A 70,033-nucleotide genomic window follows, 5' to 3' on the forward strand; every position below is an offset into this window, starting at 1 on the left:
TCTAGAGTAAAATACAAAATGGTGGAGTAACTCAGCGAGTCAGGCAGCATCTGTGGAGGGAATAGAAGGGCGATGTTTTGGGTCAAGACCCTCCTTCAGACTTCACACCAGTTTGAAGAAGAGATCCGACCCGAAACGTTGCTGCCTGACACGTGGAGTTACTCTAGCACTTCGTATTTTGCTCACGAATCCCGCATCTGCTGTTCATTGTGTTTACTTCTGGTTCTTGGTTCCTCTACCCTGGGAAAAAGAGAGTAAAATCTCAATATTTTTTACATGGTTTAGTGAGGTAATTTAAAAAGCATCTACTTGGACGTATGAATTTTGGCCACAAATGTGTGCTCTTTGATCTGTTTATGTGTGGCCACATTTGTACCATCTACAGTATTTTACTGGCAATGTATTCTGATCATCACCACGTCACCTCTATATTTTTCCCCAGTGCAGTAACTGACACACCAGAGACTTTAAATAAGAATCTGATTTCAACATATTATCATGTTTTCTATTCAATTAAAATCTACAATTTTGGATATTAAATTAGAACATGTGGGTCAGGATAAATATGTGAGGGTAGGACCGGACTCTGGACCTACTATCTATCTTCCGTCCCATCCCCACACACATCAGCTCTGAAACCTATTCATTTACTGTTGTGTAACTATGAAATGAAATTTCAATATCGTACCTTATCTTAAATTGCAGGAAAAATGCCACATTTTTCAACTGAGACCTGACAGAAACCAGCACTTATCTGCATTAAAATGTGATTGCTGTTCATAATTCTAAAACACTCCTAGTGTGGCACAAGGGTGCAGTGAGTAGGCCACTGTGTCTCAGTGCCCAAGACCCAGGTGCGATCCTGATCTCTGAGTGGAGTTTGCACCTTCTCCCTGTGACTGTGTGGGTTTCTCCTGGGTGCTTCAGTTTCCTCCCACACTTCACAGGCTCAGTGGGTTAATTGGCCCCTGTAAATCCTTCTAGGTGAATGGTAGAAACTAGGGGGGACTTGATGGGATTGGTGTAGGATAAGTGCAAATGGTGATGGTCAGCATGGAGTCAGTGGGCCGAAGGGCCCGTTTCTGTATTGTACCTGTCCATGACTCTATAACTTTACCAGAACCAAAACATGAATCCAGCTGACTTGGTTGATGTTAAATATAGTTTCACGGTTTCACTTGGTTTATGGAAAATTTGCATTTTTCTTTCCATTGATGAAGTGTTATACTTTCAACAATATGTAAACTAAGGGAATGGGAGAGACACAGGAAAGAGATGGAGAGCTTAATAACGTGATGTCAGGATAACAATCTCTCCCTCAGTGTCAGCAAAATGAAGGAACTGGTCATTGACCTCAGGAAGTGGGTGTGGTACATGTCCCAACCAGCATCAACTGTGCCACATTGGAGATGGGCAAGAACTTCAAGTTCCCAGATGTATATATCACCAACAATTTATCATAGTCCAAACACATTGATGCTACGGCCAAGAAAGCAGACCAATACCTCGACTTCCTCAGAAGACTAAGGATATTAAATATGTGTCCAATAACTCTTAATTTCTACAGATGCACCATAGAAAGCATCCTATTGGGATGCATCAAAACTTAGTTTGGCAACCGCTCTGTCCAAGTCGGCAAGAAATTGCAGAGAATTGTTCATGCGGCCCAGACCATCACACAGAACAACCTCCCCTCCACTAAACTTTGTACCGCCTCGTAAAAGCAGCCAACATAATCAGGGACTTCTCACTCCCCGATCATTCTCTCCCCTTCTCTCTCCTGTCAGGCAAAAAATGCAAAAGCTTGAAAAAATCTTACTACCTGCTGCAGGAACAGTTTTCCCCCGAGTGCAGCAGCATCTATGGAGCGAAGGAAATAGGCAACGTTTTGGCCTGAAACGTTGCCTATTTCCTTCGCTCCACAGATGCTGCTGCACCCGCTAAGTTTCTCCAGCATTTTTGTGTACCTTCGATTTTCCAGCATCTGCAGTTCCTTCTTAAACACAGTTTTTCCCCGTTGTTATCGGACACTTGGGTGAACAGACCTCCCATATGCTAAGCATAGATTCATCCAATCATCCAATCTACCTTGTTGCAGTCTGTGCATTTTTTAATCAGCACGTTCTCTGCAGCTGTAACACGATATTGAGCACTCTGTTTGTTTTCTTGTTTGCACAGACTGATATACTCCTGTACAGTGTGATCTACCTAGGTAGCACACTAAGCAATAGTAACAATAGTTTTCACTGTATACCAGTACATCTGACAGTAATAACTTTATCTCAGGAAAGGAAAGGCAGGAGGTAAAACAAACCATCCATGGTCTGCTCAGTCAACATGTGATTCTTGGTTTTGCTTCCACTGATGCCTCTGGGTGTAGGTTGCAGGAGCAGCGGGTGTGTGAGCAGGGGGTGCAATGCTAGACCGATGATGGACTCTGTTTCCTTTCTCCTCAGGATTGGGGGTGATGTACCTCCACGCCCATGCTCCGGGCTCTGAGCTGCTGTTGTGGTGGAGCAGGCAGAGGCTGATGAAGTGGCTGGATGTGCCGTTTGCCAAGTGAGTGGTTCATAGAACATTGAACAGGCCCTACAGCCCTCAATGTCCATGCCGAACATGACGCCAAGATAAACTAATCCCCTCTGCCTGCAAGGGTTTCATACCCCTCCATTCCCTGCAGGAGGAGGCTGTGGACGCCCAGCAGGACTAAAAACCAGACCTGCCAAAGGGTGGATGAGCTCCTAGCGAGCCAACGGCCATCCTACACTTCAGTAGAAGTTTTGATCACTGTCGTACATCGCATTGTAAGGCAGTGTGTCCGTTGATGTTTTCAACGGTGATGATGATGATATGATTCCCTGCATATCCATGTGCCTATCTACTGTAAAAGTCTCTTAAACACCACTACCAAACCTGCCTCCACCACCACTCTTGGCAGTTCATTCCAGACCCTCACCACTCTTTGTAAACAAAATTGCCCTGCACATCTACTTTAAACTTCACACTCTCACCTTAATGCTACGCCCTCTGGCAAAAAAAGGTTTTGAATGTCTACTCTATCTATTCTTCTCATAATTTTACATACTTCTATCAGGTCTCCCCTCAGCCTCCTGCCTTTATGGTGAGAGAGACAACGTTTAAAGTAGACTGGACTCGCTTTCCCAATGCGATATTCAACCAAACTGCGTATGCGCGGCTGCCACGTTCAAAGTTGTGCCGTTGACAGCAGAAATTAAGTTAAAGTTAATAAATTGAAGAGAGGACCCATGAAGGCACTTGTAAAATAGAAGGAAACGTAACCGTGGAGTCGTTGGGTCATCGTTGTGAGGCCAGGTAAGTACACGCGGAAAAGAAACATGGCGATTTAAAAAAAAAGAAATTCGGGACCCCATTGTGACGTAATTGTGACGTTGAACGCGGCTCACGAGCAGGGTAGGTGGAAAAGTGGTTTGAAAAGTTTTTGTAGTTTAAAATGTCAATAACCTGCAATCTGAACAAAACTTGCTACAGCACATCACAGGACAATGGTGAGTAAGGTGGGCCAAAAATTGTAGCACTATCGTGTACCGTTTTGGCGTAGTTTCTAGAATTCACGACATGCACGCACACATACAAACAAACAAGATGAGAGTTTTAGTAATATATATATGTGTGTGTGTGTGGGACATTATTTTACACAGTGTGGGTGCCTGGAACTCGCTGCCAGGGGGTGGTGGTGGAGTTAGATATGATAGTGGTGTTTCGGAGGCTTTTAGATAGGCATGTGGATATGCAGGGAATGGAGGGGAATGGATTACGTGCAAACAGGGTGATTAGTTTAACTTGGCATTGTGTTTGGCATGGATAAAGTGGGCTGAAGAGCCTGTTCCTGTGCTGTACTGTTCCTAGCATCAATGCGACCTGACCCACTGAGTTATTTAACCCTTTGTGTTTTGCTGAAGGCGTTTCACTGCATTGTTCTACTGCATGTTCTATGAAGGGCTGGTGTTGGTGGAATGGCAGATCATTGAGAGGTCAGAAAACTTATAGGTGATTGGAAGTTTGGGGTCCAGCAGAGGCTGTTGAGGGAGGAAGGGAGGGTGAACTTTCAGATGTAACATTTTGAGTGTTTCTGGACTGGGAGCCTGTGCGGATCTGCGATCTCGGAGCGAGCCCAGCCACTGGCAATAGAGTTTGCTGAGCTCACCTTTATAAAGGGTTGCAAGATAGGAGCCTGACAAGGGAACACAGGTCTAATTTCATGGAAAATCTGCTGATGAGCACTATTGGGCGATAAGTGTTACTGACAGGAAGTCTCTTCTCACTGTTAGCCTTGGATCCACATCACCTCATAAAAGTTAACAACTTACTTAATATAAATTACACCTCAATAAAAATAGTGATCAGCACATTTCAGTGCCTTAAAAATGGGAACGCAGATTGGAGAATTAGAGTCATACAACATGGAAACGGGCCCTTCAGCCCAACTTGCATTTCCCAACCATGATGCCCCCTCTAAATGAATCCCATTTGCCCGCATTTCGCCCATATCACCTTTAACCTTTCCTATCCATGTACATGTCCAAATGTTTTCTAAATGTTGTTAATGTACCTGCCTCGACTACTTCCTTGTTCCATATTCCCACCACCCTCTGAGTGAAAGAGTTGCCACTCAGGTTCTTATTAACCTCAGTTAGTCTTTGGGTTCCCTTCCCTTTACATCAATACCCTCCAGTTCTTGAATCTTAGGGAAAGGACTCTGTGCGGTCACAATAACTGCAAACCATCTTCTATTTTAGCTGCCGTTTTGGCCCATTTGTTACAGATTCACAACAAGGCACACCCGCCGACACCAGTTTACACCAGAAGCCTCAGTGAAACGTTCAATCAAATATCTGTGGAATTTGAGTAAAATTCCCATTCCCTCATCGCTCCATTCCCAGGTTTCCAAACATTATTCCAATTAGCTTTTGAATGTAGGGAGACAAATTTGAATTTTCAGCAAAACACAAAGTGCTGGAGGAACTCAGCGGGCAGCACCTGTGGAGGGAATGGACAGGCGAAACGTAGCCTGTCCACTCCTTCCACAGATGCTGCCTGGTCCGCTGAATTTCCTCAGCACTTTGTTCCTGAGTTCTCGTAAGAGATTCTTGTTTTGCAAACAGTCCCATTTTGCCCCCCTCGGCCTCTCCACACTGTATTGCCTCTGTATTAGATTGAACATGGAGCTCTTTGTGTGGGAAGGAACTGCAGATGCTGGTTTACACCGAAGATAGATACAAAATGCCGAGGTAACTCAGCGCGACAGGCAGCATCTCTGGAGCGAAGAAGGGTCTCCTCTCGACCCTCAGCGTCACCCATTCCTTTTATCCAGCCAAAGCTCTTTGTGTTTGTTAGCAGGTGGGCTGTAGGTATCTCGCTGCTCCAGCATTTTTTATCTTTCTTTGGTAAAAACAGCATTTGCAGTTCCTTTTTCGTCCATTTTTGTAGCAAGCTTGCTTGATGTCAGTCCAAATCAAAACATGGCCTGATGTTTCCCAGCCCCGAGGAGCCAGGTCATTTATTGCTGCTGCCGTCGCGTATAAATGTATCGATTAGGATCGGTCAAAGACCACTCGGCCCCTCAAGCCTGCTTGGGGCCAACTCTCAGTGAGCGGCCCCTCCCACCGGGTTCAACAAATCCTGTCGTCAATAAGAGAGTTAATATTTAATTGATAAGAGATGTGATATACCAAGCCGCGGGCACAGTCCTGCCCCAGAACTCGGCGCTACGCTGTATGCCAGTGGCTGGCAGCATGGGGCCCGCCTGGAGGACCGTGTGGGCTTTCAGGAATGAGATGGTTATTTTCCTGGTTCCACTGCTCCTGCTCCCGCTCCCTCTGGTCATTCCCACCAAGGTAAGGCGCCAGACAGGGCGCGGGGGAGATTGGGGGAGACTCCATCTCCCGGAGTGACCCATTGTAGGGAAGGTGCAGTGCCGGGGCGGAGGTCGCTGCTCCGCTCCTGGAACCTCGCACAGAGACCAGGCAACGCTCAACAACTGTATTTGCTTCTTAGTAGGGTGGCTGCAACGTTTCTAGGTCGGCTCTGTAGAATAGGAGGGAACCGCACTCAAGAGAGGGGCTTCACTCTCAGTCTGACCCTGGAAATGTGTACTGGTCAGTGTAGAGGGAGCTTCACTCACTCTGTGTCTGACCCAAAGAGTGTGTGATGGGACAGTGTAGAGGGAGCTGCACTCGTGTCTAACCCGGGTAATTCAGGGACAGTTTCTTCCCAGCTGTTATCAGGCAACTGAACCATCCTACCACAACTAGAGAGCAGTCCTGAGCTACTATCTACCTCATTGGTGACACTGGGACTATCTTTGATCGGACGTTACTTGCTTTGCCTTGCACTAAACGTTATTTATTCCCTTATCGTGTTGTTGGAATAATTTACACGAGACGCAAGTGACTACCAGTACACTGTGAATGTTTCGATTGTGTAATCATGTATTGTCTTTCCGCTGAAAGGTTATTTAGCATGCAACAAAAGCTTTTCACTGTACCTCGGTAAACGTGACAATAAACTAAACTAAGATAAGGTGGACAAATGGACCCATTTGTGGGATGTGGAGGTAACTGGAGGTGGTGTGAAGGGGGTGGGTGTAGGCACCTGGGTGGTTCAGGAGAGAAAAAGGAGCACAGGGATTGTGGTGACGTGAAATTGGAAAATTACAATGCTCATGCACTTGGGTTCCTGCACAGTACCTACCTCCTATTCCTCTTGTAGACCACCTGGGGCCGGTAGGAGGCGCTGTTCCTATGATGTGCCGTTGGCTGAGGACAGGTGTGGGAATGGAAAGGGTGGTTGAACTGGCTCACAGCCGGGAGAACTAGGTTGCCCGTGTGGACAGAGCATGGGTGCTCGATAAAGTAGTCTCCTGGTCTACGCTGGCTCTCACCGATCTATAGGCGGCCACATCAGGGTGTCTGAATGCAGGAGGCGAGGTTGAAGGGGGGTGAACATGAACATCTGCCTTACACAGGAGGGCTGTTTGGTCCTTGGATGCTGGTGTGGGAGGAGGTGTTGGGACAGGGGTTGCACCTGCTGGAGGTGTTGGGACAGTGGAGAGGGAGGTTCACTCTGTGTCTGACTGGTGCTGTCCTGACCCAGGTCTTGTACAAACCAGGGTTGGGACAGTTTCTGTTCCCTGAGTTCCGTTAACGGTGTTTGGGCATTGTTACTGAAGAAGGAGCTGATTCCAAATATTTATCAATCAGACAAAGTGCTCAATAGCAGTAAGCCATGACCTCGCTCTACGCTGTAATAAGGCTCCACTCATGGGTAACATATTAATCTTCCCAGTACTGAGTAACTATGAGGGGGCAGTGTCTGATTGTGCAGGTTCCGGACTCTCTGTCAGGGTGTGAGCAATGCACCGTGTCCAGTGTGCCCTGACCCTGTTCCTCACTCACCCCAATCATGACCTCTCCCCATCTGCACTGTCTGTCACACACATTCGGGGCAGGGGCAATGCTGCAGAGTTTTTAGTTTCGTTTAGTTTAGAGATACAACGTGGAAACTCTGGAACTCCCTGCCACAGAGGGTAGTCGAGGCCAGTTCATTGGCTATATTTAAGAGGGAATTAGATGTGGCCCTTGTGGCTAAGGGGATCAGAGGGTATGGAGAGAAGGCAGGTACGGGATACTGAGTTGGATGATCAGCCATGATCATATTGAATGGCGGTGCAGGCTCGAAGGGCCGAATGGCCTACTCCTGCACCTAATTTCTATGTTTCTATGTTTCTATGAAACAGGCCCTTTCGGCACACCAAGTCCGCGCCGCCCAGCGATTCCCGCACATAGTGTTAATGTGTTCATCCTATACCCACTCGAGACAATCTTTACATTTACCAAGCCAATTAACCTACAAACCTGGGATGAGGCATTTCTGTCCTGTGGAATCCCAGTACTAAGTGGGATGCTTAATGGAGGGATGAGAATGTGGAGATGAAATTGGATGCCGCAGAGAGGCAGAAACAAGAGGCTGGTGGGTTGAGGGGATATCCTTCAGTGTTAAGGTCCTGTTGGGGACTTTGCTGCCTAAAGAGTGATGGGGAAAAGCAGGATTCAGCAGGAATCTTTGAAAAGGAGGTGGCTAAATTTAAGAGCGGCAGCTTGGCGCAGCAGATAGAGCTGCTGTCACACAGCACCAGAGACCCGGGTTCGATCCTGACCTCGGCTGCTGTTTGTGTGGAGTTTGCACTTTCTCGCTGTGAACACTTGGGTTTACTCTCCAGGTACTCCGGTTTCCTCTCATGTCTCAAAGACGTCGTGGTTTGTAAGTTAATCTGCCTCTGTAAATTGCCCCTCGAGTGTGAATGGGTGATCGGTGGTTGGTGTGGCCTGTTTCCATGCTGAATCTCTAAACTAGGCTGAACTCAAGTACACACGTTTAGGGGCGAAGCTGAGGAGAGCATAGCCCCTGGGAGTGTGTCTTTGCACTGTGTCTACGTGCAGCCATTGTCACTGATATGTATCCTCAATCCATTTAGGAAGCTGGCTGTGGATTCACGATCCTGGTCATGGCCGCCTACTGGTGCACGGAAGCCTTGCCTCTCGCCGTCACCGCCTTGATCCCCGTGATCTTCTTCCCAATGTTTGGAATCATGGAATCATCGGAGGTAGGTCCTCGAGGTGTGCGTCTCGTCTTCGCCCTTCTCCACCACCCAGTGAAGTGAAAGGCAGGCAGGGAATGCCAACCACAGGCACCAACTCTTGCCGACACACAGGGGTGGAAATCGCTATCAAAACATGGGGGGGGGGACACAACTTCTTGGTGGCCGCATGCGCACACACACACGCAAGGCTTTTGAGACTTCGGCCGTGGGCCCTGTGGACGGTAACATCGGGAGCTGACCTGGTTGGTGACCGACACCGAACTCCAGCAACAGCAGCTTCGTCCGCCCCGAATCGTGGAGCTTGAATCGGCCCATTCAGGGGGCGAGCTTTCATCGCCTGGCGTGGCTTAAAGCGGGCGGGATCTTCCATTGCCCGGGGGGGCTTCAACATCGGGAGCCTCGACGCAGTAATTTGACAAAGGGGCGATGGAAGATCCCGCGGCCAATTTTAAGCCGCGCTGCGCTGGGTGATGAAAGGCCCCGCGAACTGGCCGATTCAAGCTCCTCTATAATCTTTGCTCCGCTCTATGATTTTTGCTCGACCAGGACATCTCCTTCCTCCAATCACCGTGCGCTATCCTCAGTCCCACCTCCCTACTTCCACCTCTGACCGACACATCCCTCCTCCAATCATCCCCATCCCCCCCCCCCCCCCCCCCCCCCCCCCCCACTGCCTGCTGACGGACACCAAGCGTAGGTTGGGCGATCGTTTCGCCGAACACCTCCGCTCAGTCCGCAAAAACCTACCTGAACTCCCGGTGGCTCAGCACTTCAACTCCCCCTCCCATTCCCAATCCGACCTGTCTGTCCTGGGTCTCCTCCATTGCCAGAGTGAGCAACAGCGGAAATTGGAGGAACAGCACCTCATATTCCGTCTGGGGACCTTGCGTCCTTATGGTATTAACATTGAATTCTCCCAATTTTGCTAGCCCCTGCTGTCTCCTCCCCTTCCTTAACCCTCTAGCTGTCTCCTCCCACCCTCCCATCCGCCCGCCCTCGGGCTCCTCCCCTTTTCCTTCTTTCTCCCACCCCCCATCAGTCTGAAGAAGGGTTTCGGCCCGAAACGTCGCCTATTTCCTTCACTCCATAGATGCTGCTGCACCCGCTGAGTTTCCCCAGCAATTTTGTGTACCGACCGACATCTCGTATTCGGCGCCCTCGATCATCAGTCTCGCGGAAAGCGGAGATTTTTAATAGATTTTGTTTTCACCGAATTTCAAAATCCCAATTACAAAACATGGGGGGAATTGTCCCCCACCTCTCAAAACATGGAGGGCACGCGCCCCCTTGTCCCCCCCAGGATTTCCACCCATACCAACACAGGCCGCTGAGTAACACAGGCCGCAGGCCGGCTGGCAGCAGCGCCCGAAGATGCCTTGTGACCTTCATGGCATGTTGTTGGAAGCTATCAGGCCTTAGCAGGAGATACAGAAGAGTGATCGCTCATACCACCACACTGAGGAAAAGTTTCTGTTATGAAACTATTGATGTTCCTTACGCAAGCTCGGATACAGTCCTGATTCTCCAACCTACCTCTTTTAGACATTAGACTTTTTCTCTGGAACTGTTGTGCAACAATGCTGAGAACTCTATTCTGCATTCTGGTATCTTTCTCTTTGCTCTACCTGTTGTATTTGTGTTTGGCCTGATCATACACACGTATAGTATTATTGGATTTGACCGGATACCACGCAAACAAAAGCTTTTCACTGTACCTCGGTACACATGACGATAATAAACCTAACCTGAAACTTCAGGCCATTCGGTTTCTCGGCCTGGGTCAGCTGTCCTTGTGAGGCATTGGCTTCGCTTCTGTTCTCTACCTCTTCCTCCAAGATTGAGGACGTGCCAATCCTGATCTGTCGGGCACACCTTCCTGCTCTGCATTTCACAAGTCGTACATTCTCACTCTCGTTCTCATTCTCTAACCGCTCCCGTTTCCTCTTTGCCCAGATATCCTTCTTGCCCTCCTCTTACACTTTATCGCCATGGTCACCCCGTCATAGACATCACCCCCCCCCCCCCCCCCCCCCCACACTCCACCGGCAGCTGAACAAGCTGACTTTCTCTCCCTCCCCAGTTCTTATGAAGGTTCCTCAACTGAAATGTTGACTCTGTCTCTCTTCCTCACAGATGTGGTCTGATCAGTGGAGTATTTTCAGCATTCTTTGTTTTGGTTTTCAGACAACAGACTGTGTACTCCACACATCACTGCTCTACATAGCTGTGGTGCTCTGCAGATGTCTGCTTGCTGTTCCAGCTGTGCATGCAGTGTCTGGAGCGTACTTGGGGCAGTCAGCTTGGAGTAGACAGAGTCCGTGATGTGCGGGCAGAGTTTTAGATGTTGTGCAGCCGTCTCTTTTCTGCTTCAGTTGAGCCATACAGCTGTCATTCTGGTGCAGATGTGCTTACAGTATCTGTGACATCTGCTTTTGCTCAAGATGTGCACTCCATATCTGGAATATTCTACAGCTGTGGGCATTCTGTTGCAGATGTGTACAAAGTATCCATGATGTTTGCAACTGTGTTTATGCTATTCCAGATATTCACAGTATCTGTCATGTTCTGCAGCTGTATATATTCTGTTCCAGTTGTGCGCACAATATGCAATGTTGTCGGATGTGCACTCTCTGTTCCAGATGTACACACAGTATGCAATGCTCTACAGATGTGTGTTTTTGTTCCAGATGTGGACACAGTATGCGATGCTCTCAGTGCGCACTTTCTGTTCCAGGTGTGCATGCAGTATATGTGGTTCTACAGATGCGTGCTTGTGTTGCAGGTGTGCACACATTGTGTGTGATGTTCTACAGATGTGTGCTTGTGTTCCAGGTGTGCATGCAGTACCTGAAGGACACCAACATGCTTCTGGTTGGGGGTTTGATCGTGGCCATCGCGGTGGAACACTGGAACCTGCACAAACGCATCGCGCTGAGGGTGCTGCTGATTGTTGGAGTCAGGCCCGCGCTGTAAGACGCCATTAACCATTAGCTTACTGTCAGGAGATGGGCACTCGTTGGCTGCACTTGTTTTCCTCACGTGAACTCCCAATTGGAATTATTGGTGACCTGTCTCGTATTTGTGGCTCCAAATTCTGGTCGTGGAAAAAGCTTAGAGAAGCTCTCAGATCTCCAAAGACTTAGGTTAATTGCCTTCGGTAAAGATTGTAAATTGTCCCTAGTGTGTAGGATAGTGCTAGTGCAGGGGAACGCTAGTTGGCACAGTCTAGGTAGGCCGAATGGCCTGTTTCCGTGCTGTATCTCCAAACTAAACTTAACTAAACAAAAACTCTTTAGTTACGTCTAAAAGTATGAGAGACATAGAGAGGGTAGACTGTCAGGACCTTTATCCCAGGGTGGAAATGTCAAAGACTGGAGGGCATGGATTCAATATGTGAGGGTTAAAGTTTAAACAAGATGTGGGGGGGGGGGGGGGGGGGGGGGGGGGAGTTGTAGTGCATAAAGAATGGTGGGTGCCTGGAATGTGCTGCCAGGGGTGGCGGTGGTGGGGGCTGTTTCGACAATGACATTTAAGAGGTTTTATAGAAAGACACATGGATATGGAGGAATATGGATCAAGTTCAGGCAGAGGAGATTAGTTTAAGTTGGCATCATGCTTGGCGCAGACATTATGGGCCAAAGGGCCTCTTCCTGTGCCGTTCTACTCTATGATCTAGGAACATTCAGGGAGAGGTTTGCAGCAGCAGGCATGGTTGGTATAACTTTATTGAACAGCATGGAACAAAGGGGCCGAGTGGGCAACTTCTGCTGCTATTTGACACGGCCGTCCCTTCATTCCTACCAGGAATTAAAATGGGGTGTGAGCAAGAGGTCAGAGGCCGATGGGTGTTGGGTTGGGAACATGGTGATGAGCTGACCATGAGCCGACCTGTGTTGTGGTGGCTTCTTCTGTCCCAGGTTGATGATGGGCTTCATGGGCGTCACGGCGTTCCTCTCCATGTGGATCAGTAACACGGCCACCACCGCCATGATGGTGCCCATCGCCCAGGCCGTGCTGGACCAGCTCAACATGGCGGAAGCACAGAACATGGAGTTGGACCTGATCTACGAGAACCAGATAGTGGTCCTGGAAGACAAGGGGTTGGCGAAGACTGGCGATTCCGTCACTGCAGACCCTGAGAATCCCAAACCAGCAAATGTCCCGGAAGACAGCAAGACTACCAATGAGATATGTAAGAATGAACTGCAAATGCTGGTTTACACCGAAGATAGACACAAAATACTGGAGTAACTCAGTGGGACAGGCAGCATCTCTGGGGAGAAGGAATGGGTGACGTGTTGGATCGAGACTTTTCCTCAGTCTGAAGAAGGGTCTCGATCCGAAACATCACACATTCCTTCTCCCCAGAGATGCTGCCTGTCTTGTTGAGTTACTCCAGCATTTTGTGTCTATCTTCAGTGAGATATGTGAAATTTATTTGTTTCCCAACCACTTTAGTCTAAAATCGTAAATATGTAATGCCGTACTAACCCATATATATCCTTACACCAGGGCATTTTGGCCCATCGAGTCAATGCTAGCTCATTCCCAAACAGTTATCCCTTGAAATCCCTTCAAGCCACCTTGCAGTCAACTCCTCCCAGATTCCACTATCTACCTACACACAGGCTCGGACTGTATTCTGTGGAGCGCTGGAAGCTGAGGCGTGACCTTATAGAGGTGTATCAAATCATGAAGGAGATTGGCAGGGTGAATGCACAGTCTTTTTTCCCAGGATAAGGGAATCGAGAACTAAAGAGCATTGGGTTAAGGTGAGAGGGCCAAGATTTAATACAAACCTGAGGGACAACTTCTTCAAGCAAAGATTGAAAGGTTTATTAGGACTAACAGATGAGGAATCTTGGTCGATATGAGTGAGACGGGCCGAAGGGCCTTGTTTCTGTGCGGTATGACTCTGATTTTAAGTCCTAGGCTTCTCATCAGATCGTAAATTGTAGGAGCAGAATTAGGCCATTCAGCCCATCAAGTCTCCGCCGCCATTCAATTGTGGTTGATCTTCCTTTTCCTCTGAACCACATTCTCCTGCCTTCTCCCCATAACCCTTGGCATCTGTACTAATCAATAATCTATCAATCTCCACCTTAATAATATCCAGAGACTTGGCCTCCACAACCTTCTGTTTATGGTTTATGAATTTAAAATGCTTCCGAAAACCCCCAGGGGTGCTGAAAGTTGTGAAGGTATGTTAAACCTGTGCTGCACCCTGTTCAGACATACCCAGAGCTCCATACAATACTTTATTGTCACTTGTTCCTAGCTAGGTGTAGTGAAAGTACACAAAAGAGTCTCCACAAAGGCGCCAACAAAGTTATAGGTTGAAAAGATCAAAGATGGGGTGGTATCAGAACTAACAATCCAGACAAAGCACAACCCTGTGCCTAAAGCCCTGTTTTTTGAATGCCAATATATACATTATTCATAAAAATAGAGTCAGAGTCAGACAGCATGGAAACAGGCCCTTCAGCCCAACTCGTCTATGCTGACCAAGATGCCCCATCTAAGGGGGGGGGGGGGGCTGGACCATCCCCCCCCCCACCCACACACCTACATGTGATAGGTGTGGCGCGCCATCCGCTCACAGAATGCGTCCTGGCCCCTATGCAGAACAAGGTTGCCGACCGCTGTACTGGAAGATGTAAATACAGAATGTTTAAGTCATGTTTTCACAGGAAATAATGCCCTTGCCAGTACTTAGAATGAGCGCAAGCTCATTTATGGTACAGTTACATACAAAGTAAGTAGCTTCTGTGGTTTTAACATGAATTTGCAATGACAGGAGTTTCCTAAACCGTGGCCCTTCCCCATGCAGGTTTATATAACAATCACTTTATTACCTAAAATATTCAGAACAATGTTAGATCAAAACACACGAGACGCAAGTTTAATTTATTATTGTCACTTGGACCGAGGTAGAGTGAAAAGCTTTTGTTTGCATGCTATCCAGTCAAAGTAAAGACTATACACGAATACAATCAAGCTGCCCACAGTGCACAGATAAAGGGTACAGCATTTAGTGGAAGATAAAGTCCAATTAAAGATAGTTCTAAGGTCTCCACGAAGGTAGATGGGAGGTCAGGACTGCACTCTAGCTGGTGATAGGAGGGTTGAGTTACCTGATAACAACTGGGAAGAAACTTGGCTGAATCTGGAGGTATATGTTTTCACACTCCTGTCCCTCTTGCCTGATGGGAGAGTCCAGAAGAGGGAGTGACCGGGGTGAGACTGGCCCTTGATTATGCTGGTGGCCTTGCTGAGGTAGCCTGAGGTTTAGATGTTGGATGATGTTTTGAATCGGGACTCTGATTAAAACACAATTGTGCCTGCTCGGGATGCTGTTGGAAGGGCTCTGGAGAGAGCTAGTGGACACCCGTGAGCTTCCTCCCCTGGGACTCCTGGGCACAGACCCTTGGGAAAAGGGCAGCCAGTCAGCTCGGGGAGTCAGAGTCATACAATGTGGAAACAGACCCTTCGACCTAACTTGCCCACACCGACCAACATGCCCCATCTAAACTAGTGCCATCTTCCTGCGTTTGGCTCATATCCCTCTAAACCTGTCCTAGCCATTGACCCGTCTAAATGTTTCTTGAACATTGCGACAGTATCTGCAATGAATCCTACCTGGAACTGTGAATGGTCACCTAGGTTGGGCCCAGGGACAGACCGAGCAGGAGGTCCTGGAGCGACCCACCCGCACATCTCTCTCCCCACCCCGTGTTGTCCCTGACATTGTCATTCCAACTTGATTCTGCTTTGATATGAGACCCTTTGCGTCTATTCAGCCAACGGACATTTGCAGTTATCCGAAGGCACGACAGATGCGGAAGAGGAGATGAAGCTGCGATCACAGAAGCACCTGGAGCTGTCGAAGGGAATGAGTCTGAGTGTCTGCTACGCTGCCAGTATCGGGGGGACGGCCACGCTGACCGGTACCACCCCCAACCTGATTATGAAGGGCCAGTTGGATGAGTGAGTACCTGCCCTGACATTTCCCCACCCCCCCCAAAGATCCTCCTCACTCACCCCCATCCGACCACACTACTCCCTGCACAGCACACAATGCTTTTGTTTGGTTTAGTTTAGAGATTTACAGAGGCCATTCGGCCCACTGAGTCCACGCCGACCAGCGATCCCCGCACACTTACACTATCCCACACACTCTAAGGACAATTTACAATTTTAAAGAAGCCCATTAACCTACAAACCTGCTCGTCTTTGGAGCGTGGGAGGAAATGGAGTACCCGGAGAAAATCCACACAGGTCACAGGGAGAACGTACAAAGTCCACACAGACAGCACCCGTAGTCAGGATCGAACCTGGGTCTTTGGCTCTGTAAGGTAGCAATTCTACCGCTGCACCACCGTGCCGCCCCATGCTGGAGGAACTCAGCAGGTCAGGCAGTATCTGAGAAGGGAATGGACAGGCCACGTTTTGGATTAGGACCCTTCTTCACACTGATTGAATGAGAGGTGGGGTTGGGAAAGCTGGGAAGGAGAGGTGCGGGTGAGACAAAAACTTGTAAGTGATAGGTGGACACAGGTGAGGGGGTGGGGTGATTGGTGGATGGGTGCAGCAAGTGAAAAAGGCTGGAGGTAAAAAGGAGACAAAAATGGTGTCAGATAAGGAGAGAAAAGGAGTGAAATGTAGCGCCGAAGAGGTGTTTATGGGTTGAAGAGAATGGGGGGGACAGGGAAAATGGTGGGGGGGACAAGAGGAAACTCCAGGCAACATGTGGTAAATTCCACCCTATGAACATTTAACACTTCACATTAAGACAATAGGTGCAGGAGTAGGCTGTTCAGCCCTTCGATTCGGCACCTCCATTCAATGTGAGCATGGCTGATCATCCACAATCAGTACACCATTCCTGCATTCTCCCCATATCCCCTGACTCCGCTATCTTTAAGAGCCCTATCTAGCTCTCTCTTTAAAGTATCCAGAGAACCGGCTTTCACTGCCCTCTGAGGCAGAGAATTCCACAGACTCACAACGCTCTGTGTGAAAAAGTGTTTCCTCATCTCTGTTCTAAATGGCCTACCCCTTATTCTTAAACTGTGGCCCCTGGTTCTGGACTCCATCAACATCGGGAACATGTTTCTTGTCTCCAGCATGTCCAAACCCATAATAATCTAATGATGAGGATGAGGCGTTCCACACCAGGACATCTGAAATGTCCTCATTATTCAGGGAATGGGGGTTCCCCTCCTCCACCATAGATGAGGCTCGCACCAGGGTCTCTTCCATACCCCGCAACACTGCTCTCTCTCCCCATCCCCCCCACTCGCTACAAGGGCAGAGTCCCCCTAGTCCTCACCTTTCACCCCACCAGCCGTCACATACAAAAAGTAATCCTCCGTCAGTTTCGCCACCTCCAACGTGACCCCACCACTCGCCACATCTTCCCATCTCCCCCCATATCTGCCTTCCGCAAAGACCGCTCCCTCCATAACTCCCTTGTCAATTCTTCCCTTCCCTCTCGTACCACCCCCTCCCCGGGCACTTTCCCTTGCAACCGCAAGAGATGCAACACTTGTCCCTTTACCTCCCCCCTCGACTCCTTTCAAGGACCCAAGCAGTCGTTCCAGGTGCGACAGAGGTTTACCTGCATCTCCTCCAACCTCATCTATTGCATCCGCTGCTCTAGATGTCAGCAGATCTATATCGGTGAGACCAAGCGGAGGTTGGGCGATCGTTTCGCCGAACACCTCCGCTCGGTCCGCAATAACCAAGCTGACCTCCCGGTGGCTCAGCACTTCAACTCCCCCTCCCATTCCCAATCCGACCTCTCTGTCCTGGGTCTCCTCCACGGCCACAGCGAGCAGCACCGGAAATTGGAGGAACAGCACCTCATAATCCGTTTGGGGAGTCTGCAACCTGGGGGCATGAAGATCGAATTCTCCCAATTTTGTTAGTCCTTGCTATCTCCTCCCCTTCCTCAGTCCCCCTGCTGTCTCCTCCCATCCCCCAGCCTTCGGGCTCCTCCTCCTTTTTCCTTTCTTGTCCCCGCCCCCCCCACCCCTGATCAGTCTGAAGAAGGGTTTCGGCCCGAAACGTTGCCTATTTCCTTCGCTCCATAGATGCTGCTGCACCCGCTGAGTTTCTCCAGCTTTTTTGTGTACCCTTAATAATCTAATTTGTTTCAATAAGAAACCCTCTCATCCTTCTAAATTCCAGCGTATACAAGCCCAGCCGCTCCATTCTCTCAGCATATGACAGTTCCACCATCCCGGGAATTAACCTTGAGAACCTATGCTGCACTCCCTCAATAGCAAGAATATCCTTCCTCAAATTTGGAGACCAAAAATGCACACAATACTCCAGGTGTGGTCTCGCTAGGGCCCTGTACAACTGCAGAAGGACCTCTTTGCTCCTATACTCAATTCTTGGCAAATCAGAAGACACTTCAGGTTACATCAAATTATTGGGGTATTGGGATCACTAAAGTCCACACAAGTGAGTAAAACTGACGTATTTTTGGTTTTAGTCTCTTCCCAAACAACGGAGACATTATCAACTTTGCCACCTGGTTTGGATTTTCCTTCCCCTGCATGTTTATCATGTTGGTCATCACGTGGATTTGGTTGCAGATCTTATTCCTGGGAATCAAGTAAGTACCACTGTTCTCTTTGATAAAATATCTTTCACTTTCACCAGGCTCTGGGTTTGTGCAATTTGAGAGCCTTTCCCTCAGCAGTCGATGGGACTAATCCATGTGAGGGGCTAATGGCCTCCTCCTGCCCCTGCCTCTGATGTCCCTTCAACGTGAGGGAGTCTCCTACAGTCGGGAGGGCAGGGAACTGGTGAGGATCTGTTTAGGGACCTGTGTGGGATGTCTCACGGTTGGTGAACAAGGCAGTGTAGGAGGCAAGGGCCATGGAGTAGGGTGGGAAGTCCTGCCATGGTTGTTCTGGGCAATGGAATACTGATTGATTATCTTGAAAGCCCCTTGGCACTGAGGGAGGAGGGATTTCTTCCGAGGGGAAGTGCAGTGAGTCTGTGCAGAGGATCCTGAGGGGCAGAGACAGGGTGGGATCAGGTGGGAAGAGGACCCGCAGAACCAGTGTGTAGCTGTGGGGGGGGGGGGGGGGGGGCAGTGTTTGTACATCTCAGGCACTAATGCTGGCAATGGCCCTGTCCCCTCGCAGCTTCAAGCAAAACTTTGGCTGCATGGTGGCCAAGTCACAGAAGGACATCGCCGCCTACCAAGTGGTCAAGAATGAGATGAACAAGCTGGGCAGGATGACGTTTGCCGAGATCGAGGTGCTGGTCCTCTTCATCCTGCTGGTCCTGCTATGGTTCACTCGGGCCCCCGGCTTCATCGACGGCTGGGCCACTGTCCTCTTCAACAAGGGCAACAAGGAGTGAGTCTGCCTCCCCCCCTCCCCGCGCCCTCTCCCCCTTCATCTCCTCGCCCCTCTACTCACCCCTCCGTTCCAACTCCCACATACCCTCTTCCCCTCCCCTCTTCCTCTCTCCGTTCCCTCCCCCTCCCCTGGCTCTGTCCCTCTCCCCCTCCATCTCCTCTCCCTTCTTCCTGTCCCCTGGCTCTGCCTTCTCCCCCTCCATTGCCCTCTGTGCCCCATGGCCCCTCCACTGAATGCCCCTCTCCCCTACCGCCTCAGTTTCCTCTCCCCCTCCCCGCTAGCTGCGTCCCTCTCCCCTCCGTGCCTCACAGCCCATCCCCTGGCTGTGTCCCTCCGTCCCCTCCAAAACCATTCAGTCCACAATGCCCATAGCGACCACGATACCAGTCTACTAGCAGCATTCGCTTTAGGGAAAGGGTGTTGCCCTTCTAATCAGTAGAGGGAGTAGACACAGATACATACCTTTTATACACACACAGATATACATACGCACACATATAAACACATGCATACACACAGATACATACACACATATACTTACATATAAACACACATAGACACACACACAGATAAACAAACATATTAACACACAGAAACATACACATGTACACCTGCACACAGATAAACGTGCACAGGTATGTATATATATATACATACACACACACAAAATGGGGACCTCAAAAACAAATTAGAAAACTGACATAAGCTGGAAATCTAAAGTAAAAAACAAAAAATGCTGGAAATACTCAGCAGGTCAGGCAGCATCCATGTGTACACGCCCTTTGGCCCATAATGTCGGTGCCAAACATGATGCCATGTTAAACTAGTCGCCTCTGCCTGCATATGGTCCACATCCCTCCATATCCATTGGCCAGTGGAAAAGCCTCTTAAACATCAGTATCGTATCTGCCTCCACCTCCACCCCTGGCAGCGAGTTCGAGGCACCCACCATCCTCTGTGTAAAATAACTACTTGCTTAGCACATCTTCATTAGACTTGGCTGCTCTCACCATGAAGTCATGCCCCCTGGTCTTTAACCTCCGTGCTTTGCCTGTCTCCAGCTACGTGACCGATGCCACGGTGGTGATCTTCATCTCCATCATCATGTTCGTGTTGCCGTCGGACAAGCCCCGGCTGCCGTGTTGGAACGGGGGTGGCCCGGCCCCGGAGCAGCCCGAAGCAGGTACACGCCGTGGCTCACCCGACCACACAACTTCCGCACGTACACCACCGTGGTTTTCATGTCAGTAACTGCCCAGGGTCATTCGATAGGGTAACCCTACTCCACAATACTGGTCTGAAGGGTCCAGACCCGAACACTCGTCTAGTGGTGGGAGATGGTGTGTGCAATTGGATGGGGTTGGGTGGGAGGAGCGGGGGGAAAGGAGGTGAGATGGGTGGGTATTACTTGAAAATTGGAGAATCCAATGTTGGAATTAATGATACTTTATTGTCACATATTAATCAACCTCCAACACACTCACCTGTATCATGTTCATAAGTCCATAAAAGTTCATGTGATAGGAGCAGAATTAAGCCATTCCGCCCATCGAGTCTACTCTACCATTCAATTGAGGCTGATCCATCTTTCCCTCTCAACCCCATTCTCCTGCCTTCTCCCCATACCCCTTGACACCCTCACTAATCACGAATCTGCCAATCTCCGCCTTAAAAATACCCAATAACTTGGCCTCCACAGCCGTCCTCGGCAAATTAATTCCAGATTCGCCACCTTCTGGTTAAATAAATTCCTCCTCCATCCCCTTTGTAAAGATGATTGTGTTGATGTAACCATCTATCACTTTCCAGGCTTTGTCCCACCCCCACCTCTCTTTTCCAACGTTCTCTCCCCCGCTACAATCTGTCTGGAGAAGGATCCCGATCCGAAACGTCGCCTGTCCATTCCCTCCCCAGATGCTGCCTGTCCTGCTGAGTTCCTCCAGCACTTTGTGCTTTGCTCAGGATTCCAACACCTGCAGTTTCTTGTGCCGCCACAGTAGCCATGCTGATGAGGGACAATTTTGTCTTCCCTGGCCTGGTTACAAAGGTACAGAACGGGGATTTCCAGGCTTAATGCTTGCTTTGATGGTTTCCTATCAGTGGCTAATAGAAAAATTGGTTAATATTTAAACATTGGTTAATAGAAAAATATTGCACAACAGAAGCAATTGCTTGTCAGTTTCCAAACCTACCCTCTTCAGTGGCCTCCCATGGTGAAACCGGCAGCCTGTAATCTCAGAGGCAATGGTGTCATAAGATCATGTGATAGGAGTAGAATTAGGCCATTTAGCCCATCAAGTCTACTCTGCCATTCTATCATGGCTGATCTGTCTCTTCCTCCTAACTCAATTTTCCTGCCTTCTCCCCATAACCCCTTACACCCATACTAATCAAGAACCTATCAATCTCCACCTTTTTATCCATTGACTTGGCCTCCACAGCATCTGTGGCAATGAATTCCACAGAGGCACCACCCTCTGACTAAAGAAATTCCTTCTCATCTCTTTTCCAAAGGCACATCCTTTTATTCTGAGGCTATGGCCTATGGTCCTAGACTCTCCCACTAGTGGAAACATCCTCGCCACATCCACTCTATCCAAGCCTTTCAGTATTACTATGGGAATACTATGTCCTATTACTGTGGGGAAGCTGATTTCTGAATGCATCATTTTATCCATGGCTAGTTCTCATTTGAAATTAATTGGATCTCACTCCTATGCATGGGGTGTCCATAAGACAGACATCTGTAACCCATGGAAGGTCTGTAGTGCAGGAAATTGATTGACAACTCCAGTCACTGGGTTCGCTACATTACAGACCCTCCCTGGGTTACAGACGCATGACATGGACATATCGTGCATAAGTTCATAAGATCATGTCACAGGAGCGGAATTAGGCTATTTGGCCCATTGAGTCTACTCCACCATTCAATCATGGCTGATCTATCTTACCCTCTCATCCTCATTCTCCTGCCCTTTCCCCATAACCCTCGACATCTGCACTAATCAAGAATCGGTCAATCTCCACAATAGAAATACCCAATGACGGACTCCACAGCTGTCTGTGGCAATGAATTCCACAGATTTACCACCATATAAGCAAACTATAAATATTCCATGAATATTCTTTATTTAAATTCCATAAATATTCTTAAATTCAAACAAGAACGAGTCATGGCTAAAAAGGTCTGTTCACATATAAGATTGAGTTGAAGGCTTCCTGATCTCAGTGCAGCCAATGATATTGTATAGAAAGGTACTGCAGATGCTGGTTTATACTGAAGATAGACACAAAGTGCTGGACTAACTCAACGGGACAGGCTGTTGGGACCCTTCTTCCGACTTCAGGCATCTGAAGAAGAGTCCCGTCCCGAAAAGTCACCCATCCTTTTCCTCCAGAGATGTTGCTTGACCCGTCGAGTTACTCCAGCACTTTGTGTCTATCTTCAGCCAATTATGTTGTTCTTCTAGACAGGAGGCCCAGGTATGGACCAGCTCCGCCACTGCTCACCTGGAAGGTAGTTCAGCAGAAGATGGCGTGGAACGTGGTCATCCTGTTGGGAGGAGGCTTCGCTCTGGCAAAAGGAAGTGAGGTAACGTAACTGGTTCCTCGAGAAGATTCCCCCTCCCGCCTGGCTCCAACCTCAAAGGTTATCTTTGTCCCTTCCAGCGATCTGGTCTTTCCAACTGGCTTGGAGCCCAACTCACTCCCCTGGAGGCCATTCCACCGTGGGCTATCATCATCCTGCTGTGCCTGCTGATCGCCACCTTCACCGAGTGCGCCAGCAACGTCGCCACCACCTCGCTCTTCCTCCCGATCCTGGCTGCCATGGTGAGTCCGCTCGTTGCAGTGGTTGCCCGCATTGACCGCATAGTCACGCAGCATGCAAGCAAGTCCTTCGGCCCATCGGGTCCGTGCCACTCATCAACCAATCGATCATCATGCGCTTCGATCAGGAAGGTCTCCCCTCATCTCGATGCAGATCAACAGCTGATCTATAGACCGATCTCCCTGACTTTGTCCAATGGGTAAACCTGCAGCCAGAGGCCTGGACCCTTGACCCAGTGGCATGACTTCAATTCCCCGTGGCTCCTGCAGAATTTGAACAATTAAATAAGCCTAAAAGTCAGCCACACTAAAAGAAGCCATGAAGTTACCAGTTGTTATAAACTCCTTCTGGGAAAGAAGATTGCCAGAATTAGCAAGCAAAGATTATTCACAGAGTCAGAGAGTCAATCCATATGGAAACAGACCCTTTGGGCCAACTCGTCCATGCCGACCAAGATGCCCTATCTAAGCTGGCCCTATTTGTCCACATTTAGCACATGTCCCTCTACACTGTCCATATACCTGTACAAGTTGTTACCTGTCCAAATGTTGTTCGTGTTCCCACCTCTACCACTTCATCTGGTAGCTTGTTCCACACACTAAACACCCTCTGTATGGAAAAAGTCACCCCTATATTTGTTTCCCCTTCACCTTAAAGATATGCCCTGTGGTATTAGACCCCACTATCCTGGGATAAAGACTACTATCTACCTGATACATGCCAAGGTATAGGTGACTCCAAAAGCATCATCACAGTTGGGCTCTTCAATGCTTCTTTAGGGATGGATAATAAATACTGGTATTGCCCGTGACACCCACATCCCCTGGTCAAATAGACACAAGATAAGAATTAATAGACAGAGCACAGAGTGAGGGTGAAAGTAAACGGAGGGTTCCTGCTATAAGGGTAACTAGATGCCCAAGGAAATGATTGCCACCCATCCATCATTGGTGTTAGATCTGACCAGTCTGTCGTGTGAGCCCAGTCTGGTACCAAGGTTTGCCAGCTTTGGATACTCCTGGAATCTTCATGACCTGGTTAAAACCCGGACAATCGTCAAAGAGGGACCATGTCGAAACAAGTCCAGTCGGGAATAATCCCATTAAGGATCAGAATTGTCAGATTGGTCCCCAGTATTTAGTGGGAAGGTTGGGGACCAATGGCAGAGGTGCCAAAGGAGAGGTGGTAATTTTGTTTAGAGTTTAATTTAGAGATACAGAGTGGAAACAGGCCCTTCAGTCCACTGTGTCATCGCCAACCAAGAATCACCCATGCACTGGTTCTATCCTACACGCTAGGAATAGTTTGCAGAAGCCAATCAACCTATAAACGTGAACGTTTTTGTAATGTGGGAGGAAACTGGAGCATCCGGAGAAAACACATGCGATCACAGGACATAAAACTCCGTAGTCAGTAGATAGCACCCGTAGTCAGGATAGAATCCGGGTCTCTGGCGCTGGAAGGCAGCAACAATAAAGCTATGCCACTGTAGGCATGTGGGGGCGGGGTGCCAGAGGTTGATGGCCACTGGCATGGCTCGGGGTCCTGGTTGGGGGGGGGGGGGGAAGAGATGTGTAGGAAGGAACTGCAGATGCTGGTATGTACTCGTTAAGTACAAAGTACTGGAGTAACTCAGCGGGTCAGACTCAGCATCTGAGGAAAAAAAGAATGGCTGATATTTTGGGTCAGGATCCTTCGTCAGACTCATGGAAGAAATTGCGTGGTGCAACATCCAGCGAGAGATCAGTGAAGTTGATATCCCATAGTGGATTGGGAGCAGTTGTTGGACTTGCTGAGCCCAGGAAATGCCTGGATAGACTGATTGTGGAGAGGTTGTTTCCACTAGTGGAAGAGTCTAGGACCAGAGGCCAAAGCCTCAGAATAAAAGGACGTACCTTTAAAAAGGAGATGAGAAGGAATGTCTTTAGTCAGAGGGTGGTGCACCTATGGAATTCATTGCCACAGACACTGTGGAGGCCATCAATGGATATTTTTAAGGTGGAGATTGATAGGTTCTTGATTAGGTGTCAGGGGTTATAGGGAGAAGACAGGAGAATGGGGTTCAGAAGGAAAGATATGATGGGCCGAATGGCTTAATTCTGCTCCTCTAACTTATGTTGTGTGTTTGTGTCCACAGGCAGTGCGCATTAACCTCAACCCACTCTATGTCATGTTGCCCTGCACCCTCTGTGCCTCCTTCGCATTCATGCTGCCAGTGGCAACCCCTCCAAACTCCATCGTCTTCTCCTACGGCTATCTGAAGGTGTCTGACATGGTAGGTACTCACCAACCATGGTGTAGATCCCAGCTGGGTTCTGGAGGGCTGGGGTGTGCTGAGCATTCTTACAGAGCTGGGAATAGTGAACTGGGTCCCAGCCCCTCCACCCAGAACCCCTCTTCACTCATTGCTCAACATTGGTGCCTTTTCCCACTCACCCAAAGTTGCCCATGTAGGTGGGAGATGCCCTCTCAATGCTGATGTCTTTCTGGTCAAGGTTCTCTGAGCAATACTTTCACCCAAAGGGTGGGGGTTCTGTCCAGTTCAAACCTGATCAGGACAAAGATAGCCTATGTTCTATCATTTCCGGTGTAAGGATCTGGGAGTGGGATGGGATGCTGTAGAGAGAGCTTCACTCTGTGTCTGACTGTCTTTCAGGTGAAAGCGGGATTCATGGTCAACCTGATTGGAGTGTTGGTAATCTCTCTGGCGATCAACACCTGGGGCATGGTGATGTTTGACCTGAACACCATCCCAGCTTGGGCGAACAGCACGGCCAACCCATGAAATGATGATAGGGAGACCCGCTGGATCGACCCACTGCCAGAGGACCAGTGCAGACTGCGACTTAACCAATCACCTCATGAAACAGTTTAAACTGAGCCGTCCACTTCCTTCACTCGTCGCAAATTTTTATAGCACGAGAGTAAAATCAAACTGGACAGTACGATCCTTGCACAAAGACCAAATGACTAACAACAGATGCTGGCCGGGGTCACTGGGAACTCTGAAAATTTCTTCTGACGTTGCGATCTTTGTCCTCTATCGACCGGAGCAGGAGATTGCAGGTCCTGACCTCCCACGGTACATCGCTGGGCCCAGACCCACATCACTGTCCTCAGCACCACTGCCACGGCTTCAACCAAAACCTCAAAGCACTTGTTAATCCAAATCCTCTACTAGCATTCAAAATGTGTAAGAAGGAACTGCAGATGCTGGGTTACACCGAAGATAGACACAAAATGCTGGAGTAACTCCGCAGGACAGGCAGAATCTCCGGAGAGAAGGAATGCGTGACGTTTCGGGTCGAGACCCTTCTTCTTCAGACCCGAAACATCACCCATTCCTTCTCTCCAGAGATGCTGCCTGTCCTGCTGAGTTACTACAGCATTTTGTGTCTATCTTTACTAGCATTGTTACCTGTGCATGCCTCAACCTGGGTGTGTCAGCAGGTATGTTTTGCGTGTGTGTAAGCACGTGGCATGTGTAAGCATGTGTGTTTTGTTGTTTGTGTTTTGTATGAGTGTGTAACAGGGACTTCTTCCCGTCTGCAGTGCACTGCATTCAGTGCTCACGATGTGCTCTCCTCTGCACTGGATCTTCAGAGGCAGAGCTCTTGCTGACTCAGTCTGAGCTCCCGCTCCCTCCCCATCCCACTCTCGCCACACGCCGCTCCAACACTGCCGCTGTCTCCTGTTTGGGTACCGTACCTGTGGACTCAATATTGAAGTCACCAATGGCAGGAAGCAGCCTATCATTCTCTCTCCACAGATGTAGCTGTACCTCCCGTTCCTTTCTTTTCCATCTCAAATAGCTGCTTCTAAAAGTAATTACATTAATTAATCCACATGGATATGCAGAAAATGAAGGGATATGGATCATGCGCAGGCAAGGAGATTAGTTTAACTCAGCATCATGTTTGGCGCACATATTGTGGGCTGAAGGGCCTGAACCTGTGCTGTACTGTTCTATGTTCAATGTAATTGTTACCCTGAATAACCTTGGTGTTCACCCGTATTTCCTCCCCCCACATCAACCATTCCCCTCTGCAACTTAACCCATGCCTGCCTCTGACGTCAGGTGCAGGTCCCCTGGCTTTAGAGATACAAGGTGGGAACAGGCCATTCGGCCCACCGAGTTTGTGCCAACCAGCGATCACCCCGTACACTCACACTATCCTACACCCTAGAAACAATTTACATTTACAGAAGCCAATTAACCAACAAACTTGTACGTCTTAAGAGTGTGGCAGGAAACTGGAGCATCTGGAGAAAACCTATGCCTTCATGGGGAGAACATACAAACTCCGTACAGACAGCACCCGTAGCCAGGATCAAACACGGGTCTCTGGCGCTGTGAGGCAGCAACTCCACCATTGCACCACTGTGCTGCCCAACATTGCCTGACATTGACTCTGCCCCTATCCCTGCCGCACTTTGTCATGTTGGGGGAATGTACATGAACTTGTTGCTATGTGTGTGGGTTTGGGAGTCGTGGTGTTTGATTGTTTTGTGTGTGTGTGTCAGAGCGTGAATACGAGTGTCAGTATAAGCAAGGCCCAGGAATGGATTTAGCTGGGCTGGAGATCAAAGAAGCATTAAAATAAAAAATATCTCCCTGACATTCTGTCGCACTTCCCATGTGTGAAGAGAGGAGAGATTGGGGAGACTGGGCCTGATGTCCATGGAGTGGAGAAGGTGGAGAGGTCACATGAGGTTTATAACACTATGAGGGGGTGTGGATAGGGTAGAGTGTAGTAGGTATGTTGCAAAGCCTACCTGAAGCGTCGTTGAAAATCTGCCGCTGCGGGTGTGCGCGATTTTGGCGCCGTTTAGAGGGGGCGGGTTTAAAACGCGATTTTCTCTAGGCTGTTCAAATCGAAGATGTTCAGCCTAGTTAATTATTAACGAAAAATCGCTGGAAGTCCCCGTCGCAAAAGCTATTATTAGTTTTAAAGGCCTCGTATAATAGTTATAGTAGTTTAAAAATCAATCTCTAAACCCGCGACCGCCAGCAACCGCAGGGTCTCATAAAGCAGGCAACTGAACGTAGGTTGTATATTTTTACATTAAAAAGGGCTTCTTAAGATCCCTTTATACAAAGTTTAATATTGCGAGTAGCTCATTTTGGGCCCATTATATCCCGCAGTATTTTTCTGGGCATTTGGGGGCACAAATCTACCGCAATGTGAACGTTCCAAACCAGCGCGTTCACAGGAACCCACTGGAAAGCTGATTTAAATGGGCATTTATTTACAGTAATTGAACACTAAATTCCTTCCATTTGGTCTATAAATTAATGTAAATGAGATTTTAAAATCATGTTTTATTGTGAATTATTTGTGAATATTATTTGGACATTTAGGCTATTTAAAAATGTTAATCATTTATTAAGAAATGGATAGATGTTTAGATCTAGTAATTGAAGTCTGAAATTAGCTACAATTAGGTAACTAACTAATTATATGCTTTAATTTCAGGTCATCCAAGTAAGATTATTTTATATTTGTTTCAGAATGCTTCAATCTATGATAACTGAAAATTTCATTCAGTTCTCTAATTTTTAAGAAAGTTATGGGCTTTTGACTGTTCACGATCACAGCTTTTTTGTTATGTCCATAGAAAATCAATAGGGAACAAGATGCTCATTTCCGAGTATGAAAATGGCCATAACATTTTAAATACTTGAGATATGAAAGTGAATTAGGTGTCAAATTAAACTTCTTTTTATGCTTTATCTGATGGGATAAATTACAGACTTGATTTTTAAAATCTCAAAATTTTGTAACATTGTAACGTAGGAGGCTTTTCCCCATAAAAGATGTAGACAAACCAGAGGACATGGGCTTCAGATAAGGGGGGGGGGGGGGGGGGGGGGAGAGGAGAGGAGATTAAGGGGGTAACTGAGTGGGAATGTCTTCATCCAGAGAATGGTGAGTACCAGGAACACACACTGCTAGAGAGACTGGGGAAGCAATCACTGACAGTGTAAGAAGTGTTTGGATGATGATCACCAGAACCTAGAACAGGAACAGACTCTTTGACTCACCATGTCTGCACCAAACATGATACCAAGTTAAACGGGGGAGCCGTTGGTGGGGGGAGGGGAGTGAGCTGTTGGTGGGGGGAGGGGCCGTTGGTGGGGGGAGGGGGGAGGGTGGAGGGAGTAAGAGGCTGTTCACGGGGGAGAGGGGCTGAGTCGATGTGGTGAGCCGGGCCTAGCTGGGGGAGAGGAGGGGGTTAGCCGGGACTGACCAGTTGTGGGGAGATGCAGTCGTGCCTGAGGGCGCTCCGCCAGCCGTTCACTCTCACTCTACCGGTCCTCGTCTTGCTGCCACTGCCCCTCGTCATGAGGAGCAAGGTAAGCATCCGACACCAGTGACCCCTCCCCTGACCCCCCCTCCCGTGGCTCACTCCCAGGTTCGGCGCGAGTAGGTTTGCAAAGCTTTACCAAAACTTTTCTCTCATTTGCGGGGAGGGGGGGTCACTCGACGAGTGAAGGGCACCGAGTGATGCAGATGTTGCCCCTGGGCGCACAGCTGGAGGAGTTCCAGTGTGTCACCCCCTCCTCGCTGTCTAGGGCCAGGGGCAGGCGATGGAAAGGATGATTTAGCTCAATTTGTCCATGCCAACAAGGACACCCCATCAACACTGCCCTAGTTTGGCCCATATCCCTCTATAAACATTTCCTATCCATGCAACTGCCCAAGTGTCTCTTAAATATTGCTATCGTTTCTGCTTCAACTACCTCCTCTGGCAGCTCGTTCCACATCTTCTTTCACCTCTATCTCTCCCTCCGGTTTTACATTTCCCTCCTCTCTCCTTATCTGACACCATTTTGTCTCATTTGCACGTCTAGCCTTTGTCATTTACTCCAGTGGTTCCCAACCTTTTTTAGCTCATGGCCCCCTTGGGATCTTTTAATTTTTCTGTGCCCCTCCCTGACATTATTAGCGGAAAAAAATACTTCAATATTATAATACCTTCCATAAAAAATATCAGTGTCTATTAATTGCACATATATTCTCTTTTATTCTATTCCACAAACATCAAAAATATTTCAACTACATAGATTTAAATTTATTAGAACTGAAATTTAGGAGGCAACAGGGTGGTAGCTCTGTGGCCCCTTTCATTGAACCTGTGGCCCCCTAAATCCCAACATTTTTCTGTGGCCCCCCTGAAATTTGCCATATGGCCCCAGGTTGGGAATCACTGATTACTCCACTCATCTGCAAATCAAATCTTTCTCACCCTGTATCAACCTATCACTTGTGTCGGAAAGAACTGCAGATGCTGGTTTAAACCAAAGACACTCCCCCACCAACGGCTCACTCCCCCTCCACCCCACCAAGACTCCCCCTCCACCTACGGCTCATCCCCTCTCCCCCCCTCACTCCCCTCCCCACCAATGGCTCACCCCCTTCATCAACGGCTTATCCCCCCTCCATCTCGAGAAAAAGGGAATAGGTGACATTCCAGGTCAAGACCATTCTTCAGACTGGCAATCTGAAGAAGCGTCTCGACACGAAACGTCACCTATTCCTTTTCTGCCTGACCCGCTGAGTTACTCCAGCTTTTTGAGCCCACCTATCACTTGCCAGGCTTTGTCACGCCTCTCTTTTCCATCTTTCTCCCACCCTACCACGTTCAGTCTGAAGAAGGACCCTTTACCACCACATTAGCATCTTCCAATCCTCCTTCATTTGGTCTGTAGTCAGGGAAATTAATTTAGTTTATTGTCATGTGTGCAGTGTTCACGTGCACAGTGAAAAACCTTTGTTGCATGCTAACCAGTCAACGGAAAGACAATACATGATTACAATCGAGCCAATTACAGTATGATAAGTTACACATGATAAGGGAATAATGTTTAGTGCAAGGTAAAGCCAGTCAAGTCCGATCAAAGATAGTCCGATGGTCACCAATGAGGTAGATAGTAGATCAGGACTGTTCTCCAGTTGTGGTAGGATGATATCAGCTGAGAAGTAACTGTCCCTGAATCTGGAGGTGTGCATTTTCACACTTTTATAGCTTTTGCCCAATGGGAGAGGGGAGAAGAGGGAGTGGCCAGGGTGCGACTCATCCTTAATTATGCTGCTGGCCATGCCGAGGCAGCGTGAGTTTTAAATTGAGCCAATGGAAGGGAGGTTATTTTCTGTGATGGTTGTACTGTGTCCACAATTCACTGTAATTTCTTGCGGTCTTGGATGAAGCTGTTCCTGAACCAAGCTGTGATGCATCCCGATAAAATGCTTTCTATGGAACATCTGTAGAAGTTGGTGAGAGTTATTGGGGGCATGCCGAACTTCCTATGCCTTTAAGGAAGTAGAGACGTGGGTGTGCTTTCTTGGTGGTCCTGGAGATATTGACTACTCGGAATTTGAATGTTGGGCGTAGGCTTTGAAACTCCCTGCCTCACTATATCCAACAATCTGGGACATATTTCACCTGGCCTGGCAAATTATCCCACAACTTTTTCTGAATCTCAGTAAAATAGGCTTTGGCTTGATTTAAATCCTTCCCCCCTGTTGTACCATAAAACACAAAGTGCTGGAAGTACTCAGCAGGTCAGGAAACACCTGTGGAGGGTAAGGACAGGTTATCTTTCGGGTCGGGACCTTTCTTCAGTCTGATGACGGGTTCTGATCTGAAACATCTATCCATTTCCGTCCCTAGATGCTGCCTGACCCACTGAGCTCCACCAGCACCGTGTACTTGGCTGAAGATTCCAGCATCTGCATTCATGTGTCTTCAACTAAAGGCACAAGTCAGGGGGTTGATAGAACATTCTCCAGTTGCCTGATGGAAAAAACAACATTGCATTTAGTTGCCCCAGATACTCTGTCTGCTCATAAGTTCATATGTCATAGGAGCAGAATTCAATCATGGCTGACCTATCTTTCCACCATTCAATCATGGCTGACCTACCTTTCCCTTTCAACCCCATTCTCCTGCCTTCTCATAACCCAGACACCCTTACTTATCAAGAATCTATCATCTCCACCTTAAATATATCAATTGGCTTGGTCTCCACAGCCGTCTGTGACAATGAATTCCACAGGTTCACCACCCTCTGACTAAAGAAATTCCTATTCATCTCTTTTCGAAAGGTATGTCCTTTTATTCTGAGGCTATGACTTCTGGTCCTAGAATCTATCATTAGTGGAAACATCCTCTCCATATCCACTCTATCCAGGCCCTTCACCATTCGGTAAGTTTCAACCTTCTAAACTACAGCGACTACAGGCCCTGCGTTCATCATATGTTAACGCACTCATTCATGGGATCATTGTCGTAAACCTCCTCTGGACCCTCTCCAACTCCAGCACATCCTTCCTCAATTATGATACCCAAAAGTTCTCATAATATTCCAAAGGCGGCCTTACCAGTGCCTTATAAAGCCTCAGCATTACACCCCTGTTTTTATATTCTTGGCCTTTCAAATTAAATGCTGGCATTGCATTTGCCTTCCTTACAATTTGAATTACAAATTAATTTTTGGGGGAATCTTGTACCAGCACTCCGACGTCCCTTTCCCCATTTAAAAATAGTCTACGCCTTTATTCCTACTACCAAAATGTATGACTCCACACTTTGCTATGCTCTATTCCATTTGCCACTTCTTTGCCCACTCTCCCAACCTGTCCAAGTCCTTCTGCAGAGTGCCTGCTTTCTCTACGCTACCTGCCCCTCCACTTATCTTCATATCATCTGCAAACTTGGCCATAAAGTCATTAATTCCCTCATCCAAATCATAGATACTTTATATAATGTGAAGAATAGGGGCCCCAGTACCGACCCCTATGGAACACCGCTATGCACTGGCAGCCACCCAGAAAAAGCCTGCTTTATTTCCACTCTTTGCTTTCTGCCATACAGCCAACCTGCTATCCATGCTAGTATCTTACCTCTGATATCATGGGCTCTCATCTTCTTTAGCAGCCTCATGTGCAGCACTTTATCAAAGGTCTTCTGAAAATCCAGATAAATCCAGCTTCCCCGAACCCACGTTCCTGCCTCTGAGCAGCACTGGGACATCAGGTACCATCTTTTAGAGCACCCCTCTCCCATCGAGCGAAAGGTATAGAAGTGTGAAAGCACACACCTTCAGATCAAGGACAGTTTCTTCCCAGCTGTTCTCATGCAACTGAACCATCCTACAACAACTAGAGAGCAGTCCAGAGCTACTACCTATCTCATTGGAGACCCTCGGACCATCTCTGATCGGACTTCACCCAAAGGAACAAGCTGCCAGAGGAAGGTACACAAAATTGCTGGAGAAACTCAGCGGGTGCAGCAGCATCTATGGAGCGAAGGAAATAGGCGACGTTTCTGGCCGAAACCCTTCTTCAGACTGCCAGAGGAGGTAGTTGAGGCAGGGACTATTCCAACTTTTAAGAAACAGACATGTACATGGATAGGACAGGTTTGGAGGAAGATTCACCAATATGCAGGTGCTACTAGTGTAGCTGGGACATGTTGGCTGGTGTGGGCAAGTTGGCCCAAAGGGCCAGTTTCTACACTATCACTATGACTTTACTGGCTTTATCTTGCACTGAACGTTATTCACCCTCTTCCCTTTATCATGTGTCTCGACACTGTGGATGGCTTGATTGTAATCATGTACTGCCTTTTCACTGACAGGTTAGCATGCAACAAAAGCTTTTCACTGTACCTTGGTACATGTGACACTAACCTCAACTCACTAAACCCAACTCAAATTAACTCACCATTTCCAGGTTCCCCACCATTCCCACTAGTTCACCATCACCGTTCGTTCATCATCATTGGGTCTAAATCCTAGAGTATCCTCCCCAACAGCAGACGAGCACCCCTTCACTGGAAGGACTCCAGCGATTCAAGATGGCAGCTCTCCAGCATCTCCTCAAGGGGATAACTAGGGATGTGCAATAAACGCTGGCCTTACCGGCAACATTGGGATCTCATAAATAATATTTAACCCACTCACCTGCCCTCTTCTTCACAGTCCCCGGCTGGTTGTCTCCCGTTTGTATTCCCGCTCGGCAAGTGTCCAGGAGATGGAGAGGGCAGGAGGGATTGACCTGAGGGATGTTGCTGCTCCAAGATATCAGGGGCTCGATCGGGTAATTACATTGTCAGTCCAGCCTGGTGATCATGTTCACATGTACTAGGAGTGGAATTAGGCCAATCGGTCCAATCTATTCCGCCATTCATTCATGGCTGATCTATCATTCCCTCTCAACCCTATTCTCCTGCCTCCTCACCATAATCCCTGACACCTGTACTAATCAAGAACCTACCAGATCTCCACCTTAAAAATATCCATTGGCTTGGCCTCCACAGCCGTCTCTGGCAATGAATTCCACAGAATCACCACCCTCTAAAGAATCTCTTCTCATCTCTTTCTAAAGGTAACACCTTTAATTTGGAGGTTATGGCCTCTGATCCTAGAATCTCCTCTCCACATTCACTCTATCCAGGCGTTTCATTATGGGAAATGACACATCGAACAAGCCCAAACTCCATACCCGCCCACCGCCTTTCATGAGAACTTGCTTAGTTTCCGTTGACAAGTCGAACCTTTAGTCATTTACCTTACTCAAGTAAATTAATATAATTTACCTTATCAACACTTCCCTGCAAGGATGAGACTTCTGTTTCCTTCTCCCATCGGAGAAGACGTGGGAAAAGGGGAGATGAGGGCAGGAATTCCCATCTTGGCTGTGTTTTTCCCACTGCCTTCCTCTCCTTTCCTACAGGAAGCCTACTTTGCATTCATCGTGATGCTGATGGCCGTGTACTGGAGCACCGAGGTCATCCCTCCGCCTGTCATTGCCATCTTTCCCGTTGTCCTCTTCCCAATGTTCGGAATCATGACGTCCAAGGAAGTAAGGTTGTTTCTCATCTCACTCGACCAGAACCCACAAATAGAACTGTCATGTGATCAGTACATTTCCTCATCTTAGAGTGTTTTAGTTTAGTTTGGTTTAGAGATACAGCGTGGAAGCAGCCCCTTCAGCCCACCGAGTCCATTCCGACCAGCGATGCCCTGTAAATTAGTTGTATCCTATACACAAAGGACAATTTACGGAAGCCATTGAACCTACAAACCTATACATCTTTGGAATGTGGAAGGAAACCGGAGCACCCGGAGAAAACCCACGTGGTCACGTGGAGAACATACAAACTCCATAAATACATCATCCATAGTCAGGTTCAAATCCAGGTCTCTGGCCCTGTGAGGCAGCAACTCTACCGATGTGTCGCTGTACCACGTCACTACCGTCCAGTAGAGCGCTGGGGTGGACCTTGTCTGAACCAGGTCAGGGAGAAGGTGAGCTGGGCTTTCGTGATTGGAGCCAGGCCCAACCTGTTCAAACTGTGATTACTGGTTCACAACCCAGCAGAGGAGTCTTCCTGACATGGTGACCAACATCAGTCTACCACTGTGTGTGTGGAGATCACCAGCAACAGTGGGAATGCCTGCTCTCAGCACTAATATTCCCCGGCTGATTGTACAACAGGCAGCAACACCCACAGACCACCCACATGACTAAATAACAGACAGTACTTTTCCGTAACAATGAGCTGTTATTAGATTACGGGCCAAGTGGGACCCGTTGGGTCCCATCCCCTCAAGGCACGGTTGCGGGGGGGAGAGGGCAGCCTGCGGCGTCACACACACACACTAACCAACCCCTACACACAAACACTAACCTCCCCTGATATTATATTAATATTATTCATTCGCTCCTTTTCCTCATCCCCCGGCCTATCCACTCATGCATAGCTCCAAACTGCGCGGCTAGAGGGGGAGGGGGGTGGAGATGGAGGGGGAGGGGCTAGAGAGGGAAGGGGAGGTGGTAGAGAAGGAGAGGGTAGAGAGGGAGGGGTTCGAGAGAGAGGGAGGTGAGGGGGGTAGAGAGGGAGGGGAAGGGGATAGAGAAGAAGAGGGTAGAGAGGGAGGGGGGCAGAGAGCTCAACCGCTGCATGAACTCCAGTCCAGCCCCGACTTCATTTCTGGGCTGGCGTCTTCTTTTTCGGCGCCGGTCACAGCCCCATCTCAAGCCCCGGGTTCGACCCTCACTCCAGGCTCTGCTCCAGCACAGGCCCAGCCTTCCCACCAGGCAACGGGCGGACGTCGACAACCCTCATCCTTGGTTCCACTGGCGGCTTCTTTTTCGGCGCCGGTCACAGCCCCATCCCAAGCCCCGAGCTTGAAAATGTCGTTGGAGAACTTGAGTGCCCTTCCCGCGCGGAGTATCTCGTCCTGCCTTGCGAGTGAATTGTGACGTCAGTCGGATTTATTTTCCTCGAAATTAGAACTTTGAAAACTTTAATATTTTGTAGCTGTTTTTAAAAGGTTAGAAAATTCAGAAATATAGGTTGAAATGCGACGGGAAGATACTCCATCCGCGGAAAAAATGTGAGTAGCATGTATGAAAATGGGAAGGCTGTGGCCAAGCGTTTTGGAAGAAGATACAAATTAAAGAGAGCAATCCCCACACGATGACCAATGTTCAAGGAAGCACTCCAGGGTTCTCGCATTTTCCCTCTCCAGGGACACGCGGACATGGACGTAGGCCTGGAATAGGGACAAGCAGTCGGATCGGGCAGAACCCTCGACTGCCCGCTGCCTTGACTCCCTCCCACGACCTCCATCTGTACTGGATGACCAAAGATCAGGAGCATGGTGCTAAAGTGCAGCCAAACCCTGAGGGGCAGCCCCTCTAGATACAAACAGGGGATGCAACCTTGCACACTCTGTGTAAACATGGTACTCTTCTGAAGTGTCAGGCAGCTGGCGAGTCCGTGACAGGCAGCATTGTCTGTTCAACGGACGGCCCTGTCCACAGACCACCCCACCAATGTCTGTATACAGGTAACTCTGCCCACAGACCACCAATGTCTGTGCAACAGGCAACTTTGCCCAAACTCACTGCTGTCTGTGAGACAGGTAACTCTGCACACATCACTCTCAATGTCAATGGAACCTCTGCCCACAGAGCCACCGTTGCAGTGCAGAGCTGTCCTGTCCTTGGGAGGGCGTAGAACCAAGCTCATTCCGCCTGTGTCTCTCGTTACAGGTGTGCAAGCAGTACATGAAAGACACCACCATGCTCTTCCTCGGCGGATTAATGGTGGCAGTGGCCGTGGAGACCTGCAACCTCCACAAGCGCATCGCACTGCGAGCCCTCATCTTGATTGGCGTCCAGCCCGCTCTGTAAGACTCTGACCGCTTGGTTTTAAGGGGGCGTCAGTGTTCCCAGCATTGCACGTGTAGTAAATGTCCCAGCACATACAATGCTCAAGAGAATTTAATTTTAATTGTCATATTCACCAGGAACTAAACTACAAAAGTTTAGAACAGTCTACATCCGGTCTCACCTGCTGCAGCTTTAGGGCCTCTTTCGGATAATAACATAAGTAAATCTTCTATCTATCTATCTTCTATCTATATATCTATATAGTTATCTATACATAACTAAAACTCTGATCTTAACGCTGATGTCGCCAAATGGAGACCTTGATCCTGGTGGAGGAGAACGACCAGTGCCCACTGTGAGTCCCCATCGCAAGACCAGCTCCAGCCTCCTCCCCTCAGATCCCCCTCGCTGGCTCCTGCCCCCCTCCTCCATGATACCCCCCTCTCCCCCATGGCTCTTCCCTGTCTTTTCTCCAAGCTCTCTCCCCACAACTTCTCCCATCCACACATCCCCTGCCCCCACAACCCCCTGCCCACACATTCCCCTCCCCCACACCCCCCCTCCCCCACAACCCCCCCCCTGCCCACACTTCCTCACCCACAACACCCTCCTCCCCCCACAACCCGCCCACACACACCCCCCTCCCACGCCCCACTCTACACACCCGACACTACACACCCCACTTCCCTCCCCTCACACACATGAAGAGGAGGGAGAGGGAGTGCTGTGGGATGAGGGGAAATGGGCCACGCTTGTGCAGTTAGGGACTATGGGTGAGTGTTGGAATATTGCGTTGCGGAAACGGGTTTCGTTGGGGGACCAGGCCTCCCACGTGACTGGGACCCAATGCGTCCCACTTAGTCTAGCATACAATAAACAACAACACAATAAATGATCAGTTATACAAGGAAATCAGACCATAATAGTAAAAGTATATAATGCAACTAAAATAAAGTCCACGGTAGTTCGGTGCTGAGGTAGGTTGTGATCACTGTTGGACAAGAACCTAATATTTGCTGAGAAGAAGCTGCTCTTGAACCTGGTGGTCATGGTTCTCAGACTCCTGTACCTTCATCCCAATGGTAGCAGCGATATGAGAGCATGGCCAGGGTGGTTAGTGTCACCTCCCTCAAACAGGTGACCATATTCCCGAATCAGAAGCCATGGATGAACAGCGAGGTCAGGCTACTGCTGAAAGCACGGGACACCGCTTTCAGGTCAGGCGATGCTCGAGCCTACAGCTCATCCAGGGCTAACCTGAAGAAGGGCATCAAGAAGGCCAAGCACTGCCATAAGCTCAGGATTGAGGAGCACTTCAACAACAACTCCGACCCCCGACGCATGTGGCAAGGCATCCAGGCCATCACGGACTATAGACCCTCCAACACCACGCCCACATCCAGCGACGCCTCCTTCCTTGAGGGGCTTAATCACTTATATGGCCGCTTCGACAGGGACAATCTAGAGACAGCCATCAAGGCTGTGCTCCCTGCCGATCACCAACCCCTCACACTCACCCCCTACGACGTATACGTGGCACTGAGTAGGACTAATGCACGTAAGGCTGCTGGCCCTGACGGCATCCCCGGGCGCGTGCTCAGGGCCTGTGCTGCGCAGCTGACAGACGTCTGGACTGACATCTTCAACCTGTCACTTGCCCAAGCAGTTCTCCCCACGTGCCCTAAAACCACCTCCATCGTGCCAGTGCCAAAACACTCCACTGCGGCAAGCCTCAACGACTTCCGCCCAGTTGCACTTACCCCCATCATCACCAAGTGCTTCGAGAGGCTGGTCCTGGCACACCTCAAAAGCTGCCTACCCCCCACACTGGATCCCTATCAGTTTGCCTACCGCAAGAACAGGAGTACGGAGGATGCCATCTCAACGGCACTTCACTCCGCCCTCTCCCACCTCGACAACAGACACTTACGTAAGAATGCTGTTCATCGATTACAGCTCAGCATTCAACACCATTATACCATCTAAACTGATCACCAAACTCAGTAACCTGGGCATCGATCCCTCCCTCTGCAACTGGATACTGGACAGTCTGTTAGGTTAGACAAGCACACCTCTTCAACCCTCACCCTGAACACCGGCATTCCACAGGGCTGTGTGCTGAGCCCCCTCCTCTACTCCCTCTTCACCTATGACTGCACACCTGTACATGGTACTAACACCATCATCAAGTATGCAGATGATACAACGGTGATTGGCCTCATCAGCAACAACGATGAGTCGGCCTACAGGGAGGAGGTCCAGCACTTAGCAGCATGGTGCACTGACAACAACCTGGCCCTTAACTCCAAGAAGACCAAGGAGCTCATTGTAGACTTCAGGAAGACCAGGGGCGGCACGCACACCCCCATCCACATTAACGGGACGGAGGTGGAACGTGTTTCTAGCTTCAGGTTCCTGGGTGTTAACATCTCCGATGACCTCTCTTGGACCCACAATACCTCAACTCTGATCAAGAAGGCTCACCAGCGTCTCTTTTTCCTGAGGAGACTGAAGAAGGTCCATCTGTCTCCTCAGATCCTGGTGAACTTCTACCGCTGCACCATCGAGAGCATCCTTACCAACTGTATCACAGTATGGTATGGCAACTGCTCTGTCTCCGACCGGAAGGCATTGCAGAGGGTGGTGAAAATTGCCCAACACATCACCGGCTCCTCGCTCCCCTCCATTGAGTCTGTCCAAAGCAAGCGTTGTCTGCGGAGGGCGCTCAGCATCGCCAAGGACTGCTCTCACCCCAACCATGGACTGTTTACCCTCCTACCATCCGGGAGGCGCTACAGGTCTCTCCGTTGCCGGACCAGCAGGTACAGGAACAGCTTCTTCCCGGCGGCTGTCACTCTACTCAACAACGTACCTCGGTGACTGCCAATCACCCCCCCCCCCCCCCCCCCCCCCCCCGGACACTCCTCCCACAGGAAAAACACTGTCTGTATATATGCTAATGTAAATATTTATTCAAATCATATGCTATGTCGCTCTTCCAGGGAGATGCTAAATGCATTTCGTTGTCTCTGTACTGTACACGGACAATGACAATTAAAGTTGAATCTGAATCTGAATCTGATGATATTGGCTGCCTTTTTGAGGCATTGCCTCCTATATTCGATGGTGGGGAAGTCAGTACCTGTAATAGGCCAGGAAATGTCCACCACTCGCTGTGATCTCCTTTGTTCTTGTTTGAGTTGCCGAACCAGACCGTGACACAGCCAGTCAATGTACTCTCGACCAAGCACCTATAGAATCATTGACCGACATACTGAATCTGTTGTATATTGCCCGGAACTATGACAGAAGCGGAGTAAGTAATTTAATAGTAATTTACTAACTAACTTTGAACATGATATATCACCCAAACTTTTGTAAAATGGCTGCAGCCATTTAGACTGTGTCCCGGCAGAGTCCTGCGCAGGTCTCGCGTCACCGTCGTCATTTGGACGGCGGTCAGAATCTCCACAATCTTCCAAGGAAGTAGGGCTTACGTTGTGATTGCATTGACATGCCTGGATCCAGCACACATCTTCAGAGATGTGTACACCCGTGAACGTTCCTCCACACACAAGGGTCACCTCTCTTCACCGCTGTCCGTCAATGAAGACGCAAGGTCACCCCCCCTGGATGTAGACTGTTCTGTTTATGGGGTGGGGGGTTTCTGTGAGCGGGAGTCTTCATGAATGGGACTGAGTGGGCTGAGCTGTAGAGTGGAAGGGTCGGTGAAACAGTGTTGGCTGATTTCCTGGGTGATCCTGTTGGATGCAGCTGTTGATCTGGAGCCCACAGCGGGGCCCGTGATTACCCGCTTCTCCATGGTGCCGGCTTCATGGTTACCGCTGTGGAGCTGGTGGGTAAGGGGCGACCGTGGATGACAAGGGAAGTCAGGGACAGTATAAAAATAAAAGAGAAGAAGTACAACATAGCAAAGATGAGCAGGAAGCCAGAGGATTGGGTAACGTTTAAAGAGCAACAAAAGATAACTAAAAAGGCAATACGGGGGGAAAAGATGAGGTACGAAGGTAATCTAGCCAAGAATATAAAGGAGGATAATAAAACCTTCTTTAGGTAAGCGAAGCGAAATTAGTTAAGACCAAAGTTGGACCCTTGAAGACTGAAAAGGGGAAATTTATTGTGGGAAACGAGGAAATGGGGGATGAGTTGAACAGGTACTTTAGTCTTCACTAAGGAGGACACAAACAATCTTCCAGATGTACTAGTGGCCAGAGGATCTAGGGTGACGGAGGAACTGAAGGAATCCACATTAGGCAGGAAATGGTGTTGGTAGACTGATGGGACTGAAGGCTGATAAATCCCCAGGGCCTGATAGTCTACATCCCAGGGTACTTAAGGAAGTGGCTCGAGAAATCGTGGATACATTGGTGATCATTTTCCAATGTTTTATAGATTCAGGATCAGTTCCTGTGGATTGGAGGGGAGCTAATGTTATCCCACTTTTTAGAAAGGTGGGTGAGAGAAAACAGGGAATTATAGGCCAGTTAGTCTGACATCGGTGGTGGGGAAGATGCTGGAGTCTGAAAGATTAAATGATGAAATAACGGCACATTTGGATAGCAGTAACAGGATCAGTCCAAGTCAGCATGGATTTACAAAGGGGAAATCATGCTTGACTAATCTTCTGGAATTTTTTGAGGATGTAACTAGGAAAATGGACAAGGAAGAGCCAGTGGATGTAGTGCACCTGGACTTTCAGAAAGCATTTGATAAGGTCCCACATAGGAGATTAGTGGGCAAAATTAGGGCACATGGTATTGGGGGTAGAGTGCTGACATGGTTAGGGAATTGGTTGGCAGACAGGAAACAAAGAGTAGGGATTAACGGGTCCCTTTCAGAATGGCAGGCAGTGACTAGTGGGGTACCGCAAGGCTCGGTGCTGGGACCGCAGCTATCTGCAATATATATTAATGATTTAAATGAAGGGATTACAGGTAACATTAGCAGATTGCAGATGACACAAAACTGTGTGGCAGTGTGTACTGTGAGGAGGATGCTATGAGAATGCAGGGTGATTGAGACAGGTTGGGTGAGTGGGCAGATGCATGGCAGATGCAGTTTAATGTGGAAGAAAGATGATTTTCAAAATGTCAAGTTGGGAGAAGGAAGTACAACGGGATCTGGGTATCGTTCATCAGTCAATGAAAGTAAGCATGCAGGTACAGCAGGCAGTGAAGAAAGTGAATGGCATGTTGGCCTTCATAACGAGAGGAGTTGAGTATAGGAGCAAAAAGGTCCTTCTGCAGTTGTACAGGGCCCTAGTGAGACCACACCTTTGTGTGCAGTTTTTGTTTCCAAATTTGAGGAAGGACATTCTTGCTATTGAGGGAGTGCACCGTAGGTTCACGGGGTTAATGGCAGGATTGTAATATGCTGAGAGAATGCAGTGGCTGGGCTTTCATACTCTGGAATTTAGAAGGATGAGAGGAAACTTATTGAAACATATACGATTACTAGACTAAGTGGGACCCGTTGGGTCCCAGCATCACACGGGAGGGATGGTACGCCAACGCAATATTCCACCTCTCCACCAATTCCAATATTGGTGGCCAGTGGGGTGGGGGCTTTCTGGAGCGCTAGTATGGGTGTTGTGCGCTGAAGGGACTGGTTTCCAGAGGGCTAGTATGGACTGTTGGCCGAATGAATTCTTGGGCTGGCGGCTCAGTCACTCAAGCCTGTTGTGCTAGCAGCTCACTTACTCACGGCTGGTGGGCTGGCAGTTGACTCACGGCTATTCCTTGATATTCCATTTCAAGCATGGTGCAAGGCGACCAAATTCAAGTGCAGTTTCATACCACTTCAAGCAGGGTGCAAGGCCGCCAAATTCAAGTGCAGTTTCATACCATTTCAAGCAGGGTGCAAGGCCACTAAAGACAGCGAGTCGTGACCTCTCCCTCCCCCATCCTGCAGAGACTGAGCCATGCCCACACTTCCGGGTTTTATTGTCCCTCCCACTAGAAGGGGCGTGGCCCTCATGGCATGATTAACAGGAGAGAGAATCGCAACATTTTTAAAACACTAATAATTCTTTTATTTTTAATCGATGGGAAAAATCCTCGGCACCTGATGAGCGGAGGGGGACTCTGAGTAAGATGGTCAAAAATCACAGCCATGCGTTGTAGCATTTTTTCTAAAATCAATATAAAGGCAAGGCAGTTTTAATTAGGCAAGGCAGTTTTAATTGGCCAAGGCAGTTTTAATTGGCCAAGGCAGTTTTAATTAGGTAAGGCAGCTTTAATTCGGCAAGGCAGCTTTAATTAGATTACACAGCTTTAGCACTTTCAAACCAAAGACAACACAGCTTTAGCACTTTCAAACCAAAGGCAACATGGCTTTAGCACTTTCAAACTACATTTTCATACCACATTAAGGGCACTGACAGGTCAGTAAAACCACTCACAGTTTTAGTAGACATGTGTTCAGTGTTATTCACAGCTCAAACTGAGAATTGTGACCTCTTTCTCCCCCATCTTGCAGAGAACTGAGGCACCTCCACACTTCTGGGTTTTATAGTCCCTCCAGAAGGGGCGTGGCCTTCAGGAGAGAGAATCTCAACATTTTTTAAACACTAATAACTCTTTAATTTTTCATCGATGGGAAGAATCCTCTTGTCCTGTGCAGCAGAGGGGGACTCTGAGTAAGATGGCCAAAAATCACAGCCATAAGTGGCAGCGTTGTTTCTAAAATCAATACACAGAACAACACGAAGTGATCAAGACGAGACTTTTAGTAAGATAGATAGATAGATAGATAGATAGATAGATAGATAGATAGATAGATAGATAGATAGATAGATAGATAGATAGAAGGCAAAGCAAATTTAATTAGGCAAGGTAGCTTTGATTAGGCAAGGCAGCTTTAATTAGGCAAGGCAGCTTTAGCACTTTCAAACCAAAGGCAACACAGCTTTAGCACTTTCAAACCAAAGGCTGCACAGTTTTATCACTTTCAATGCAGGAGCAGGGAGGTTCTACTGCAGTTGTACAGGGTATTGGTGAGACCACACCTGGAGTATTGTGTACAGTTTTGGTCTCCAAATCTGAGGAAAGACATTCTTGCCATAGAGGGAGTACAGATAAGGTTCACCAGACTGATTCCTGGGATGTCAGGACTTTCATATGAAGAAAGACTGGATAGACTCGACTTGTACTCGCTAGAATTTAGAAGGTTGAAGGGGGATCTTATAGAAACTTACAAACTTCTTAAGGGGTTGGACAGGCTAGATGCAGGAAGATTGTTCCCGATGTAGGGGAAGTCCAGGACAAGGGGTCACAGCTTAAGGATAAAGGGGAAATCCTTTAGGACCGAGATGAGAAAAACAAAGGCAACACAGCTTTACCAAAGGCAACACAGCTTTAGCACTTTCAAACCAAAGGCAACACAGCTTTAGCATTTTCAAACCAAAGGCAACACAGCTTTAGCACTTTCAAACCAAAGGCAACACAGCTTTAGCACTTTCAAACCAAAGGCAACACAGCTTTACCAAAGGCAACACAGCTTTAGCACTTTCAAACCAAAGGCAACACAGCTTTAGCACTTTCAAACTACATTTTCAAAATACATTAAGGGCACTGACAGGTCAGTAAAACCACTCAGTTTAGTTTACATGTGTTCAGTGTTATTCACAGCTCAGACTGAGAATAGCGACCACTCGCTCCCCCATCTTGCAGAGAACTGAGGCACCTCCACACTTCCAGGTTTTATAATCCCTCCGGAAGGGGCGTGGCCTTCAAGATAGAGAATCTAACATTTTTTAAACACTAATAACTTATTTTTCATCGATGGGAAAAATCCTCTTGTCCTGCGCAGCGGAGGGGGACTCTGAGTAAGATAGCCAAAAATCACAGCCGTAAGTGGCAGTGTTTTTTCTAAAATCAATATACAGAACAACAGGAAGTGGTCAAGATGAGACTTTTAGTAATATAGATTAACGGTTTGGACACGCTCGAGGCAGGACACATGTTCCCGATGTTGGGGGAGTCCAGAACCAGGGGCTGGTTAAGAATAAGGGGTAGGCAATTTGGAACGGAGATGAGGAAACACTTTTTCACACAGAGAGTTGTGAGCCTGTTGAATTCTCTACCTTAGAAGGCGGTGGAGGCGATTCTCTGGATACGTTCAAGAGAGAGCTAGATAGGGGTCTTAAAGATAGCTGAGTCGGGATAGGGGAGAAGGCAGGAACGTGGTACTGATTGTGCATGATCATATTTAATGGCGGTGCTGTCTCGAAGGACCGAATGGCCTACTCCTGCACCTATTGTCTATTGTTTAGTTTAGAGATACAGCGAGGAAATTGGCCCACTGTGTTCACACCGACCAGCAATCCCCACACACCAACGCTATCCTACACATCGATGGTTGGCATGGACTCAGTGGGCCAAAGGGCATATTTCCATGCTGTCGCTCTCTGAACCAACCCCTTTCCTTGCCTGTTCTGATGCAGGTTCTTGAAGCTGAAACATTAAACGTGTCTCTCTCCACAGATGCTGTCTGACCCGCTGAGTGTTTCCAGCAATCTCCTGCGTTGATTCCCGGAAGGGTGGATTGATGTAGTGAGAAGGGGTGAACGTGTCAGCGGGAAGGTTGCCTTCATGAACCCGCCTTGTCATCTGTGTCCTGCCCAGGTTGATGATGGGCTTCATGGGCGTCACGGCGTTCCTCTCCATGTGGATCAGTGACACGGCCACCACCTCCATGATGGCGCCCATCGCCCAGGCCGTGCTGGACCAGCTCAGCACCACCGCCACACAGCCGGGAGATCCAGAGCAGGGATACGGACAGACCGCCAGAGAGCAGGAACTGGAGGAGAAGGATGCCACAGATGAAGAGAATCAACCAGGTGGGTGGCACCTCTCTGTGAGGAATGAGGACCTCCTGCTGTGGTTTGTGGGGAACAATCACCTCCCTGTGGGGTATGCGAGGACGAGGACCTGTGGGATATGTAGGGAATGAGAACCTCCGTGTGGGATATGTGGGAAGTGAGAACCTTGCTGTGGCTATGTGGGGAACAAGGGGAACCTCCTTGTGGGGTATATGGGGAAAGTGGTCCCCCAAGTGGATATGTGAAACTAAGGGGACAACTCAATGGGGTATGTAGGGAACAAAGACCTACACTTGGGTATGTGGTCCACAAGGGGACCTCTGCGAGTGATGTGTGGGGAATGAGGACCTCCCGGTGGTTATTTGTGGTGGAGGACCTCCGATGGGATATGTAGGGAACAAGCCAACCTCCCGATGGGGTATTTGGGGAATAGGAACATCCCTGTGGGGTTTGTGAGGAGTGAGGAACTCCCTGTGGGGTATGCGGACCAAAGGTTGTCCTGCCAGACACCGCCACACACTCTCGGTTCAGAGGCTTTAGACCTCCCCAGTGAGCTGCCCGGAGCAGATGATCCTGGATCTTCTGAACACATGATTGGTCGGGGTCTCGTCAGATGCTGGGCTCCCCTGTCCCACCATGCCTGGACCTCCGCCCATCCCCTCCTCAGCTGCGGGTGGGTTATGAGCTGTGTAAGAAGGAACTGCAGGTGTTGGTTTAAACCGAAGATAGACACAAAAAGCTGGAGTAACTCAGCGGGATAGGCAGCATCTCTGGAGAAAAGGAATGGGTGATGTTTCGGGTCAAGACCCTTCTTCAGACTAGATGTCTTTTACACGAAGAGTTGTGGGTGCCTGGAATCTGCTGCTGGAGGTGATGTTGGAGGCAGATACAATGCAGGGACACAAATGATGTGCAGGCCGAGGAGATTACTCTAACGTGACATCATGCTTAGCATGGATACTGTGGGCTGAAGGGCCTGTTCCTATTCTGTGTTGTGTGTTGCTGCCTGATTGGATGTCGTGTACCTCCTTGCTGTAGCTCAGATCTCTCCGGTGGTGCAGACTCAGGATGCTGACGTGGAGATGAGGGTGTCCGCGGTCCCGCACAGCGATGACCAGAGTGAGCAGTCGCGGGTACGGAAGATGCTCTCCCTGTGTGTCTGCTACTCCGCCAGTATTGGGGGCACGGCCACTCTCACCGGCCCCAGCCAGGTGCTGAAGGGGCTGTTCAGTCAGTGAGTGTTTCCACCCCCCTCTCCCCCCCCCCCCTCCCCCCAGTCACCCCAAACTGCCCTCAGGTTCCTATTTAATCTTTCCCCCTTCACCATAAACCTGTGTCCTCTGTTTTTTAATTCCCCTATGCTGGATTAAAGACTGTGTATTCACCCTATCTATTAACATACACATCTATACATTCACCCCTCAGCCTCCTGCGTTCTAAGGAATTAAGTCCTAGCCTGCCCAACCTCCCCCTATAACTCTTCCTTGTCGCATCCTTGTGAATCTTCTCTGCACTTTTTCCAGTTTAATGACATTTTTCCTACAACAGGGTGGCCAAAACAGAACGCAATTCTCCATGTGCGGACTCACCAATATCTTGTACAGCTGTAACGTAACGTCACAACTCCTTCACTCAATGCCCTGACTGAAGAAGGCCAGCGTGCTAAAGACCTCCCTCACCATCCTTCTTACCAGTGGCACCATTTTCAGGTTCATAGGGTCATAAGGTCGTACGGAATAGGAGTAGAATTAGGCCATTTTTCCCCATCAAGTCTATCCCCGTCATGGCTGATCTATCTCTCCATCAAAACATCATTCTCCTGCTTTCTGCCCATTTCTGACACACATACTAATCAAGAAACTATTGATCTCTGCCTTAAAAATATCCACTGACTTGGCCTCCACAGCTTTCAGTGGCAAAGAATTCCACAGATTCACCACCCTCTGACTTAAGAAATGTCACCTCACCTCCTTCCTAAAAGAACGTTGTTTAATTCTGAGGCTGACCTCTAATCCCAGACTCTCCGAATAGTGGAAACATCCCCTCCACATCCACTCTATCCAGGCCTTCACTATTCTGTACGTTTCAATGAGGGACCCCCTCATCCTTCCAAACTCCAGCGTGTAAAAGCCCAGTGCTGACAAACTCACATCATAGGTTAACCCACTCATTCCTGTGCCTCCTCTGGCCCCTCGCCAAAGCCAGCACATCCTTCCTCGGATATGGTGCCCAAAAGGGTTGCCTCGGTCATATCTCAAACCCACCTGCCTCCAGTCCATTCTCATGCTCACAGTCCCCCTCCAACAATTATCTTATCTAATTGGTAGCGGCCAATCCAATCTCAGGCCCAGGTTGCAGTTTCTCTACCTCCACTCTCTCTCCCCCTCCCATCTCTTGCTCCCCTCGCTCACTCCCTCCCCTCTCTCTCGCTCCCTCTCTATCTCTTCTCTCTCTCACTCCCTCTCCTCTATCTCTTCTCTCTCTCCCTCCCTCTTTCTCTCTTCCTCCCCTCTCTCCACCCCCTTTCTCCACTCCCTCACTCCACCCCCCTCACTCCACCCCCCACTCTCCACCCTTCTCCAGCCCTCTCACTCACTCCCTCTGCTCTCTCCCTCCCCTCTATTTCCCTCCCTCCCTCTCCACTCTCCCTTTCCTCTCTTCCTCCCCTCCCCTCTCTCCCTCCCCATCTCTCCCTCCTGCTCCCTGTCTCCCTCCCCCTCCCTCTCCCCCCTCTCTCTTCCTTCCCCTCTCTCCCTCCCCCCTTTCTTTCCCTCCCCCCCTCTCTCCCCCCACCCTCTTTCCCTCCCCTTCCTCCCCCCCTTTCTCTGTCAGCCCCCATGTTCTCTCAGAGGGGGTGATGGAACTCGATGATTCCCTCCTGACTGGATGCTTGTGGTTTTGAAGGATCTTCCCCGACAATGGAGATGTGATCAACTTTGCCTCCTGGTTTGGCTTTTCCTTCCCGAACATGCTGATCATGCTGACCTGCTGCTGGCTCTGGCTGCACCTGATGTTCCTGGGAGTGAAGTGAGTGACACCACGGAGCGGGAACCCTGGCTAGTCTGTCACCAAGCTACAGCCCATTGGTTTTGGTTCAGGTTCAGTGTGGACAAGCATTAAGGGTTGCCAGCTTTATCACTCCCAAATAAGGGACAAAAAGGCAAAATAAGGGTACAAATCTCAACATCAATTCGTTGACCGACTCAGCCGTGACTGGGTGAATAATGTTGGCCTGGGTGCTGGACTGCACACAAAGCCCAGCCAGCGGGCCAGCTGTGGAATTTTAGCCCTCGCGCGATGTCGCGTGCTAAGTCCGGCATCCCATCATGAACCGATGATCAGCCATGAGAAGGAGGGGCGGTGGTGTCAGCGGTATGCGAAGGTACAAAGGTCGGACAGCTGGCCGGGCTGCCGACCGCTAGGACCAAGGGCGAGGCGCTGCTGCTGCACTCCATGGGCTGCACTATGTCTGGACGGGTGAGGCGCGGCTGGACGCGGCATTCCGACCCGACAGTGCCCTCAACCCGAGTAGTAGCAGTCAAAGGTAGACAAAAGTGCTGGAGAAACTCAGCGGGTGCAGCAGCATTTATGGAGCGAAGGAAATAGGCAACGTTTCGGGCCGAAACCCTTCTTCAGACTGAACAGTCTAACAGTTAAATACGGGAGAAGGGTTTTCCCGTATGGGACAAACCAATTTAACCCAATATACAGGACAGTTGGCAACCATACGAGCATTCAGCAGGCGGGGTGGGTAGGTGCGACGAGGTGGGTGTGGAGCAGGGGCCTAGTGGCAGGTGAAGCCTTCGCTGTGCGTGTAGAGCAGGGGCCTAGCAGCAGGTGAAGCTTGTCCTGCGGGGGTGGATGAGGGGCCTAGCAGTAGATGAAGCCTGCACTGTGGGTTAAACCAGCCAGCGAGGACCCAGGAGACCAAAACTATTCTCAGGGTCACCTCGTCCCTGCCGGGAATGCTGGGGAGCAGAGCCTGTAAAAGCCTCTCAGTGTTTTTTTGTTTGTTTCACCCGCAGTTTTCGAAGGTTGCGGAGTTGTCGTAGGAAGAACTCGCCGATAGAGCAGGCGGCCTACGGCATTATCCAGGGGGAATACCGCAAACTGGGCCTCATGTCCTTCGCTGAGAAGCTAGTCCTCGGCCTTGTCATCCTGCTGATAACCCTCTGGTTCACCAGGGAGCCGGGCTTTGTGCCCGGCTGGGGCTCCCTCTTAAACGTTGAAGGCAAGAAGTAAGTCCCAACACCGGACACAACAGCAGCTAAAGGACACACAGTGCTGGAGTAACACAGCAGGTCAGGCAGTATCTCCAGAGAACATGGTCACATTTAGGGTGTAGACCCGAAACATCACCTATCCATGTTCTCCAGAGATGGTGTCTGACCTGCAGTTATTCCAGTTTCCTTTTGTGTAATAACCGGCATAAAGTTCTAGGAGCAGAATTAGACCATTCGGCCCATCGAGTCTACTCCACCATTCAATTATGGCTGATCTATCTATCTCTCCTAACTCAATTCTCCTGCCTTCTCCCCATAACCAATGATACCTGTACTAATCAAGAATATATCTATCTCTGCCTTAAAAATATCCATTATCTTAGCCTCTATAGCCTTCTGTGACAATGAATTCCACGATTCCTTCGTCCCGTACCCTTGACACCGGCATCTGCAGATCCTTGTTTCCAGAGTACAACAACAGTTCCAGGTCCTTCGGCCCACCATGTCAGTGCTGACTGTACGTCTGAGCTGATCCGTAGATGCACGGCTCCCATTTCCTATTTTACCCAAAACAAGGAATTTTAATTCCATATTCACAATTAATATTGTATTACATTAATCGAAACTGCTGTCCGTGCAGTTTGCAAACAATGGCCCTCAAATGACAACAATGTCAGCCATATCCTGGGGGCACACGAAGCCCCACGGAGCCAACCGTTCTCGGAAGGCTTCCAAAGCCCCCATGGACACCATGTGCTCTCTCTCCAAGGACAAACGGGCATGGATGTAAGCCCAGAATAGGAGTAGGTAGTCGGCTCAGGCAAAACCCTCTTGTCTGTGACTACCAGCAGTGAAAACATCTTGCATGTTTAAATCAGGTTACCCCTAATTTTCTAGCCTCCAAGGACCTTGGGTGGCACGGTGGCTCAGCGGTAGAGTTGCTGTCTTACATTGCCAGAGACTAGGGATCTAACTTGACTATACCTTGTCTGTACTGAGTTTGTACGTTCTCCTCATGACTGCGTGGGTTTTCTCCAGGAGTTCCGGTTTCCTCCAACACTCCAAAGACGTACAGGTTTGTAGGTTAAAGGTGTAGGAAAGAACTACAGATGTTAATTTCACCGAAGATAGACACAAAAAGTTGGAGTAACTCAGAGGGTCAGACAGCATCTCTGGAGAAAATGAATAGGTGACATTTTGGGTCAAGGTCTGAAGAAGTGTCTCGACCCGAAATGTCACCTATTCCTTTTCTCTAGAGATGTCGTCTGACCCGCTGAATTCCTCCAGCATTTAATGTCTATCTCAGGTTTGTACGTTAATTGGATTGGTATCATTGTAAATTGTCCCTCGTGTGTAGGACAATGTAAGTGTGCGGGGATCGCTGGTCGGTGCGGACACAGTGTCAGAAGGTCATAAGTGGTTGAAGCAGAATTAGGCCATTCGGCCCATCAAGTTAACTCCACCATTCTCAAAGTCTGTGAATCTTTCATTGTGTCCTTTAATTAATGTCTATAACAGCTGCGTATTCTTCAAATGATTTGCATGAATCCTCCTGCTCATCAATGACCTTCACTAACTAGTAACTGGGGAAAATTTTCATCCGAAAATTTCATTTTGAAGTAGTTTTGAAAAAATATTTTTTTTTTTCTCGAAATGCTTGGATGTTTTTGCCACATATATATTGGCTTAGTTTTACCCTGCAAAAAAACATTAAAGTCATTTTGCTTTAAAGAAAATGTTTAAAAAAACATTAAAGTCACATGGTATCACACAGAAATGTTTCTTTCAATAATTCACATTGCTGATTCTGTTCTTCATGAAATGTAACTATCTGTTCTCGCAAAGATAAAAAAAATTCTAACACCTGTCCCTGCGATAGCCAACGCACTTTACAAACGGAAAGCCACGTGCACCGCTATCAAAAGTTGATAACACTGAAGACTGGACGGCCAGTGGACTCTCCCCGACATTTTCCCTCTCGTCAACCAGCCTGGCAGGGAGGTTAAAGTAACCAGTCAGGCAGGGAGGTTAACATACATTCTAGAGTCTCATTAGAACTAAATCATGAGCATAACAGGTGTTAAAATAGCCCTCATGACTTACTAATGTTTTAATTGTGGCCATCAGTCGGGGAGGATTATTTCGTTGAAACTTCTTTTACTCTTTGGTATTTTAAATACGTTCATTTTAAGATTAAAATAAAAATAATAAAAGACGAACAAAAACATATTAATAAAAATAAAAGGATTAGTTCTACAAAATTTGTATTCATTCAAACGGCCGCATTTAATGGCCCAGAAGGCCGCAGGTTCCCCACCCCTGGTTTAGATACAACAAGCTGGTGTAACTTAGTGGGTCAAGCAGCATCTTTGGTGAAAAGGGATGAGTGACGTTTCAGGTCGGGACCCTTCTTCAGACTGTTTCTAGGGTGGAGGAATTGGAAACAAGAAAAGACCAGGCCTAATCAGGGTCGGCAAGAGATGTCCTCAGGCAGGGTGGTTCCCTGACAGGCCAATTGTTGGCTGGGGATGGTGTGATCCCACACACTCTCGGTCAGGATCACTGACAGTGACCAGATCACAGGCTCCCTTGCCCTTAGTGCCCACCACTCTGTGGTGCCCACCCTGCCTCTGGTCCTCTGGACATGTCCTGCCAGCTGCACACTAACTGACCTCTGTTTGTTTCAGGTTTGTCACCAACGCCACAGTGGGGATGTTCATCACGGTTCTCATGTTTATAATACCGTCTCACAGGCCACGGATCAAAGGCTGGGCCTGGAACAAGGCAATTGCGGCTGAGCCAGGTCAGTGTCTGCCAGAGGACGTGATCGGGAGCACAGTGCCCAGAGGCCCTAGTGTCCATCAGTTTGTGCTGTGGCCCCAGTGTGTGGAGGTGCAATGCTTAGTTTCTCTGTCCAGTGGCCCCAGGGTCTAAAGGCCCAGTGCTGAGGCTGTCCAGAGACCCATTGCCCGGAGGTCTCTTCCCCATGTCCAGGGGCCCAGTGATCACAGGCCACTGTCCAGGGGCCTAGTGTCCAGAAGCCCAGGATCTAGGATCCCAGTGTCCAGGAGCCTAGTGTCCATCCGGGGCCCAGTGTGTCTGGTGGCCCAGTGATCACAGGCCATTGTCCAGAGGCCCATGGCCAATGTATTAGAAGTCCAGAGGCCCATGATCTTAGGAGCCCAGTGTCCAGGGGCCTAGTGTCCATCCGGGGCCCAGTGCCTGTCCAGAGGTCCACTATTCTCGGTGGTCCCATGGTGAGTTGTTGCTTCAGGTAGAGTGGCCTCACTCCGCCCGCTGACCTCCATCACAGAGTCATCGAGCTGTACAGCACGGAAGCAGGCCCTTCAGCCCACATTGTCCATGCTGACCAAATTGGCATCCTGGACTGGGCCCATTGCCTTCATTTGGCCATAGCCCTCTCAATCCTTCCTATCCACATATTGAGGCAGTACAGTGGTGCAGCTGGTAGAGCCACTGCCTCAAAGTGCCAGAGACATGTGTTATGCGTAAGGAAATTGGGAATATCTGGGAAGAGGATATTTCACGGCGTTGGGTGGAGTAACAAATGTGGACACTTCTGTACCGTGAGGGTAACATCACTCAGACAAGAGCCCTTGCTCACAATCCCAATCCCACCACCTCTGCCCTGCCACTAATACGTTGGCCATGCTGTCCTTCCTTCCTCCACAGGCATTGACTCCAGGGAGCGGAAGGATCACCGCTCTGGCCGGCTCCTGGAATGGAAAGAGGTCCAGCGGAAGCTGCCCTGGAATGTGGTGCTGCTGCTGGGAGGAGGCTTTGCCCTGGTCAAAGGATGTGAGGTAACACTGACAACTAGACACTGCCGGTCCCAGCGATCACACACTCGCGCCCTCTCACCATCGGTTTCACAAGCTTCAGGAATTCAGAGGTCATTCCCTCTTCACCCCCCTCCCTTTGGGCAGATGATATAAAAACTTGAAAGCACGTACCACCAGTTTTAGGAACAGCTTCTTCCCCAATGTTATCAGACTACTTTACAGACGTCTCATACGCTAAGGATATGTTCCCGATCTTCCAATCGACCTTGTTGCAGCCCTTGCATTTTTTTAATCTACACTTTCCCTGCCGCACTATAATTCTGCACATTGTTTATTTCTCTCTTGCACAATCATTTCTACTTCCATCCCCACCCCTGGCAGTGTGATCCAGGCACCCACCACTGTGTAAAAACTTGCCCTGCACATCTCCTTTAAACTTTGCCTCTCACCAATGCCCTTGAGATGGGCGGGGCAAAGTTCAAAGTCTGATAGACTGAGGCGGGATTGAAGATGGTATGGGACAAAGGTCAAGGGCAGATGGGCTGGGGCAAAGGTCAGGGTTGGAGACAGGATGGGGCGAAAATCGGGTGTAGAGGCCAGGTTGAGAGGGATGGACGTGGCTGGGGATGGGAGCTCTGGCTCGGACTGACACAGGAGGGTGCTGGGCTGCAACAGTGTGAGCAGAAACTGTCAGAATAAAAGAAAGGAGGTGAGGAATTTCTGTGCAGGAAAGAACTGCAGATACTAGTTTAAATCGAAGGGATACATAAAATGCTGGAGTTACTCAGCGGGACAGGCAGCAATTCTCTGCCTGAGAGAAGGAATGGGTGAAGTTTCGGGTCCAGACTGTTCTCCAAAGAGGCTGCCTCTCCCAATGAGTTACTCCAGCATTATGTGTCTACGTGAGGAATTTCTGTAGTCAGAGCATGGTGAATCTGGAATTCATTGCCATAGACGGGTGTGGAGGCCATGTCAATGGCTATTTTTAAGGTGAAGATTGACAGATTCTTAATTAGTAAGGGTGTCGGGGGTTATGGGGAGAAAGCAGGAGAATGGGGTTGAGAGGGAAAGATAGTTCAGCCACGACTGAATGGTGGAGTAGACTTGATGGGCCGAATGGATTAATTCTGCTCCTATGACATGAACTTGTATGGACGTGAAATAATGAACTACGAGGGAATTGATTAAGTATTAACAGGGTGGCAAGGTGGCGCAGCGGTAGAGTTGCTGCCTTACAGTGCTCGCAGCACCAGAGACCCAAGTTCAATCCTGACCACGGGTGCTGTTTGTATTTAGTTTGTACATTCTCCCCATGACCATGTGGGGTTTCTCCGAGATCTTTGGTTTCAAAGGTTTCAAATGTCTTTTATTGTCACGTAGTAATTAAGATACAGTGATATTCGTATTACCATACACCCATACAAAAAAAAGCAACAAGACACAACTACATAAGAATTAACATAAACATTCACCACAGCAGTTTCCTCCCACACTCCAAAGATGTACAGATTTGTAGGTTAATTGGCTTGGTGTATGTCGCTAGTGTGTGTGTAGAATAGTGTTAATGTGCGGGGATCGCAGGTCGGTGCGGACTCGGTGGGCTGAAGGGCCTGTTTCGGCACTGTATCGCTAAACTAAACTAAGAATTAAGTATGAACGTTATAAACATGTGACAATAAAGTATCATTCATTGGGGTTGAGTGGGAAAGATAGATCAGCCATGATTGAATGGCAGAGTAGAGTTGATGGGCCGAATGGCCTAATTTTGACCCTACAACTTATGAACTGCTAACTGACTGAATCCCTGACACTTCATCCCCAGGTATCGGGCTTACACGGGTGGATAGGCAGACGTCTGCTGCCGTTGAAGAACCTGCCGCCATGGAGCATCGCTGCCCTGCTCTGCCTGGTCGTCTCCATCTTCACCGAGTGCTCCAGTAACGTGGCCACTGCCACCCTCTTCCTGCCCATGCTGGCCTCCATGGTACGTTGCACCCCCCTCCCCCCCACCCACCCACCACAGGCAGCCGTTCCCAACACAGGGGAGGTGCGTTGGGGAAAGGGGGTGATCGGTTCCTCACGCTCTCCTTGGGCAGGGTGCTCAGGTGAAGTTTATTATCACTTGTATGATTACAGTGAGCAGACACAAGGAACCGCAGACACTGGAGTCTACAGCAAAATACAAAGTGCTGGAGGAACTCAGCGGGTCAGGCACCATCTGTGGAGTGAACGAACAGAAGATGTTACAGTTTGGGACCCTTCTTCAAATTCAGACTCAGACTTCTTCATCTGAAGAATGGTCCCGACCCAAAATATCTTCTGTGCATTCCATCCACAGATACTGCCTGACCCGCTGAGTTTCTACAGTTTGCAAAAGCAAAGAACTGCAGATGCTGGTTTATACCAAAGACAGACACAAAGTGCTGGAGGAACTTAGTGGATCAGGCAGCATCTTTGGAGAACACGCCGACCATTTATCACCATTTTACACTAGTTCTATCCAACTTTCACATCCACTCTCTACACACCTGGGACAATTTACAGAGGACATTAAACCTATAAACCTGCATGTCTTTGGAATGTGGGAGGTAACCGGAGTACACGGAAGAAACACACATGGTCATAGGTAAAACATGCACACTCCATGTAGACAGTACCCAAAGTCAGGATCAAACCCAGGTCTCTGGTACTGTGAGTTAGCAGCTCTACCTGCTGCACCTCTGTGACAGAGGTTGGGAATTCTGTGCTTACTGCTTACCTTCTCAAAGCCCTTCCATTATCTACAAGATACAGGGTCCGGGGGTGAGAGACACGAATCACTTACCACTTCTCCCTTCACAGATGCTGCCCGACCTGCCAAGTATATACCACGGGGTTAGGTTAGGTTAGGTATGGGAGAGGTGCAGCGAGACCTGGGTGTCCTTGTACACCAGTCACTCAAAGTTGGCGTGCAGGTACAGCAGGCGGTGAAGAAAGCTAATGGAATGTTGGCCTTCATATCAAGAGGATTTCAGTATAGGAGTAAAGAGGTTTTTCTGCAGTTGTATATGGCTTTGGTAAGACCACATCTGGAGGATTGTGTACAGTTTTGGTCTCCTAATTTGAGGAAGGACATCCTTGTGATTGAGGCAGTGCAGCGTAGGTTCACGAGATTGATCCTGGGATGGCGGGACTGTCATGAGGAAAGATTGAAAAGACTAGGCTTGTATTCACTGGAGTTTAGAAGGATGAGGGGGATCTTATAGAAACATATAAAATTATAAAAGGACTGGATAAGCTAGATGCAGGAAAGATGTTCCCAATGTTGGGCGAGTCCAGAACCAGGGGCCACAGTCTTAGAATAAAGGGGGGACCATTTAAGACTGAGGTGAGAAAAAACTTTTTCACCCAGAGAGTTGTGAATTTGTGGAATTCCCTGCCACAGAGGGCAGTGGAGGCCAAATCACTGGATGGATTTAAGCGAGAGTTAGATAGAATTAGGAGCTAGTGGAATCAAGGGATATGGGGAGAAGGCAGGCACGGGTTATTGATTGGGGGAACGATCAGCCATGAGCACAATGAATGGCGGTGCTGGCTTGAAGGGCCGAATGGCCTCCTGCACCTATTTTCTATGTTTCTATGGCTCGTACCATTTACCCATATTTGGCTTATATACTTCCAAACCATTACTATTAATGTACCTGTCCAACTGTCTTCTAAATTATGTTCTTCGATCTATCTCCTCTGGCAACTCGTTCCATATACCCACCACTCTCAGTGAAAGAATTGTCCTCCTTGTCACCTGGAACATCGGAGGAGGGACCTGATAATTATGAGGCGTAGATAGGGTAGACATTCAGAACCACAAAATGCTGGAATAACTCAGCGGACAGGCAGCATCTCTTGATAGAAGGAATGGGTAACGTTTCGGGTCGAGACCCTTTTTCGGACTTTTGGATAGGTAATTGGATATGCAGGGAATGGAGGGATAGGGAGGCAAAGCAGAGATTAGTTTGACTTGACATCGTGTTCGGCACGGACATTGGGCGCCGAAGGGCCTGTTCCTGTGCTGTACTGTTCTATGTTCTAAGCTGTGCTCCCCCTGACAGGTTGTCTTGTTCAAGTTGAACCCTCTCTACATCATGATCCCAGGTACTGTCAGCACCTCCTTCGCCTTCATGTTGCCGGTGGCCACTCCGCCCAACGCCATCGTCTTCTCCTACGGCCACCTCCGGGTGTCTGACATGGTGAGCGTGGAAGGGGAGGGGTGGTGGGTGGAGGAGGGGTGGTGGGAGGGGGAGGGGTGGTGGGAGAAAGAGGGGAGGGGTGGTAGGATGGAGAGGGGGAGGCGGAGATGTGGTGGGAGTGGGGAAAGGTGGTGCGAGGGGGGGAGGGGCTGCTGGATGGGGAGAAGTAGTGGGAGGGGTAGTGAGAGAGGTTGGGGTGGTGGGAGCGGGAGGGAAGTGGAGGTGGGTTGGCAGGATACCTGTCCTTACACACCTTAGAACATGATCAGTAAGAGCCTCAAACATCACGGGGAGAAGGCAAGAGAATGGGGATGAGAGGGAGAAATAGATCAGCCATGATTGGATGGGCTAAATGGACTAATTCTAACTATGTTATAGTCTAACATAGCACTTCACAGCATCAGAGACCCTTGTTTGTTCATGACCCCGCGTGCTGTCTGCGTGGAGTTTGCATGTTCTGCCTGAGACCATGTGGGTTCTCTTCGGGTGTTCCCCCCCACCTTTTCAAGGGGCAGCATAGGATGGGCAACAAACGCTGATCCAGATCCCAATAACCAATAGAATAAATGGGAATTAAATTCAACAACAGGATAATCACTCACTGTATGAAAAATAAATCTCGGGCCTGAGAGGAACTTTACACAAAGTCAAGTTTATTGCCATGTGCACAAGTATGGTGAGATGCAGGTGCAATGAAAATCTAGTTTGCAGCAGCATCACAGGCACACAGATTTAGATAAACATTCAGAACATATATTATACATAAATCCCACAAAAGTAAAAAGGAAAAAGACAGGGAAAACACAAGACATGAGAGCAAAAACACAATTTCTAACATGTCCATGAAAGCATAATAGGTTGGTGAGGTAGGATTAAGGTTGTGCAGTTTGGTTCATTAACCTGATGGTTCTATGAAAGGAGCTGATCTTGAACCTGGTGGTGTGGGACTTCAGGCTTCTGTCCTTCCTGCCCAATGGTAGCAATGAGAAGAGGGCATGGCCCATATGGTGGGGATCCTGATGTTAGATGCTGTATTCTTGAGGTAGTGCCTCATGTAGATGCTGTTGATGGTGGGGAGGGCTGTGCCTGCAATGGGTCTGGGTCCACCACTCTCAGCAGCCTCTTGTATTCCTGTGCATTGAGTAAATAACCCGTGGTTGATCAGTTCACCCATTCAGTGACCTGGTGGGGTGATGGGACAACTCTGGTCACTGTGTCCCGGTGATGTTCTTGTTCCCGGATGCCTTCTGGCACTAGAACCACTGATGGACCGGCCAGCTTTGTGAGCGCAGATGTTTTTAAAAAAATGTTTAAGAATAAAAACAATCCACCAGGGTACCCGCGGACAGCGCATATTCCCTTTCTAATATCACCCGGACGCGGACATAAACCTCGAAAAGGGGCTGGCAGCTGGCTCAGGCAGAGCCCTCTTCTGCCTGATACCGTGACTCGCTGATGGCCAGGCTTAGGAGCAACCCAACCAGGATATCTTTAGCCCTAGAGAGGGCAGATGTTAACGAGTATTTACCTTTGTTCAGGTCAAGGCGGGGTTTGTTCTCAAAGTGATCTGTGTGGTGTCGGTCACCGTGGCCATCAACACCTGGGGCCGTGCCATGTTCCATATCGACACCTTCCCAGCCTGGGCCAACATCTCCAGCTCACTGTGACCGGCAGCAGGGAGACGGCTGCCTTGGACGTCACTATCCGCCAGGTGCTGCTGACGGTCTGGTTAATGGCGGGAGGCCCGGGGACAAGGCTACGTGGAGCGTGTGGATGGTGGTTGGTGTGGAGTGTCTCGACTCACTGTCAGTGCTTGAATTTACATGAATAAAACAAAGTTAGTGCACCCGGGCATGTCTGTCAGCCTGCAATCCTCTCGCTGCATTTCACACAGCCACGATTCATTGAATGATGCAGCATAGAGGCAGGCCCTTCAGCCTACCCAGCCCATGCTGACCATCGATCATCCATTTAGTTAAACCACTTGTGCCTCCATGTACTCACACAATTTATAGAGGGCCAATTAACATACATACCCGCACTTCTTCGGGATGTGGGAAGAAACCTGAGCACCCGGACGAAACCCACGCAGTCTGCCTCACAGCACCAGTGACTCTGGTTCGATTCTGACCTCAGGAACTGTCTGTGTGGAGTTTGCATGTTCTCCCTGTGATCCTCTGGATTCCCCCGGGTGCTCCAATTTTTTCCCACATCCCAAAGGCGTGCGGGTTTATAGGTTAATTGGCCCTCTGTAAACGTGTAGGGAGTGGAGGCAAACGTTTGTAGGTTAATTGTCCTCTTTAAATTGTCCCAAGTGTGTAGTGGATGGGAAAGTGGGTTAACACAGGACTAGTGTGAATGGGTGATCGATGGTCGGTGGGTTAGCTGTGTGGGTGGGTGTGTGGGTGACGGGTGGAATCTGGGGGAGATTGAATGATCGATTGAAACGTTACAATTAAGAACGAACTGCAGATGCTGGAAAAATCGAAGGCAGACAAAAATGCTGGAGAAACTCAGCGGGCCCCCCACATCAGTCTGAAGATGGGTGTCGATTGAAACGTTACTATCATGTAACATGTCAGTGAAATTCTTTGTTTTGCAAACCATGCACAAAGTATGCAAAGAGTCGCCACGTATAGGACGCCGACACAGTTACAATGAGATGATGGAAATGTGGAGAGAATTTAAAAAAACGGGATGCATTAGGATTGATGAATTGGTTTTAGTTTTAGAGATTCAGCGGGAAACATGCCCACCAAGTCCCCACTGACTAGCGATTCCTGCACACTAACATTAGGGACAATTTACATTTATACCAGGTCAATTAACCTCCAAACCTGTACGTCTTTGGAGTGTGGAGGAAATCGAAGAATTCGGAGAAAACCCACATAATCACAGGGAGAACGTTCAAATCCGTACAGACAGCACCCGTGGTCGGGATCGAACCTGAGTCTCCGGCACTAAAGACTCTGAGCCGCCCCCAGAGTGATCGATATGGGCTGAACAGCCTGAATCCATGCTGTCGCTCTGCCTGTGGTTCTGTATGTGTACAGTCTCCCACAGCTCATCCCTGCTCCTTTACCCTGCTCTCAGCCCCTCCTTAGGGGGAGGTGCAGGCAATCCCTGGGGCGAGTGGTTGGCGAACTCTCCCCTCCCCCGTGATACCGTCACTGTGCTGAAGTGTAGAGACTGGTCTCCCACAGATCGACCGCTTGCCACACCCACAGGATGTGTCTGCTGTAGACCGTGCACACTGCAGCTGACGCACTCAGTCGAGGGAATGAGGCAACTCACAAACCATTGGAGGAACTCTGTCTCCACAAGATGGCACTGTGGCATGGCTGGTAGACTTGTTCCCTCACAGCACCAGATACACCGGTTCGATCCTGACCCCGGGTACCGACTGTGTGGAGTTTTCACTTCCTACCTGTGACTGCATGGATTTTCTCTGCGCACTCCGATTTCCTCCCACATCCCAAAGACGTGAGGGTTTGTAGGGCAATTGACTCTGTAAATTGCTCCTTGTTGTCAGGAATGGATGCACAAAATGGGATAACATAGAACTAGTGTGAACCAGTGAATGATGGTCAGTGTGGACTTGTGGGCTGAAGGGTCTGTTTCTATTTGGAGAATTGGGACCCTTCATCAGTGTGAAGAAGAGTGTGACAGGCAGAGCAAAGAAGAGTCCCCACCCGAAACATCATCCACTTCCATCCACAGATGCTGCCTGACCTGCAGAATTCCTCCAGCACTTTGTGTTTTGCTCAAGATTCCATCTTGTGATGTTCCTTGTGTTAGATTAAGTTGTACTGAGTGTATAGGAAGGAAATGCAGATGCTAGTTTAAACGGATGATAGACACTAAAAGCTGAAGTAACACAGTGGGACAGACAGAATTCCTTTTCTCCAGAGATGCAGTGTGAACCACTGAGTTACTGAGGTCAGGGTGGGGTTGGGGCTGGGTTGTGGTTGTGTGGGGCTGGGTTTGAGTTGGTTTGAGGATGTGTTTAGGGTTATTTTGGGGTTGTGTTGGGGCGATGTTGTATCTGGGGTGGGTTGTGTTGGGGTTGGTGCTGGTTTGGGTTAGGTATGTGTTGGGGTTGTATTGGGGTTGCGGCGGTGTTCGGGTTGTGTTGGATTGGGTGTGGCTTGGATTGGGATAGGCTTGGGGCTGGATTGAGGTTGGTGTGGGTGGGGATGGGTTTCAGAGGGGTTAGGTTTTTGTGTTAGGTTGGGGTGAGGTTAGGTTGGGGTAGGTTTGTCGTGGGGTGTGGTTGGATTACTGTGGGGATGATTTGGGGTTGGGTTTAGGTTGTTGGGGTTGCTTACGGTTGGGATGGGTTGGCGGGACGTTTATGTATAGGTATGTTACAATACTTACCTTCAGCGGCGCTGCAATTCTGCCACTGGCCGTGTGCGCGATTTTGGCGCGTTTGAGGGGGAGGGGGCGTGGTTAAAACGCGTTTTTTTCCGACCTGGTCCTGAATTATATTTTGTTGGAGTGCAAGAGGTTGCTAAAGAATCGTTCCGACGGTCATTCTGTGTGTTTTAAAAAAAAATTCGCCCGACAAGTTAATCGCTGGAGTGATTTTAAAATCAGCTTCTGAAGCCGTCAAGGCCGACAACGGGGCCGGATTTTATGTAGGGGACAGGTAAAAGAAAGTAGTTTATTTTTATGTATAAAAATGTTTCTTAAGATGTATTTAATTCACATTTTAAGTTGCGAAACGGTGATTTAGTCCCAGAACGAAACGGCAGGGTATTTGCTGCCGATATGGGGACTAAACACCGCAACCTCAACGTTCCAAATGGTCCCGTTCCAGAAAATCCCACTCGCAAGCTGATTTAAATGGCCTTTAGTTTACAGGTATTAAACATTAAATTCCTTCCATTTGGCCTATAAACCCATGACAATGAGATTTTAAAATTATGTTATATTCTGAATTCTTGTGTGAATGTTATTTGGACACTTAGGCTATTTAAAAATGTTAATCTATTCTTAAGAAATGGATAGATGTTTAGATCTAGTAATTGAATTTTGTAATTAGCTACAATTAGGTAACTTTAACTAACTATATGCTTTAATTTCAAGTCATCTAAGTAAGATTGTTTCATATTTGTTTCAGAATGCTTCAATCTATATTAACTGAAAATTTCTTTCAGTTCTCTTAAATTTTAAGAAGGTTATGGTCTTATAAATGTTCTCGATCACAGCTTTTGCGTTAAGTCAGGTGGGCGGCGTGACTCACGTCGCAGCGGCCTCTGCAGTCCGTCTGCATGTTTGTATGTAGTTTTTATTTTATTTTTTAAACTAGGTATGCGTGTGGGGGGCGGGGGGTTGAGGGTGGGGTGGGGAAACGTTTAAAAATATTTCCCCTGCACGGAGAACCCGACCTTTTCTCTGTCGCGTCTCCGTTGTCATTGGGGCCGAGCATCGTGGAGCAGCCTCCAACCGGAACGACCTGGGGCTCCAGTCGCGGAGCTGCGGACTTACCCACCATCGCGGAGCTGGCCGATTTCAGAACGGGAGGAGCTGTGGTGGCGAGCTGCTGCGGCCCGACCCAGGAGTTTCGGGAGCTCCAGCCGCTGGCCCGGTGGACGGTGACACTGGGAGACCGCTTTTCAGGGCTTCCGCAACGGGGACTTCTCCCGCCCGAGATGCGGGGTTGAGGATGACCTGGAGCGGGGCCTTACATCGCCCGGCGCGGCTTTGAATGACCGCGGGACTTGTTAGCGCACGCCGGGGGCTCCAACACCAAGACCCGGAGCGCGGCCTTGCATCACCCGGCGCGGCTTTATAATTGCCGCGGGACTTATTTACCATTGCCCGCCGGGGGCTTTGACTCTGACATCGGGAGGAGAACGAGGAGTACAGGGGAGAGATAAGACTTTGCCTTCCATCACAGTGAGGAGGAGATTCGTGTAAATTGTGTTGTGTCTTGGTTCTTCTCCTTGTTTGTATGACTGCAGAAACCAAATTTCGTTTGAACCTCTGGGTTCAAATGACAACAAAAAAATTGTATTGTAAGTCAATGAAAAAGCAATAGGGAACAAGATGCCAATTTCCGAGTATGAAAATGGCCATAACTTTTTTAATACTGAAGATATGAAAGTGAATTAGGTGTCAAATTAAACTTCTTTTTATGCTTTATCTGATGGGATAAATTAAAGACTTGATTTTCTAAATCTCAAAATTTTGTAACATTGCTACTATGTTTGATTTGGGGTTGCGAGTGGATTGGGGTTGTGTTGTGTTGGTTGGATTGGGTTTTTTGGTGTTGGGCTACTTTGGGTGATGTTGTCTTACATTCATCAGCCCCAAAGCCCAGATCAGCATGTCATCTGCTGGTTTCCCAAAGACCAATGAAAAACAAAGGCTGAGAGAGCAAGTTGCAGGGTCCACCCACTAATGTGTGCAGATCCAACCTCATTAACACTGTGACCAAAAAAGCATCTGCTTCATCAGAAAGCTAAGGTAATTCAGCATGTCTCCAATTACCTTCACCAATTTAGGCCACACAATGGTGCAGTTGGTAGAGCTGCGATCTCACAGCGCTAGAGACCCTGTTTCAATTCTGCCGTCGGGTGCTGTCTGTGTGGAGTTTGCCCGATCTCCCCGTGACCGCATATGTTTCCTCCTGGGACACACTCCCACGTCCCAAAGACATGCGGGTTTTATAGGTTAATTGGCCTCAGGAAATTGCCCCCAGTGTGGTGGGAGTGGATAAGGATGCGAGATAACAAAGAACTAGTGTGAATAGGTGACCGATGGTCGGCATGGGCTCAGTGGATCAATGGGCTTGTTTCCATGCTGTGTTACTGAAATTAAAAAGCAAAATTCTATTTCTACAGATGCCCAACAGAAAGCATTCTATCAGAATGCATCACTGCCCAATGCACTGCCCAAGAATGCAAGAAATGTGTAGAGATGGCAGAGCCCATTACACAAACCAGCCTCCTCCACCATCGACTCAGTCTACATTGCCTCAGGAAACAAAATCAAGGCCACGACACCCTGGTCATTCTCTCTTCTCCCCTCTTCCATCAGGCAGATGCGAAAGCTTTAAAGCACGCACCACCCATATGTGGGAGCAGCTTATTCCCTGTTGTTAGCAGACCTCATATACTTAAGATGAATTCACGATCCACCAATCCACTTCATTGTGACTTGACTCTCATGACTCTTGACTAAATTTACACTTGCGCAATAGGTAACCCACAGGCGCGCTGACACAGTCGGGCGGAGGTTATTGCAGCCTGTCATTACTGAGGCTGAGCCACCGCAGACTCAACTCCCCTGAACCAGGGAGGGGACTGGTGTTTAATTATATACACACTCTCAGAGACACGCGTCCGCACACACATACCATCACCAGCAATCACCAGAAGTCCAGTGTGATTGTCCTGTCTGTGGGTCTTGAGCCGGCTGCAGAGGTCGATCGTGGATCCACCAGACTTTATTGCAGGGTGTATTCCTCCCCAGGTGTTGCCTGTGGGTGACATTGTTTACAGAGGGGAGACTGGTACACGGGACAGAGACAGAGCCGGTTCAAGACATGGATCACACCACGGTTGGGAGTCTCTCCCTGTTGCAACTTCTGCACACCAGGGCAGGGAGCTTCAAGAGAATGAACAAGCACAGGTTGTCTACTCCCACCTCCCCTGCCTTTCAATAACATCACAGCTGATCTTTTGCCTCGGAACCCATCTCCCTTTGAACACCCCTGCGTGGAGTACATGCAGCCACTCAGCCTCTTGGGTGGGGAATATGAAAGATTCAGAACCCTTTGGATAAAGAGATTTCTCCTTATCTCGGTGAGGAGAAATGTGGTTGATGCCTTATTCTGTTGGCCCTGGTTCGACAGATCCTCAGCAGTGAAACCATCTCCTTCAATTGTCCCATCAAACCCAGAGGGACTTTGTACCAGCCAATGCCATTAGGAGTTGGAAACAAGCACAGAGTTGGCGTGTCTGGTGGACGTAGAGTCACAGAATCATACTGTGGAAATAGGCCATTCAGCCCATGCTGACACCCATCTGTATTAATCTCATCCTCCAGCACCTGACATACATTTCCAAGCCTGGGCGACTCAAGTATTCACCCACATACTTCAACGCTCTCAATACTCTGCATCCAAGTATGTCCCAGATACCCATCACTCTCTGGGTAAAGGGGGTCACTATCATCTCCCCTTTAACCCCATCCCCCCTCCCCACACTCCCTAACTCTACATCTGTGTCACAGAAAACGTACAGGCCCTTCGGCCCACAATGTCCGTGCCGAACATGATGCCAAGTTAAACTAATCTCCTCTGCCTGCACATGATCCTTATCCCTCCATTTCCTGCATATCCTTATGCCTATCTAAAGTGCTTTTGGATGTGCCACTATCATATCTACCTCCACCAGCCTCCCTGGTTCCAGGCACCCCTTACTCTCTGAGTGAAAAACATGCTCCGTACATATCTTGTAGGCTTTGCCCCTCACACTTTACAGCTATGCCCTCTCGTCTTTGACATTTCCATCCTGGGGAAAAAGGTTCTGACTGTCTACCGTATCTATACCTCTCTTAATTATAAATACTTCTATCAGGTCTTCCTTCAACATCCGACGTTCCAGAGAAAACAATCCAAGTTTCTCCAACCACTCCTGACAGTTAATATCCTCTAATGCAGGCAGCATTCTGGTAAACATCTTCTGCACCTTCTCTAAATTCTCCACATCCAGTAATGAGTGGCCAGTTCGGCACACAATACTCCAATGCGGACGAACCAACGTTTTATAAAGCTGCAGATAATTGACAGGTTATCCACAACTCGTTGACACAGTCAGCATGTTATTACTGGGGCACCGCAGACTCCCCACTCTAGAGATAAATGTGATCTATTTCTCACTATATCACCATCTATATATCTCCTTTCCTTTTCCCGACACTCAGTCTGAAGAAGGGTCTCAACCCGAAATGTCACCAATTCCTTTTCTCTAGGATTGTTGTCTGACACACTGAGTTACTCCAGCTTTTTGTGTGTATCTCAGGTTTGTACGTTAATTGGTTTGGTATAATTGTAAATTGTCCCTCGTGTGTATAGGACAGTATAAGTGCGTGGGGATCGCTGGTCGACGCGGACTCAGTGTCAGAAGGTCTTAAGTGATTGGTGCAGAATTAGGCCATTTGGTCCATTAAGTCAACTCCACCATTCAATCATGGCTGATCTATCTCTTCCTCCTAACCCCATTCTGAATTCGCCCCATAACCCTTGACACCAATACTAATCAAGAATCTATCTCTGCCTTAAAAAATATCCATTGAATTGGCCTCCACAGCCTCTGTGGCAAAGAATTCCACATATTCACCACCTTCTGTCTCAACAAATTCTTCTTCATCTCCTTTTTAATGGCACAAGGCCCTGTTTCTAAACTAAACTGAATTAGACTATATGCCCAAACTGTCCAGCCTCTCTTGATAGGACAATCGTCTCATCCCAGGATTTAGCCCGGCCAATCACCCTTGGACTGCCCCCAGTCCTACCAAAGCTGTGTTGTATCTCAACAGCTGTATTTTCCAGCTGTATTGTATCTCACCAACACCCTGCACAACTGGAACAAAACCTCCCCCAACTGAAAACAAAATGCTGGAGCATCTCAGTAGGTCTGGCAGTATCCGTGGAGAGAATGGACAGTCGCCGTTTTGGTCGGGATCCTTCATCTGTTTGAAGAGGAGCGTCAATGCGAAACATCGTCTGTCCATTCCCCTACACAGATGCTGTCTGGCCTGTTGAGTTACTCCAGCACTTTGTGCTTGGCTCCAGTTTCCAGCATCCGCTGTTCCTTGTCTCCCCCATTCTTAACCTCCAACCCTGTGCAACAGTATTGTATTGTATTGTATTCAAATTTATTGTCATTGTCTCAATTAGAGACAACGAAATGAATTTCCCTTTACAGTCAGTATCATAAAAATAAATAAATAATAAATAATAAAACATATTAAAAATAAAATAGAATTTAAAAAAAAGCACAAACACAGAAAGTCCACGACACAACATAACACAATGGCACCAAGGTGAGGAAGGCACCATAGTCAAGCCAGTCTCCCCTCCGATCTTCCCAGATGTTCACCCGTGGTCGGGGCCTTCCGAGCACCCGCAGTCGCCACCCCGGGCGGCCCGATGCTCAGGCCCTCTCGCCGGGCTGATGGAACGCCGACGCCGAACCCCGACGGTGAAAATCCTCCTCGGCGGCCCGGACCTCCCGATCAGCCACCTCCCACCGGAGTCCGCAGCTCCCGAGTCCGCTGGCCGGGAGGCCAAGAGCTGTTTATTTTCATAACGAGCTGGACCTGATCGCTGCTGTTTGTGCTTCATGTGCTGAACATGCCATTCCTGCTGAACTTCACTCACCGTCACTCTTAGTTTAGATAATAATCATAATCATCATCTGGCTCTTGATTCCATTTACTTCATACCTCCTTCCATTTGCCACTCTTGCTAACTTAATCTATGTACAGGGTATATCCCACAGCAGTATCCTCATCACCACAGTCCCTTCCGCCAACATTTGTATTAGCCCATTTGGAAATGTTACATACAGTTCCTTTCTCCAGACCATGAATGTAAAGAGGGAGCAATTGTGGGAAGAACTGACCCCCGCAGTTGTCCATCCATTCCCCCTCCCCACCAAGGCACACACACAAACTCTTCCCCCTCCCCAAGCAACACACACACTATGTACCCCCTGCTCTGCCCCCCACCCCCACCCTGCCTCGGCACTGTGGCGCAGAGGTAGAGTTGCTGCTTTACAGCGCCAGAGCTCCGGGTTCAATCCTGAACATGGGTGCTCTCTGTACCGAGTTTGTACGTTCTTCCCGTGATCTGCATGGGTTTTCTCCGGGTTCTTCGGTTTCCTCCCACACTCCAGAGAGTAGAGACGCACAGGTTTGTAGGTTAATTGGCTTGGTATAATTGTATATTGTCCCTGCTGTGTGGTACAGTATTATTGTGCTGGTTGGTGCGGACCCGATGGGCTGAAGAGCCTGTTTCCGCACTGTATGTCTAAGCTACCCCCTACTCTCTCCCCCTACCCTGTCACCCCCCCCCCCCCCCCCCCCCCCAACCCAACCCTGACTTTAGAGATAAGTGAGAACAGACCATTCCGCCCACCGAGTCCGTGCCAACCAGTGATCACCCCGTACACTCGCACTATCCTACATCCTCGGAACCACTTACATTTACAGAGGCCAATTAACCTACAAACCTGTACATCTTAAGAGTGTGTCAGGAAACTGGTGCATCCGGAGAAAACCCACGCCTTCACGAGGAGAACATACAAACTCCGTACAGACAGCACCCGTAGCCAGGATCAAACACGGGTCTCTGACGCTTTGAGGCAGCAACTCTACCGTTGCGCCACCATGCTGCCCAACATTGCCTGACATTGACTCTGCCCCTGTCCCTGCCGCACTTTGTCATGTTGGGGGGAATGTACGTGACTGAGCATGTTGCTGTGTGTGTGGGTTTGGGAGTCGTGGTGTTTGATTGTTTTGTGTGTGTGTGTGTGTGTGTGTGTGTGTGTGTGTGTGTGTGTGTGTCAGAGCGTGAATACAAGTGTGTGTCAGTATAAGCAAGGCCCAGGAATAGATTTAGCTGGGCTGGAGATCAAAGAAGCATTAAAAGAAAAAATATCTCCGACATTCTGTCGCACTTCCCTTGTGTGAAGAGAGGAGAGATTGGGGAGACTGGGCCTGATGTCCATGGAGTGGAGAAGGTGGAGAGGTCACATGAGGCCTATAACACTATGAGGGTGTGGATAGGGTAGAGTGTAGGAGGCTTTTCCCCATAAAAGATGTAGACAAACCAGAGGACATAGACTTCAGATAAGGGGGGGGGAGGGGGAGGGGGAGGGG

The 70,033-nt window shown here is 48.8% G+C and overlaps 2 protein-coding genes across 2 annotated transcripts; both read left to right on the forward strand.

Annotated features, from left to right (window-relative positions):
• The first annotated feature begins 5,758 nt into the window (after positions 1–5,758).
• On the forward strand, positions 5,759–26,113 carry slc13a2 (solute carrier family 13 member 2). Its single transcript, XM_033045855.1, has 12 exons — positions 5,759–5,876; positions 8,516–8,644; positions 11,474–11,610; positions 12,559–12,833; positions 15,442–15,628; positions 18,144–18,266; positions 18,805–19,020; positions 20,085–20,206; positions 22,494–22,615; positions 22,693–22,854; positions 24,990–25,127; positions 25,509–26,113. The coding sequence occupies exons 1-12, from the start codon at positions 5,775–5,777 to the stop codon at positions 25,635–25,637; spliced, it is 1,842 nt and encodes a 613-aa protein (XP_032901746.1). The 5' UTR covers positions 5,759–5,774; the 3' UTR covers positions 25,638–26,113.
• A 2,985-nt stretch (positions 26,114–29,098) lies between these two features.
• Positions 29,099–59,986, forward strand: LOC116989146 (solute carrier family 13 member 5-like). Its single transcript, XM_033046373.1, has 12 exons — positions 29,099–29,210; positions 34,594–34,722; positions 36,922–37,058; positions 45,687–45,901; positions 46,922–47,117; positions 48,788–48,910; positions 49,909–50,121; positions 52,794–52,909; positions 53,800–53,930; positions 55,732–55,893; positions 57,998–58,135; positions 59,674–59,986. Exons 1-12 carry the CDS (start codon positions 29,118–29,120, stop codon positions 59,800–59,802), a joined length of 1,782 nt encoding a protein of 593 aa, XP_032902264.1. The 5' UTR covers positions 29,099–29,117; the 3' UTR covers positions 59,803–59,986.
• The last annotated feature ends 10,047 nt before the right edge of the window (positions 59,987–70,033 follow it).

This window comes from Amblyraja radiata, chromosome 28 (genome assembly GCF_010909765.2).
Source record: "Amblyraja radiata isolate CabotCenter1 chromosome 28, sAmbRad1.1.pri, whole genome shotgun sequence".
NCBI lineage: Eukaryota > Metazoa > Chordata > Chondrichthyes > Rajiformes > Rajidae > Amblyraja > Amblyraja radiata.

Excerpts from the sequence above, each read along its gene's own strand:
- LOC116989146 (XM_033046373.1), top strand. The coding sequence starts at position 29,118 with ATGCAGTCGTGCCTGAGGGCGCTCCGCCAGCCGTTCACTCTCACTCTA. Across the intron at positions 45,902-46,921 it reads AGATGAAGAGAATCAACCAG|CTCAGATCTCTCCGGTGGTG; the intron begins GTGGGTGGCACC and ends TCCTTGCTGTAG. Across the intron at positions 55,894-57,997 it reads TGCCCATGCTGGCCTCCATG|GTTGTCTTGTTCAAGTTGAA; the intron begins GTACGTTGCACC and ends TCCCCCTGACAG.
- slc13a2 (XM_033045855.1), top strand. The coding sequence starts at position 5,775 with ATGGGGCCCGCCTGGAGGACCGTGTGGGCTTTCAGGAATGAGATGGTT. Across the intron at positions 15,629-18,143 it reads ATGAAGGGCCAGTTGGATGA|TCTCTTCCCAAACAACGGAG; the intron begins GTGAGTACCTGC and ends TTTTGGTTTTAG. Across the intron at positions 18,267-18,804 it reads ATCTTATTCCTGGGAATCAA|CTTCAAGCAAAACTTTGGCT; the intron begins GTAAGTACCACT and ends GTCCCCTCGCAG.